Here is a 72,089-nt window from a genome sequence, read left to right as displayed (position 1 = left end):
TGCTCGAGACCAATAAGAAGCTGTGATTTCGGAACCAAAGATTTTCTTTCAAGCGGGCCAAACTAAAAATAAGAAGATAATAACCATGCATAGTGCAAAAGGAACTAATTTAGGGGGGGGGGATATCGTACATGATACCCATATACCACTAGACTTTGCATGAAATATTAGAAGGGTCTCAAAATTTTAGGGGAGCCTTGGTCTTGCATAGACCACCTTACTTTCACCTGTGGCTACGATCATCATATTGACGTAGCAGACTTCTATTGAAAGCTGAACCAAAACCAAATAAGGCAACTTAAGCCTATTTTGGAAAGATGATTAAAAGTTATCTTTCAGCTTTTAACCTATTTGGATCACATTATCTCTCGGCTATTATAAATGTTTTTTAAAAAAAATAAAAAAAATAAAAACAAAAAGTTAACTTTTAACCAACTTAACCTGGCATGCAAAAGCAGCATGCTAAAGTTAAAATGTTGGTTTGTCTAGGTGAAAATGTGATTGTGGGAAATCATTCCCCACCTCTATAAATAGTGGAGGAACCATGATAGGGAAGGTGCATGAAAAATATATTTCACACTACACAGGAAGAGATTACTTAGCCATCAGGTGCTCATTTAGCCAAACCTTCGGCCGGTCACGCTAGTTGTTTGATTCTCATGTAGGAATACAATGAAGACTTAAAATTGTTTGGATTTTGAATTTAAGTAGATATTTAAAAAAGAAAATGGGATAGATGTGAATGAAATATAAGTTAATATTTTCTCTATTTCTCTCATTTTTTTTCTTTTCTTTTTCTAAATTTCTATCCAAATCCTTAATCCAAATGCAACCTTATTTGTAATTGTAAGAGGAGCTAATTTAAGCCCACTAAATTATTTAGGCCCAATAGCCCAAGATTAGTGGGCCCGAATTTATCGCAAGTCCAAGATTGGTGGGCTTGGATTTATCTCCGTCAAACGGGCTGAATGGCTCTAAGCCTCGAAAGGGTTCGGATCCACGAACCTAGAGACTTACTCGGGCCCGGACTCGAAAGGGTATTAAGCAAGCCTAGAGATCCGAGGCACTCGGACTCGAAAGGGTTCGGATCCACGAACCTAGAGGTCCTAAACACTTGGCTTCGAACGGATTCAGACGCAATCTAGAAGTCGCTCCGTTAATGAGTCCCAGAACACTTGCGGGCTCGGAGCTTTCCGGGATCTACGCACCAGAACCATGGGCGTAATGGAGTTCGAACAAAGGACCCGATCCCGAGGACGGTGAGTGGAGATAAATTCACTCTTCGGTTAAACTAGCCTATACCCGGGTCGAGGTGGCACGACCCCGGGGGGTCCATGAGACTCGGCAATATTTTTTTGCGGCAGGACGTCCTCTGGGACTACCCCTGACCCTTTGGGATGATTGGGGATCATTGGTTAGGTGTGGCTAAGAAGAAGGGTTCGCCGAGGGAGTAATCTCCTCTTCGGGGTTTTCTCATCCTCGGAGAAGTCACCTCCTCGGACAAGGTGGTTAGAAAGAATATCCCCCATGTGCCTTGCACATGGGCTCCATCCTACATCATGAGGTGCCTATAAATAGCACCCACCCATAGCTTTACAAGGGATGGATTTTGGAGATTTTTGAACTCTTGGGAAAGAACTAATTTCCCTTCTCCATTATCAACCTTGAGAGTGAAAGTGGGAGATCCATGGGAGAGCCTTGCCATTATTCTATTCTCTAGCCATTTTGCCTTCTTCTTCACCCAATCTCTTATCTCCATCATCTCCTTTGTTGTTGTGTTCCTAAGTTGAGATTATTGAAGAATCTAAGCCTCTCATCATATTCTAGAGAATTCGATCTTCGAATTTTCCAACTCTTTTCTTGAACCCTCTCCTACAGTAATATAGGAAAGAAGGAACTAGAAATTGCCCCCACCACATCATGGACATTAAATGTGAGCTCAATGACAGAAGGCAAAGCCAGTCAGATAGGTGTATTCCCTTTTATTTTCATGGGATTAAGTGTGAAAGTGCAATCACAACTGGAAATAGTGGTCTTAACCTTGGCATATCTACCAATTGTTACCAAAGCTAACGTTATTGATGGAATTGAAATATATAAAACAAAAATAAAAAAGGGTCAACATTGTTGGGATAATATTGGTTTTTGATGCAACTGATTTAAAATTGATGTACCAAACGTGAAACTTGTTGAATAAACAGTTAAAGCTATAAATGAGAGAAGTGGAAACAACTAGAAACGAGCTTGATGCTTTTCTTCAGCGTTGTTCAGTCAATTCTTTAGATTGAATAAAAAAAATATTTTCAAAATTTCACCCAAGAAGTATAAAGAAAATGATTTCGAAAACAATTTCAGCTCACCATATAAAATAAAATAACTCAATCAAGACTACTTGGCAACAAAGTTTAGATTATTGGTTTGAAATGGAACCCAGACCTTTGGAAAGGGCTCTCCAAAAATTGGCGTATGCCACTTACACTTAGTTGCGGCGAACACACGGTATTCTTTAGTAAAAGGCGAGAGAATAGTTCGTTTTGTGCTCACCGCGTGGCTGCGTTGCATTCATTTGTCGAATCACCCACCATTATGAACTACTTCATGGAATACAATTTGAATTTTGTGAGTCGATGTGGGAGGAAGTTTCTCTAACATTGTCAGACTATCTTTGATTTGGACTAAGCTCAGAAAAATAATAATATATACATAGCCAATGTACCGAGTATTGGGTTGGGTTTGATTGAAAAAAATAAAAAATAAAAACTGTTTGCTAACATATTACGTGTGTTTGGTTGTCACTTGACAGTGAGAATCCTACCTTAACCACTTTTATGAAAGAAATATTTCAAATGTTATTATGTATATTAGATAAGGAAAAGGCTTCTGTCCATCCATTAATTAGCTTGGAGGGTCTAGTTGAGAGGGTTGTGAGCTTACTTCTACGATTAAAACCATTCATCTTGTACAGTTTATCAAGTAAATTATGTATGCCAAAAATTCAATATGATTAGATATTAGTAATTATATGATTGGATCACAATTTCTTTAAAAAATAGAGGGCTTGTTTGGTTTGTTTTTCAAAAAAAATTTTGAAAAAAATTCTCTATAAATAAATTTTCAAGAGTAATCAAACCAAACAAATTTTTTCAAAAAAGTTTCAAAATTTTGTTTGGTTATTTACTTTCCAAAATCACTCACTCTCTTTCATACAAATCAAATCAATCATTTTTTTAAAAGCTCTCTCCTCAAAACAATTTTCCAAAATCATTTCTGAAAAAAGGCAAACCAAACAAGTTTTCGTACTTTTTATCTCAAAAACTACTTTACAAACAGAAACAAAACAAGCCCAGACAATCTATTCTGAAAATCATATTTGCTGGTTAAAAACAAATTTGAACCGATTAGGTGAAGGCCATGTTAGCACAGTTGATCTTGGCGGGTCTTGAACGGTTCAAATCACAGATGATTCTGGATTCGGCCCATAGTCGGACCTGCATTCCCAAGAAGTAGGGTCCATTATTATGCATTGCCAGAAAGTTGAAGTTTTATAATTTTATGAACTTTCTTGCAAACCAGGCACGGGTTAGAAAATTAATTAATTTTTATTTTTCTTTTCTTTTACATCAATTTCCTCCAGAAGAATTTTTCTTGTATCATTTTTCCTGAAAGCCGAACAGACGGAAAAAGAGTGGAGAGGGTGGGAGAATGAGAGCACTCAAATAGAGTTACGAGATTAAAATGAATGGTTTACCTCTCTCCTTGTTCTGCTTTTATAATGAATTTTTATTGATCAAAAACTGATTAACAAAATTATAGGAAAATGATGCTTAAAGTTAAAACATAAAATTGTTTAGAAATATGTTAACAACATTTAAATAAAAAAAAAAGTTTTCGCTATATCCATAAAACTAGGACAGTTAAAACAGTAAGCCTGCTATTTGAAACAAAATTTAAACTAATGGTTTGAAGGAGCCCAAACCTTTGGAAAGGGCTCTCCAAAAATAAGCGTATGCCACTATTTGCGATGAACACACGGTATTCTTTAGTAAAAGGCGAAAGAATAGTTCGCTTTGTGCTCATCGCGTGGCTGCGTGAATTCATTTTGTGGAATCACCCACCCTTATGAACCACTTTCAAGAACCATAGTTGGGTTTGTGAGTCGATGTGGGACGAAATTTCTCCAACTTTGTCGGGTAGGGACATATTAAACGTTCTTTCAATCTTTTATGGATCCACATGATCTGAAATAGAAGGGAAAGAGTGAGCCTTGGGTGGACACCAGTGTGTGATGCCAGTTTAAACTCCTGTCCTTCAGTTAGCAATTAGGATATTGAGTTTGATGATAATCTTTAAACATGAGAGAGAGAGAGAGTGAGTTAGAACTAATAATAGTTTATCTTCCTCTTCTTTTTGTTGTGAGCTTCTTATGTGGCGTGCCTCGTGGGCTTTACCTAGGACTAATCGGCTTCTAAGTAAGCTTGCATATCTACCAATTGCTACTGAAGAGAATGGAAACATGGAACTTCTTGTATTAGCAGTTGAATCTATAATCAGATAGAGTGGACAATATAGAAATGAGCCAATGACAGCATATCCTCATTGATGCAGATTATAAACCCATGTCTCAGTGATGTTTCTTCAGCAATTTTATCTGTAAAGTAATAGAAAATAGTTTAGAAACATGTTAAAAATTATCAATTGAATAAATTATTATAAAAAATCAAATGAAATTAACTCCACACAAGTTCTCCAAAACCAAATGATTAAAAAGTAACAGTCATTGGCAACAAAAATTAGACTAATGATTTGAAAAGAGCCCAGACCTTTGGAAAGGGCTCTCCAAAAATTATCGTATGCCACTATTTACTGCGAGCACACGGTATTCTTTAGTAAAAGGCGAAAGAATAGTTCGCTTTGTGCTCACCACGTGGCTGCGTGGGTGTTACAGATGAATCACCCATCCTTATGAATTACTTTCCTTGAACGCAGTTGGGTCTGTGAATCGATTTGGGAGCAAATTTCTCCAACATTTCTTTATTTGAGAATGTATGATTGGACTGATTGATACAGTATTGGGTTGTCTTTCATTTTGACAAGAAAGCAAAGGAAAATGAAAACAATATATTTCGGTACATAATATGTGAATTTGGAAAGCACGAATCCTACCAAACCACTTTCTTGAAAGATATAATTACTATCAAATGTTTGGTATGTATCTTGTATTAGATTATGCAGAGTTGAAGTTTTATTTCTTAATTTACTTTCTTCCAAACCATAAGCTTGTTTTATAGTAAGCTTGTTGTACTTTTAATTTCATGTTGTTAATGAAATTTTTTTTTAGTGATCAAAAAAAAAAAAAAAAACATCAACCTTTCAGGAATATATATTTAGTTTTACAAATTTAATACAATTATATTATGCTACTGTGAAATATAAATGTCATAGTGCTTTGGCCCATACCATTGGTCATCAGAATCATATTTTAGTCAAATGTATAGAAAATGATGATACCATTATTTATTAGATGAAAATATTTATTTTCCTGTTCGTTTTTTTTAGAATTAAGATTAGGTAAATTCTTTAGATAAGAAGGATAATCATGTCATTTGACATTAATACACATTTAAATTCAAAATATTTAGCACTAATATAGTAATTTCATAACTTTCATAGCACATCATTAGGAGGAGATCAATGTAATTTTACCAAATTATAGATTTAGTTGTAATTTATTCATAGTTTGAGAGAAGTTACAATTTATCTTTAATTTTATTTTCCTTCTCTTAAATTCTTCTGGAGAATCACTTTGTTGTATCATTTTCCTATATCTCAACTATATTGAGGTTAAAATCACATGTTAAGGTCATGTTTGTTTGGAAGGATTGAATTAGGTATGATTAGCATATGCTTACAACAGTTTGGATTGGCTTGAGAGTATGACGTGAAATTGACAAAATTTTATCAATCTTGTAATTTGACTAATTAATGTAAATTTCTCCTTAATTCTCTATTTTATATCCCAATGATGATTATTTTTGCTCTCTTTCTACTCAATTCTAATTTGTTGAAATCATTTCATGTCCGAAGAGATAAAGTTGTTGAGGAATTTGCCTTGACTTTTGCAGCCTTTACTTTTGGTTGTTTGTCAATTTGCAGAAACTATTGTGGTTACAAATTATTGAGATTTAAGCCTTAGCAATTATTTGAGAAATCTTCATCAAAGTAGATACTGTTTGCTTCTGGTTTGAGAATTGTGGTATAGTTTCCAATAATTCATCATCTAGATCATTTTCATTTTAATGACCTTTTTATTAATCTTGTGATTTAACTAATTAGTGTAAATTCCTCCGTAATTCTCTATTTTTATGTCTCAAGGATGGTTATTTTTGCTTGCTTTCTCCTTAATTCTAATTAGTTGAAACCATTTGACGTCCGAAGATATAAAGATGTTGAGGAGATCACATGGAATGTTTGGTGAGGAATCTGCTTTTTCTTTTGCAGGTGTTACTTTTGCAGATTTTACTTTTGGTTATTTGTCATTTTTGCAGAAACTATTGTGGTAGCAGATTATTCACAGATTATCGAGATATATGCCTTGCCAATTATCTGAGAAATCTTCATCACGGTTCAGTGTGGAAAAATGGGTTGGATATGTTGGTTGACTGATAGATATTGTTCATTTTTTTTTTTTTTTAAATCTTATTAGGAAAATTAAAAATCATATATACTCTTAAAAAATAATTACCTATACATGAAAAAAATTATGATTTTAATAATTAAAATTTATAAATTATACCATTACTCTGAATTTTTTTTCCCTTTCAACCCCTACATTGATTTGTTATTTCCCATATCTCATTTGTCAATGAATTTTTTTTTTTTTTTGGAACTAATATTTTGTCACCAAAGAATTGGCAGCATGGAATTCAAGTCCAATTTGTCTTCTAATTCTAATTTTAAGGCTTGAATTTCATGCTGTCTAACACAACGACAAAATAACAATAATAATAATAACACAACGACATTAATCATATGAAGAGTGCTTAATCCTTGTTAGCTCTATTGGTGAGAGTCACATGGAAAGGCCAACGCAAATCATATTGATCAAATCGGGCAACCAATAATTCAACATTCTCAATCCCCACTTTCACTGAAACCAGTTGATTGATTTTGGCCCCATTTGGTAGAGCTGTGGAAAAGTGATTATAACTTATAACCTAATAGCTTATAGCTTATAGTTGTGAACATAAATTGATTTTTGACTTATAAATTAAGTTTCTCTTCCCCCACTCAAAGAATAAGTTGATTTTTGACTTACAAAAAGCTACAAGCTATATTGTTAAGTTGAACCAAACACATCAAAATAGCTTAAATTAAGCTAAAAACTGAAATAAGCTGGAAATAAGCCCTACCAAACAGGGCCTTTGTGGCTAAACTAACAAACAATGATGGCCAATTTTGGATTAAGGATTTGAACTCTTTGTATTGGTAATCTAAGATAAAACTCAGGCTTGCTTCTCTCGCATCAAAATTGAGAGTTTTCAATTTTAATGAATATTTTAAAGAGAGACGAATCTTGAGAAATAGCTATTACATTTAAAGAAGGTAGAAAAGGGAAAAAAAAATTATTTAGGAGTTTGAGATGATCATGTTGTTTTTTGTTTCCATTACTCATCATTGGTAATTTATGGTAGAAAACGATCTATGATCCCACCTACTCAAGACCTATTAGAAGGTGTGATTTTGGAACCAAAGATTTTCTTTTTAGAGGGCCAAAGTAAAAATAAAAAGATAATAACCACATGTAGTGCAAAAGGAACTAATTTAAGAGGGCGCATGTTGTACATGATACCTAATATACCACTAAACTTTGCATGAAATATTAATAGGGTCTCAAATTTTAGGGGGGGCTTGGCTCCTCCATAGACCACCAATTTTAGGGGGGCCTTGGCTCCTCCATAGACCACCTTACTTCTGCATGTAGCTACTACCATCGTATTGACGTGGTAGATTTCTATTGAAAATTGGGTCAATTCAACCTAACACGTCATGTAAAAGTAACATGCCAAAGTCAGAATGTTGATAACAGCCTCATAGGATTGTAAACCTTGTCATATTTGGGCAAGAATTTGATTATGATAAATCATTGACCCTCTATAAATAGCGAAGGAACCATGATGGGAAGGTATATGAAAAATATATCCCACCCTACACAGGAAGAACTAAGGTGCTCACTCAGCCAAACTTTCGGCCAGTCACTCTAGTTGTTTGATTCATTTATATGAATATGATGAAGTATTAAGATTGTTTGGATTTTGAATTTGGGCAGACATTTGAAAATGAAAATGTGAGAGATGTGAATGAAATATAAACTAATTTTTTTACTCTATTTCTCTTACTTTTTTTTCTTTTCTTTTTCAAATTTCTATCTAAGTTCATTGTAATATAGGAAAGAATATATAAACAAGCTCATTGAGCTTGTTTGGGAAGTTTAGTTTTTGGCTTTTTTTTGATTAAAATAGTCACAAAAAATAAAATAGATTTTTAATCCAATAAGACAAAACATCACATTCAACTTATAATTATTACATTCTTTTTTTCAAAAAAAAGTTAAAAAAATAAAAAATCTTTCCAAAACGAGACTTTTTAATCTCAGACTAAAATAATTAAAAAAATAAAAAACCAACTCACTTTCCAAACGAACCCAATAAATTAGAAATTGCCCCCACCACAACATTCACATTAAGGCCTAGTTTGAGAAGACTAAATAAGTGCACTTTTTAACTTTTTATGAAATATGAGTTGGGTTTGAAGTGATGTGTTAGAGATGTGATGTGACTTAAATAAGATGATATGACTTAAATAGGATAGTGACTTTTTAACTTTTTGTCTTTTTTCAATCATGCCAAACTTGATCTAAATGTGAGCTCAATGACAAAAGGCAAAGCCAATCAAATTTATGAGCGTTCCCTTTTATTTTCATGGGAACAAGTGTGGAAGTGGCGATCACAATTGGAAATAGTAATCTTAACATTGGCATATCTACCAATTGTTACCAAAGCAAACATGAAAAGGCAAAATTTAGTTTATCCCTTCATGGTACGGGTTTATAGTAGTTTACTCTATATAGTTCAAAAACAGGCAAACAACTCTTTTGTTGTTTTGATCATTTTACATTTTGGCTCCTTGTCGTTATTAATTTCATCGAAAATAACGGAGAGTTTTAGATAAGAGCGTTCCCTACTTACTAAAATTGAGAGTTGACAATGAAAAAAAATTAGAAGTCAAAGTCAAAATTCAATATTAAAAGACAAACATACCATTCACCTTCATCTTCTTCTCCAATCAACATAAAACTCAAAGCCTAACCCTAACCCTTCTGATCCACTAGCCACCTCCAGCCACCCTCCCCTCCTGCCGCCACCTTTCTCCTCCTCTTACCACCTTCTGTCCCCACCCGGAATTCTTAACCCTAACTTGCTTTCCGAAGGCAAGGGATAGTCTGGAATTCTAGATTCCGGAGAGAAGTCCGATCGGTCTTCGAGGGTGAACATAGGCAGAGGGGGAAGATCGGAATTGACTAAATTCTCGCGCCATAGTGCTGAAACAGCTGCAGCTTGACTTGGGGTTGTGAATTTTCCACTTCCTCTATGGGTTGTAGAAACAGGGTAAGCCAAATCATGGAATAACAATGATTGTATTCTACATTTAGGAGTTCTATATGCTGTGGTACTCATTTTTCTTCTATGATGACTGTAAATCCACAATTAAAGGGTTGAAGATGAAGAAGAAAGACATAAATCACATTCAAACACATATATAGAGGGTATTTGTGATGATTTAAGTATATTTTTTTTTAATTTTTTACGAAAAATATATAAAAATAAAATAAAATAAAATAAAATAAAGAGGTAATTGACTCAAAAAAAATAAAAAAAAGTATGCTAATATAAAGATGTCAAATAGTGTCATAGTCGATTCCACAAACATACACACGTAATCGAATGAGAGAGAGAACCTATATATGGTGCGACAATGCTACGTAGCTCAAATTTTGTGGCTCAAAAGTGGCTTAAATGATCAAAACGACGTCGTTTTGAGTACAGAACAACATAAAAATGGCCAAAACGACGTCGTTTTGGCCATTTGAGCCACTTTTAAGCCACAAAATTTGAGCTACGAGACATTTTCCTATATGGTGTGTATATATATAAATATATTATGGTCCATTTTGGCTCAAAAAAAAAAAATCACATTTTTCGATTCGTTTTATTGAGACGAGTTAAAAAAGTATATATATATATATATATATTTTTTTTTTATGAAAAATTTTAAAAACATCACTAAAGATGAAAAAAAATTAAAAAAATTGTTCATGTTGACTTATTTTTTGTCTAATCTGAATTTTTTTTTGGATTTTTAAAAAAATTTATAATTTTTTAGTTTGCCTTGTTTAATTGAATCTAAAAAGCTAAAGCTTTATGATTTTTTTGTTTTGTTTTGAAAAAGCTCACTAAAAATGAAAATAAACCAAGAGAACAAAAGCCAAAAGTGTACTTCCCAAAATACCCCTATGTATGTATATATATATACCAATTTGTGTAAAATAAAATAAAATTAATAAAATGAAAATACCAATTTCTTCGGTGTAAAAGCACAGTATGTATATATATATATATATATATTTGTGTAAAATATAATAAAATGAAAATTAGTTTAGAAAGTTAAAAATTAAAATAAATAAGTAGAGATCTATAGTTTATTTAGTATTTATTTTTTGATGGGTAGTTAATATGTAATTTAATTGAATTAATTTTATTTTTCTATGAAAAATTGTTATTGTTGAACTTAGAAATAAAATAAGAAAAGCAAAAAATAAGGTAGAAGGCCAGAGGGGTATTAAGATAATTTCACGTCTGTCGTTAATGGAGTCAGTATTGCAATTAGTCTAAAATCACAAGGGAGTTGTTTGCCTATTTTTGAACCATAAGGGGATAAATTGCTCCAAGTCCAAACCACAAGGATAATTTTGCCCTATAAAAAACAGAATGTCAAAATTGTTGGGATAATATTGCTTTTAATGCCATTGATCTAAAATTGATGGATCAAACATGCAACTTGTTGAATCAACAGCTGAAGCTATAAATGAGACAGAAGTGGAAACAAATAGAAACGAAATGATAACAGATTGATGTTTTTCTTCAGTGCCTCGTTCATTCAATTCTCTAGATTGAACAAAAAAATTATTTGGAAACAAGGGACGAAAATACATATAAACATTTTTCAAATTTTCAATTAAGAAGTACAAAGAAAATGATTTCAAAAGCAGTTTCAGCTCACCAAAAAATAAAAATATAAAAACTCAATCAAGAGCAACTGGCAACAAAGTTTAGATTAATGGTTTGAAAAAAGCCCAGGCCTTTGGAAAGGGCTCTCCAAAAATTGGCATTTGCCGCACAATATTCTTTAGTAAAAGACAAAAGAATAGTTCACTTTGCACTCCAGCAATGATAGAGACCACTAAAAGTGGTACTCTAAACTAGCACTAATGAGTTGGCATCCATTTAAAAAAAAAAGAAAAAAAAGAAGCACAATAGCACTGTGGCAGTAAGTGGGACCCACTGCCACATCAGTAGTGATAGCACTAATTAGTGCTCTCACTCATTTTCCCTTTGTACTCACCACATGGCTGCGTGCATTTATTTGTTGAATCACCCACCATTGGCCCCGTTTGATGTAACTGTTAAAACAGCTTACAAATTATAGCTTAACAGATTATAAATTATGACTTTAATCAAAAGTTGTTAATCTATTTGGTGTAGCTATTGGATTATAGATTTAAGTTGTTGAGTTGTGTTTGTTAAATAAGCTGTGAAATAGCTTTTTCAATTAGTTTTTATTTTTTGTTATTTACTACTTGTCTACATTTCTTATAAAAAATAATAATAATAATAATCTATAGTCCATTTGTGTCACGACCCGAACCCGCCCTATGGGTTAAGGTCATAATCGGCCAGTAATCACGAGATTACCTATGGCCTCAAACCAAATAAGACAAAACTCATCAGAGTAAAGGGGCTAAACGGAAGCAAATTTAAAACTTTGTCCATAGAGCCGTGCTTATATGCACATCATAACATTCCATACATACATATGTTAATAACTCACAACAGAAGGTATAGTAACATAAAGTTCTATACAGACAGGATCATTCAAATCTAAGTTAGCCAAAACAAAGCTATATGCAGACGTACACCAAAGTCCTCGCCAACATGACAAAATAACATAGAATGGCAAAAGGGCGAAGACGTATCTTGTGTGTGAGACGCAAGGGCTGACTCTTCAAAACCTTAGTTGTTCCAAACAGACTTCACTGGGGGGCTGGGTTTGGACTCCTCTTGGCTCACCTAAAAACACATGAATGAGCGTGAGCGAAAACTCAGTGAATAATATCAAATAAGGAATATACATTGGAACAATATACATCAAACGGCCTTGGGCGCAATTTATATTTCTAACTAATACATACATACATAGATATATGTAAGTTAAGTAACTGCGGTTCCAAACACATCATATGGCCTCGAGCCCAATCCATTTGTATCATTCATGTCCAACTATTATTCGTGTCAAATTGTCATTCGTGTCAAACTGTTATTCGTGTCAAATTGGTCTTCGGCCCATTCATTCATGTCAAAACGGCCTTCGGCCTATTCATTCATGTCAAAACGGTCTTCGGCCCATTCATTCATGTCAAAACGGCCTTCGGCCCATTCATTCATGTTAAAATGGTTGTCCATAATTCAAACTAGCAAACTTGTAAAGAAATAAGCAATTGGACAATTGACAAACTTCAAAATATCGATATTACTCACAGTGATTGGCTTGTGGATTTGTCCTGGAGTTTGACCCTACATATCACATAACACATATGGGTCACAAATAATTCAATCCGTTCTTTAATTCACATATTCCTCTTTAGGCTTCATTCTTATCTCTTTAATTCAATTACAATGCTCAATGTATGCCTAAGAGTGCTTAGAAGTGAAAGGGAACGGAAAATAGAACGGAGAATGCATTTTCAAAATTTCAGAAAATAAGGTCCTCGCTCGAGCGTGGGCTTCCCCGCTCGAGTGGACCCATAAGTTCTGCAAAAGTACTGGATATGTCATTTATACGCTCGAGCGTGAAGTCTGGCGCTCGAGCGGAAGGCCTCGCTACATGGCTCCCCGCTCGAGCATGAACTTCCCCGCTCAAGCGGAAGTCCATGTCTGCAAAAATGCTGGGAGCCCGTTTTTCACGCTCGAGCAGCGGTTTCCCCGCTCGAGCGAGCACCAAATTTTCTGGGTTTTCTAGCTGAGTTCTTGAGCTCTAATCCAGCATTCAAACCAATCCAACTTACATTTTTTTGGCTCAAACTTCAAATATGTTTATGCTATCATGATACAAACACCTATTTACATCAATATGGAGCTCAATTTCATAAATCAAACACATGCATATCCCAATTGACATCATACTCATTTCCAACATGCAAATTCATGCATTCATAGCTCCTATTCTTATAATTTTTACATGCGTGTGATGTATTACCCTTATTCTCAACCTAGATGATGCAAATGGTGTTCATTCTCATGAAACTCAACAAAAACATGCTTGCATGTATGATTTAACACTCATACTTCCACATTCAACTTAATACATGTTTGATTATGCAAAATCATGGTGATCCTATACATGCATGTGCATTTTTAACTTCAAATTCATCAATTAAAGCACAACTCTTGTTCTTGATCACAAATTAATCTTTAATTCACAAATTACAATTTAATATTCATGAATCCATTTACCTAGAGGCTCAAACCTTTCAATCCAAAGCAATTCTTCCAAAATCTCCAAGCCTCAAGACCAAAACCTCAATCTTCTACACCTCCCCTCTCTAATTCGGCTCTCTCTCTCATCTCTTGGAGTTGGTTTCGACCAAATGAAGAAAAAAAGAGAGGGGTTGGTGTAAGATGCACCACTAAATACCATTTCATTTAATTACAATCATTAACATTACATATTTGAGCACTAAGTCATTATTTTAATCCAATTAATTTGATCCGAATCAATTTCCAATTAAATTTCACCGTAGGCTCTAAAAATTATGCCAATCATAATGGCGTAATCAATTTCGGGTTCTGTGGCCGATAAAAAAAAACACAAATGGCGACCAAAAAAAAAAAAATTCGTCGCTGAAAGTGCATGAAATGGCGACTAAAATGGAATTAGTCGCCGAACATAAGGGTTTTAGTGACTAAAAGAGTTTAGTCGCCGAAAAGCAGGGTTTTAGCGACTAAAAGGAAGTTTAGTCGCCGAATATAGGGTTTTTAGCGACTAAAGTTTGTTTAGTAGCCAAAAGTCACGGTTTTTGGCGACTAAAATAATTTAGTAGCGAAAAGTTATGGTTTTGGCGACAAAAAACAGGTTTAGTCGCTGATTATAGCAGTTTTGCCGACTACAAACAATTTAGTCGCTGAAAGTGACGTTTTTTGGCTACAAAAAAAAAATTAGTAGCTAATTGCCGACTAAAATGCATTTTAGTCGCCCAAAGTAGAGGTTTTGGCGACCAAAATTGAGTTTAGTCGCCAAATGTGCTAGCCTTAGGCAGGTTGTAACTGTTTTAGCGACAGAAAAGAAATTAGTAGCCAAAAAATGGAGTATTGGCGACTAAAATTCAGATTTAGTCGCCAAAAGTGCTTTACCCTATTTTTTTTGTAAATATTTTATTTTTTACATAAAATATATTAAATAAAAAAAATTATTTTCATATATACAATTTTGTATTAATACCAGTGAATATAGTATATAAATAATATTTGTTGCAATAATATTCATGTGATTTGGGAGTGGCGTAGCGGGGGAGCACGTGTTGTTAAAGGCATAGTGGGGTGCAAGTGTTGGGAACACAGGTTCGAGCCTTGGGACATCCAGCAGAGGCAACTTTTTTTTTTTTTGTGAAATATGGTTTTGGCGACTAAAGGCGTTGGTCGCCAAAAGGTGTACCTTTTGGCGACGAAAAGCTTAGTCGGGAAATGTTTAAATAATAAATAAAAAAAAATCACCATTGGTGACTAAAACTTTAGTCGCTAAATGTATAATTTCAAAAAATGGAATTGCATTTGGCGACAATTTGTTTCGTCGCTGAAGACCTATGAATTGGCGACTAACAGGTTTTTAGTCGCCAAAGGCATTGCCGACCATGGATTCGCGACAACAGTGGCGACTAAAAGTTTTTGTCGGGAAAAGTGAAAATTCAACCTTTGGCGACTAAAAAAGGACCTTTGGCGACTAAATGTATTTTCTTGTAGTGTGTCTAACACAACAACAAAATAACAATAATAATAATAACACAACGACATTAATCATATGAAGAGTGCTTAATCCAAGTTAGCTCTATTGGTGAGAGTCACATGGAAAGGCCAACGCAAATCATATTGATCAAATCGGGCAACCATAATTCAACATTCTTAATCCCCACTTTCACTGAAACTAATTGATTGATTTTGTGGCTAAACCAACAAACAATGATGGCCAATTTTGGATCAAGGATTTGAACTCTTTGTATTGGTAATCTAAGATAAAACTCAGGCTTGCTTCTCTCATGTCAAAATTGGGAGTTTTCAATCTTAATGAATATTTAAAAGAGAGACGAATCTTGAGAAATAGCTATTACATTTAAAGAAGGTAGAAAAGCAAAAAAAAAAAAAATTATTTAGGAGTTTGAAATGATCATGTTGTTTTTTGTTTCCATTACTCATCATTGGTAATTTATGGTAGAAAACGATCTATGATCCCACCTACTCAAAACCTATTAGAAGGTGTGATTTTGGAACCGAAGATTTTCTTTTTAGGGGGCCAAAGTAAAAATAAAAAGATAATAACCACATGTAGTGCAAAAGGAACTAATTTAAGAGGGTGCATGTTGTACATGATACCTAATATACCACTAGACTTTGCATGAAATATTAATAGGGTCTCAAAATTTTAGGGTTGCCTTGGCTCCTCCATAGACCACCTTACTTCTGCACATAGCTACTACCATCGTATTGACGTGGTAGGTTTCTATTGAAAATTGGATCAATTCAACCTAACACGTCATGTAATAGTAACATGCCAAAGTCAGGATGTTGATAACAGCCTCATAGGATTGTAAACCTTATCATATCTGGGCAAGAATGTGATTATGATAAACTATTGACCCTCTATAAATAGCGAAGGGACCATGATGAGAAGGTATATGAAAAATATATCCCACCCTATACAGGAAGAACTAAGGTGCTCACTCAGCCAAACTTTCGGCCAGTCACTCTAGTTGTTTGATTCATTTATGTGAATACGATAAAGTATTAAGATTGTTTGGATTTTGAATTTGGGCAGACATTTGAAAATGAAAATGTGAGAGATGTGAATGAAATATAAACTAATTTTTTTACTCTATTTCTCTTACTTTTTTTCTTTTCTTTTTCAAATTTCTATCTAAGTTCATTGTAATATAGGAAATAATATATAAACAAGCTCATTGAGCTTGTTTGGGAAGTTTAGTTTTGGGCTTTTTTTTGGCTAAAATAGTTACAAAAAATAAAATAGGTTTTTAGTCCAATAAGACAAAACATCACATTCAACTCATAATCATTACATTCTTTCTCTCACAAAAAAGTTAAAAAAAATCAAAAATCTTTTCAAAATGAGACTTTTTAACTTCAAACTAAAATAATCAAAAAAATCAAAAACCAATCAACTTTCCAAACAAAACCAATAAATTAGAAATTGCCCCGACCGCATCATTCACATTAAATGTGAGCTCAATGACGAAAGGCAAAGCCAATCAGATTTATGAGTGTTCCCTTTTATTTTTGACATGGACAGGCCCACAAAGGCCATGAACCACTATAAACAACCCAAGCCCATCAATCGGAGCCCAATACATAACCCAGCCGAAGAAGTCCAGAACAGCTGGAATCCAATATGGCATAAGAACCAATGGCATTCAGGCACGTGGCGGGTGAAGGACGAGCCACGTCAGCAGACAAAGATCTGCAAAGTTATTGCCACTGCACATCACCATTAATGTAGCGCGTCACAGCATTTATTACGACAACACCTCCCGTCGGAACAGGGTCCCCTTACCTTGAACAAGGTAAGCTACAGCATAGACTTTCGGCGAGGAAGGCAGGTTGGAAGAGACAGCGAAATGATTACCAAAGAATATAAGCAAACGTTGAAGACAAGAAGAAGGTTAAGTTTTCTATCTCTAATCTCTCCCTTTATACTCTACTTCTCTTCCTAACTTGCTCGTCGGAGGGTTCACTGGGGGACTACCCCGTTCCCCGTGGAACTTGTTTGCAGGATATCCGGTGGGCTTGATCATTTGGACTTGGGCTTGAGGAGCTCGGACCAGTTCGCTCCATTCACTGGGATAAACTGTATCATCAGTTGGCGCCGTCTGTGGGAACGTTTTGCTCCTCGCGCCAGTTGTGTTCACTGTCGCCGGAGACCCCGTTCTAACAACCTTTTCCTCCTACCCGTCAAAGTGTATGGTCACGACTAGATCCATGGCTTCTCACAATAATGTTGCCGACCATCAAGCCGACCCCCCCAATCCAAACAACCCACCGCAGTATTTTATCGAGCTTACCAACAGTATTAACCACATGGCCGAGCAAAATCAGGCCTTGATAAATGCTTTACTCCAAAGAAACCTTCCGATGCCTCCTCAACCACCCCAAGATATTTCGCCCAACCAAGAAAAAGCCCCGAGCCATACTGCTTTGCAACTCCATCCACCCAACTTGGAAGGTTTGCAACTTCCTCACCCACATATAAATCCACCACCACCACCCCCACACCCGTCGGTCGTAGCACCAGCCCTGAAGGGGAAGCCAGCAGCGTCCAGCCTCCATTAACTACCATGGTGACTATATTCCCCTCTGGGACGCTGAGCTCCGAGCAATGAAGCTCCAACTCCAAGGGGTCATGCAGAACATTCAGCATAAACCCTCTACCACGGCAAATTCACCATTTGTTGCCTCCATCCAGGACAAACCTTTGCCCGTCAAGTTTAAAATGCCCACCATTGACTCCTTTGATGGTACGACGGACCCAGTCGACCATCTGGAGACCTACCGTACCCTCATGATCCTCCATGCCTTCCCCAGCGAGATCATGTGTCGGGCTTTCCCCGTGACACTGAAGGGGTCAGCTCGACTATGGTTCAGCCAGTTACCAGCGGACTCTGTCTCCACTTTCCAACATCTCAGCGACTCCTTCCTCAGCCATTTCATTGGAGCCTAGCGCCAACGCCGCCCTGCAACCCAACTCCTCAACATCCGTCAGACCGAGGGGGAGTTGCTGCGCAGCTTCATTACCCGCTTCAACACTGAAGCCCTACAAGTAGCGGAGAATGACGACAAGGTCATCCTCACGGCTTTCATGGCTGGGCTATGGTCGTCCGATTTCCTCTTCTCCCTCTCCAAAACCCCCCTGACCTCCATGGCAGCCTTACTCTCCAAAGCCCAGAAATACATGAATGCCGAAGATTCACTAGCCGCTCGGCAGGATCCAATATCTAAAAACCCGACCCCCAGAGAAAAGAGAAAAGACTCGGAGCCCAGAAACACCCAGTATAACAGCCAAACACCCCACTATACTGACCGACCTCTTCGCGCTGACCGGTCGGCATTCTGCCCTCCCGGTCGGTTCGAGCGGTACATGCCCCTTAACTCTCCCATAGAACAAGTCCTCCACCAGATCCAACGGGATTACCCCCTCAAATGGCCGCTACCCTTACGGACGCCTTCCAACTGGAAAGACCAGTCCAAATATTGTCGTTTCCACCAGGACCATGGCCACAACACTGATGACTGCATCAACCTCAAGGATCAGGTCGAGACCCTCATTCGTCAATGGCGTCTCAGCCGGTTCACGGACACCCGCCCACAACAGAGGCAAAGAACCGAGCCCCTCAGAAACAACTGCCGACGTACCCCACCCCGGCAGCCAGCCCAACCTGACCAAGGCCAAGACCGCCCTCTACAATAGCCTCGACCCCCAGGTAATCCCCCTCCGCCAGTTGGTGAAATCCGAGTCATTTCAGGTGGCCTTGATTATGGAGGACCATCCTGCTCCGCTCAGAGGGCAGAGCTCAGGAAGATAAGGCAAGGCTCGGATAGAGCAGTGGCCACGGTCGACCGACCCTCCAAACAGCCCAAGCAGTGGACAGAGCCTGTCACCTTCACGGACGCCGACTGTACTGGCATCCGTTATCCTCATGATGACCCTCTCGTCATTTCTGCCCTTCTCTCCAACTATAAGGTCAGACGGGTTCTCATCGACAACGGCAGTTCTTCAGACATGATATTCCTCAACTGCTTCTGCCAGCTCAAAATTGGGGAGGAAAGTTTGTCTTCCCTCCAAACCCCTTTGGTCGGTTTCACTGGTGACCAGGTGACCTCCATCGGCTCCATCGATCTCCCCATCACCATCGGCGAATACCTACGGCAGACTACCAAGTTGCTCACTTTCCTTGTGGTTGACTGTCCCTCTGCCTACAACATCATCCTTGGTTACATCGCCCTCAACGCTTTCCAAGCTATCACTTCAACCTACCACCTCGCCATAAAGTTTCTTAGCGACCAGAGCGTTGGGACAGTACGGGGAGAGCAGACCATAGCTAGGGAATGTTATGTCGCCTCACTCAAGGAAGTCAAGTTGAAGGAGGCCATGATCATTGAAGGACTTGACGCCCGAGATGAGGACGAGCTCGTCAGAGGCGAACCGGTGGAGGAGCTCGTTGAGATTCCTATCGATCCCACCAACCCAATGAAAACTGCTAAGATTGGCAGCCAACTATCCCCCCAAGCTAAGGCCGACCTTATTGCCCTTCTGACCGAGCACAATGATGTATTTGCCTGGACTCATTCAGATATGCCAGGCATTGACCCTTCCTTTATAACTCATCGCCTCAGTATTGAACCTCATTTCCGACCATACCGCCAAAAGCAGCGCATCTTTCATCCGGAGCGCAATACTCTTATAGCGGCAGAGGTCGACAAGCTCCTTGAGGCCCAATTCATCAAAAACGTCAGCTACCCTAAATGGTTGTCAAATGTGGTCCTCGTCCACAAGAACAATGGCAAATGGCGACTCTGTATCGATTACTCTGACCTAAACCGAGCTTGCCCCAAAGACAGCTATCCTCTTCCCCACATAGATCTGCTGGTCGACGCCACGGCCGATCATCAAATGCTCAGCTTCATGGATGCTTTCTCTGGCTACAATCAAATCCTGATGCACCCGTCCGATCGGGAACATACATCCTTCATCACCGACCGAGGTACCTACCATTATCGAGTAATGCCATTCGGATTGAAGAATGCTGGGGCCACCTACCAGTGGTTGGTCAATGCCGTTTTCCATCACCAGATAGGTCGGAATATGGAATTATATGTCGACGACATGCTAGTCAAAAGCAAACTCTCCACTAATCATCTGACCGACCTGCGGGAGACCTTCGCCACCCTACGCAAGTACCAAATGAAGCTCAACCCGGAGAAGTGCGCTTTCGGCGTAGGATCGGGGAAGTTTCTAGGTTTTATGGTCAGTCAGCGGGGCATTGAAGCTAACCCTGAAAAGATCAAGACCTTGGTCGAGATGCAGTCACCCAGAATGGTTAAGGAGGTCCAAAGACTCACTGGCCGAGTTGCAGCCCTCAACCGTTTCATTTCTCGCGCAACAGATAAGTGCCTACCATTTTTCAAAGTTCTTCGGCAAACTTTTGAATGGACATCTGAATCCGAAGAGGCTTTTCAACAGTTGAAATAGTGCATGGCCAACCCTCCCCTCCTTTCACAGGCAATCACGGGCGAGCCCCTCTTCCTCTACTTAGCCGTATCAAACACCGCTGTCAGTGCAGCACTTATCAGGGAAGACGGCTCTGTCCAACGACCGGTCTACTACATCAGTTGGGCCCTTAGGGGAGCGGAACAGAACTACCCGCTGTTAGAAAAATTGTCCTTGGCCTTTGTCATCGCCTCCAGACGACATCGTCCTTACTTCCAAGCCCATTCCATAGTGGTCCTCACTGACCAACCCTTGAAGAAGGTCATGCAGCAACCAGAACTTTCCGGCAGACTCATGTAGTGGTAAGTGGAACTCAGCCAGTTTGACATCTCTTACCGGCCCCGAACAGCAATTAAGGGGCTGGCTATCGCCGACTTCATCTTGGAATTCACTAATCTTACCCCAACTATTGCCTCTCCACCCCCACCAGCTCCCATTGAGCCAGAAGACCCTCACTCTTGGACTCTCAACGTCGACGGATCATCCTGCAGGCAAGGTAGTGGGGCGGGCCTCATCCTCACCGCCCCTGAGGGTGGTTATTTCAAATGTGCACTCCGTTTCTTGTTTGAGGCCAGTAACAATGAGGCCGAATATGAGGCACTGATAGCAGGCCTTCGCCTAGCCAGGGACATTGGTGTCAGCCACATCCGAGTGCTTAGTGACTCCCAGCTCATCGTCGGACAGATCACGGGAGAATTCGATGCCAAGGAGGACACAATGCGGGCTTACAGGGATCTTGCACTTCCCTTTGTTCACCTCTTCAATACCTTCCACATCAGGCACATTCCTCGGGCGGAGAACTCTAAGGCAGATGAGATGGCCCAGTTGGCTTCCGCAGACCAGTCCGACCTCAGCAGTGGTGTCCGCCTCGAATACCTATCCCACCCCGCCATTTCCCCCGACCAGCATGACATACAATTCCTCCAAAATGAGCCCATCCCTTGGGCGTTGGACATCTTTTTATTTCTGACAATGGGGGAACTTCCAGACGATCGCCAACAAGCCGCCAAAGTCAGGGCCCGGTTGTCCAATTACATCCTTGTCAACGGCATTTTGTACAAATGTGGTTTCTCACGCCCCTATCTGCGGTGCCTCAATCCGACTCAAGCAACTTATGTGATGCAAGAAATTCATGAGGGGATCTGCGGCAATCACTCGGGTGGCAGGTCCCTGGCCCACAAGATACTTCGCACTGGATATTTCTGGCCTACTCTCAACCAAGATGCGGCTGACTTCGTCCTCAAATGTGATAAGTGTCAGCGTTTTGCCAACACCCCCCATGCTCCTTCTACAGAGCTGATCACACTTTGCAGTCCCTATCCGTTCTCCAAATGGGAAATCGACCTGGTCGGTCCACTTCCCACCGGCCGAGGTCAGACCAAGTTCGCGATCGTCGCCATTGATTACTTCACCAAGTGGGTAGAGGCAGAACCCCTTGCCACCATTACCGAACGGAACGCAACTAAGTTTATCTAGCAATCGATCGTTTGCAGGTTTGGCATCCCTCAGGCCATCGTCTCCGACAACGGTAAACAATTCGACAACGCCAAGTACAGGAAGTTCTGTGCAGACCTCTAGATTCAGCCATGTTTCTCTTCCCCCGGTCATCCCCAAGCCAATGGCCAAGTTGAGGTCACCAACCATTCTCTTCTGAAGATCATCAAAACTAAGCAAGAAGCTGCTAAGGGACTTTGGGCTGAGGAACTACCGCATGTACTCTGGGCTTACCGAACTACAACTCGGACTCCCACTGGGAAAACCCATTTTCGCTTAACATATGGTGCTGAGGCTGTTATTCCAGTGGAAGTCGGTCTGCCTACTCCCAGGGTTTTACATTCGGATCCCGCACTGACCGAAGAGCTCCGTCGAGCGGACCTGGACCTAATTGAAGAGCTCAGAGAGACCGTTGTTGTTAGATTGGCCTCATACCAACAGAAAATGAGAACACATTACAATCGCAAAGTCCGACCAAGGGAGTTCGTTGAAGGGGACCTTGTCTTGCAAGGAGCAACCCTTGCCACCAAAAATCCGACTGAGGGTAAGTTGGCAGCCAAATGGGAGGGACCTTACGTTGTGACAGCCCGACCACGTCCAGGCACTTACCGACTTTAGGACATGGAAGGTCGAGACCTCCCTCACCCATGGAACGCCGAACACTTGAAGCGCTACTATCAATAAATTCCTACTGTTGTATTGCTCAGATTGTTGTATTCTCTTCTGATACATAATATAAATTTTGATCGATTGGACTGCACTGTCCCTGACAACCATCTTATCCCTCAACTATCTGCGTGTTGTCTCAATAACATCTTTACCTACAACACTCATCAAAAGCCTCAGCCAGACTGAGCATCAAAGGCCTCAGCCAGACTGATCATCAAAAGCCTCAGCCAGACTGAGCGCCAACAGCCTCAGCTAGACTGAGCATCCAAAGCCTCAGCAAGACTGAGCACAAGAGCCTCAGCCAGACTGAGCATCAGAAGCCTCAGCCAGACTGAGCATCAAAGGCCTCAGCCGGACTGAGCGCCAATAGCCTCAGCCAGACCGAGCATCCAAAGCCTCAGCAAGACTGAGCACAAGAGCCTTAGCTAGACTGAGCATCAAAAACCTCGGCCTGACCGAGCACCAAGAATCTCGCCCAGACCGAGCAGTAAATGCCTCAGCCAGACTGAGCACAAGAGCCTCAGCCAGACTGAGCATCAAAAACCTCGGCCCGATCAGCCACTAAAACCTCGCCCAGACCGAGCAGTAAGAGCCTCTGCCAGACCGAGCAAGAGGCACTCAGCCTGCCTAACAAGTCTTAGCCAGACCGAGCGCCACAGCCCCAGGGTCAGACACAGGTTATTTTCTCCTCAATCAAACCCTCACAAGTTAGCTCTCTCCTCCTCACAAACCACGCCTCACTCCATAAACCACTAACTTACTTGAGCAATGTGGCAAACACACACTTGTAATTTTACTACATTTTACAAGTTTAACTTTACTCTGCATTGAGTTTTTATCACAAGTTTAACTTTACTCTGCATTGAGTTTTTATCACAAGTTTAACTTTACTCTGCATTAAGTTTTTATTACAAGTCCAATTTCGCTCTGCCTTAAGGAGTCTACCCAGTCCTTATTACAATTTCAATCCCACTCTGTCTTGAGGAACTCCTAAATTCAGCTTTTATCACAAGTTTACCACAAGTTTTTATCACATGTTTTCATCCATTTCAGACGCACAAGCAAAACAGTCAAAGGCAAAACACAACTGAAATTTTATTTATTCACAACCTTGTACATAAGCTCATTACAGTAATTCAAAAAAAAAAAAAAAAACACCAAGCAAAAATAATATCGGTGCACAGTCTCTTTCTCCTTCCTCCCCAGTTACTCCTCCTTACTGGAGAGGAGGTCTTCTTCGTCAATGCCCTCATCCAGGGGGGTTTGGGCCACATCGTCTTCGCCAATCGTTACACTACTAAGGTCTAAGTCTGGGAACAGCTCTTCAGCTCTACGTTTGAACGTCTTCCAGCCACTGTCCCAGTACTCAGCCATTTCGTGCTTATAAAAGTCTGACTGCTGGAAGCTCTCAATAACTTCTGCTTCAGTTCTGCCTCCAGCAGTCATCCTCGATGGGCTCGCCCCTCCAGATTCTTGCCTAGTCAGGCTGCTCGCGACCGCGGCATCAACCACCATCTGAAATTCGGTAGACCCTTTGAATTGCTTCACTGCTGCGACGCATAGATCGGGATAAACCGCCCTTTCAGAGGCTGCCTTCGCCCTCTCTTCATCTAGCTCTTTCAGCAGGGTCGCCCTTTCCGACGCAGCCTTTGCCTTTTCCGCCTACAATTCCTTCTTCAGGCTCTCCTTCTCCGCCGTCGCCTGCACTCTCTCTGTTTCCAACTCTTTCTGAAGCCTCCCCTTCTCCTCTACTGCCTTGGTGCGCTCGACCTCCAGTTCCTTCTAAAGATCGCCCACTTTGTCATCGGCCTCATCTTTTTGCCTAACCAGCTCTTCATTACTGCTCATGGCCTCTTCATGTTGCTCGACCGCGACGGCGTAGGCTCTTTGGGCCTCCTCCAACTTTTTCTGCTCGCCAGCAAGTTGGAACTCAAGTGACACAACCTGGCGTGTGCTCTCCAGCTCCACCTCAACTGCTTGCAGATCAGCATGGGTAGCTTTCCAACTCGCCCTCTCCCTCTTCAACTTCGCAAGTTGGGCCTTGGCCTCATCTGCCTTGAGTTTGGCAGCCCCGCTTTCCTCAACAGAGCCCCTGCTAAGGTGGTTACCTCAATTTGGGCGGAGCATAACCCCCTCAGCAGTTCAGCCTCGTTGAATCGGGATGTCGAGCGTAGGGCTGCCTCTTCTACGATCCCCACCAGGCGGTCTGCCCCTGCCCTAGCTGGGCCTTCTTCTCCCTCCAGCCGCCCAGCCACCGCGCGAGCGTGGTAGATCGTTGTGGTCAGACTAACTCCCCCTCCTTGGGGTGTAGGGCCCCCCTGGGGCTACTCTTCTCTTTTTGAGCCAGGGCCGTTTGCCCCATCTTCTCCTTGCCTTTCAGGGGCGGCCCTCGCTACCCCTGCGGCGATCGCCGCCACCACTGGCACCACCTCCATGCCCTCTGAAGCAACATCCACCGCTTTTGGGCCACCTACCCTTCTTGGGGTCCCCTCCACTTCTCCCCCCTCAGCCCCCTTGGCAGCACTGGTTTCCTTCACACTTGTCTCCCTCCTCCCCTTCTGGGCAGGCACTCTCTCACTCCGCATCACCTTCTTCTTCTTCTTCCTCACGCTCAACGCCTTCATCTCCTTCAAAGACCTCTCCTTCAAAGGGTCTGTTTGGGGCGGCCGTGGCACAAAATCACCTAAGTTTTTCTCTCCCAAGGGTTTGGGGCGAGGTCGAATCCTTTCCCTCGCAACCGGTTTTGGTGGTCGGTCGGCCTGGGACTCTTTGAATTTTTGGGCTTTAGCAAGGATGGTCTGATCCTCCGCCTCTTGAGCCCTTCTTCTCGCCTCCAACTCCGCTCGGTCGAGGTCCCCACTACTTGGCTTTAGACCCAACCTTGCCTCAAACAATGCAGACGGCTGAACAAGCTCGTCCCATTTGGCCCCTTCTTTCTCCCTCCACTCCTTCACCCTCCCCTCCGCGGCTGCTCCCAGTTTCGGCTCCACAGACCTGATGGGTACTTTCCAAATGGTGCGCACTCCAAGCCCCCCATTGGCAAACACATAGAACCATCGTGGTTGCCACCCCTTGATCGACGACGGCAGCCCCGCCACCAACCCTTTCCCCACTGCTACCTGTAGAGTGACCCACGTCTCTTGCTGCCCCGAGGCCTTATAACATGCAAAGAATTCGTCTACTGTCATGGCCTCCCCTCCATTCGCCTTTGGCCACGCACTTGCACAGGCCAACAGGATCTTCCATGCATTGGGCATTAGTTGCCCCGGTGCTACCTCCAGACGGTTGAGCACATCCACTACCACTTGCGGCAGTGGCAACCTCAGTCCACCCTTCAGAGCTTCCTCATAAAGGGAAAACTCTCCTGGCCTGGCGTCAGACGGCCTTTCCGTCGATGTCGGGAGCAATAACTCCACTTCCACAGGGATCTGATATTTTTCGTGGATAGCCTCCAACTCCGCTGCAGTAATCATGGATTTGTCAGCCTTCATGTGCCAATGATCTGGTTCCGCCTGGCTGATTGGCTTTGGAGCTACTATCATGGTGGAACCATGGGATCGTACCACCGACTCCCCCACCCTCTCTGTCCTATACTGCGCCGCTAGCTCCACTGCATCATCATCACCAAGTGGGTCCACCCTCACACTCACAGCTTCTTCTTGGGCCATTTCTATGGAATGTTTGCGAATCGCTTTTGACGCAGGAGCAAGAAAATTAAAAAACTGTTGCAGAGGTGTATCGTAAGCAACGAAGGAATTAACACTTGGGATGCTTTGAGTTTTTGTAAACAAGTAGGTGAATCGAATGACGCCAAAAGCCCACGGTTTGCCCGTATTCCAAGGATCCCAATTAATTTTCGCCAGTTTGAAAACTTTTCAAATCATCCGCCAAAACTGCCTTTTCAACACCCATAATGACCTATCGTTTCATTTCTGCTCCAACGCCTGACCTCCCCCCAACATATTGCCACGTGTACGACCACGATGCACTGTCTACTCCCCTTACCCCATCTTTTCCACTTCAAATCATCACTTGACACGCCACCTCTTGAGCCTCGCGCCCCTCAGCTCGGCCTTCGCGCGCGGTCGCCCTTCCTCCCGGTCGGCCCTCCCTCGGCCTTCGCGCACGGTCGCCCCTCCTCACGGTCGGCCCTTTCGCTCGGCCTTCGCACACGGTCGCCCCTCCTCACGGTCGGCCCTTTTGCTCGGCCTTCGCGCGCGGTCACCCTTCCTTACGGTCGGCCCATCCGCTCGGCCTTCGCGCGGTCAGCCCTCCTCACGGTCTTCCTTGCCGCTCGGCCTTCGCACGATCAGCCCTTCCCATGGTCGGACCATCTCACACTCGGTCCACCAACTCGGCCGGCCATCCCAGTCGGACTCATCTCCCTCATACATATTCCCTTCGTTGGACTGAAGCTACACTCGGGAATGGGAAACTACTGACAAGGACAGGTCCACAAAGGCCATGAACCACTATAAACAACCGAAGCCCATCAATCGGAGCCCAATACATTACCCAGCCGAAGAAGTCCAGAACAGCTGGAATCCAATATGGCATAAGAACCAATGGCATTCAGGCATGTGGTGGGTGAAGGACGAGCCACATCAGCAGACAAAGATCTACAAAGTTATTGCCACTGCACATCACCATTAATGCAGCGCATCACAGCATTTATTACGACAACACCTCCCGTCGGAACAGGTCCCCTTACCCTGAACAAGGTAAGCTACAACATAGACTTTCGGCGAGGAGGGCAGGTCGGAAGAGACAGCGAAATGATTACCAAAGAATATAAGCAAACGTTGAAGACAAGAAGAATGTTAAGTTTTCTATCTCTAATCTCTCCTTCTATACTCTACTTCTCTTCCTAACTTGCTCGTCGGAGGGTTCACTGGGGGACTACCTCGTTCCCCGTGGAACTTGTTTGTAGGATATTCGGTGGGCTTGATCATTTGGACTTGGGCTTGAGGAGCTCGGACCAGTTCGCTCCATTCACTGGGATAAACTGTATCATCAATTTTCATGGGAACAAGTGTGGAAGTGGCAATCATAATTGGAAATAGTAATCTTAACATTGGCATATCTACCAATTGTTACCAAAGCAAACATGAAAAGGCAAAATTTAGTTTATCCCTTTATGGTTCGGGTTTATAGTAGTTTACTCCTCTATATAGTTCAAAAATTGGCAAACAACTCTTTTGTTATTTTGATCATTTTATATTTTGCCTCCTTGTCGTTATTAATTTCATCTAAAATAACGGAGAGTTTTAGATAAGAGCGTTCCATGCTTAGTAAAATTGAGTGTTGACAATGAAAAAAATTAGAAGTCAAAGTCAAAATTCAATATTAAAAGGCAAACATACCATTCACCTTCATCTTCTTCTCCAATCAACATAAAACTCAAAGCCTAACCCTAACCCTTCTCATCCACTAGCCACCTCCAGCCACCCTCCCCTCCTGCCGCCACCTTTCTTCTCCTCTTACCACCGTCTGTCCCCACCCGGAATTCTTAACCCTAACTTGTTTCCGAAGGCAAGGGATAGTCTGGAATTCTAGATTCCGGAGAGAAGTCCGATCAGTCTTCGAGGGTGAACATAGGCAGAGGGGGAAGATCGGAATTGACGAAATTCTCGCGCCATAGTGCTGAAACAGCTGCAGCTTGACTTGGGGTTGTGAATTTTCCACTTCCTCGATGGGTTGTAGAAACAGAGTAAGCCAAATCATGGAATAACAATGATTGTATTCTACATTTAGGAGTTCTAGATGCTGTGGTACTCATTTTTCTTCTATGATGACTGTAAATCCACAATTAAAGGGTTGAAGATGAAGAAGAAATACATATAAATCACATTCAAACACATATATAGAGGGTATTTGTGATGATTTAAGTATATATTTTTTTGATTTTTTACGAAAAATATATAAAAATAAAATAAAATAAAGAGATAATTGACTAAAAAAAATAAAAAAAAGTATGCTAATATAAAGATGTCAAATAGTGCCATAATCGAGTCCACAAACATACACACGTAATCGATTGAGAGAGAGAACCTATATATGGTGTGTATATATATAAATATATTATGGTTCATTTTGGCACAAAAAAAAAAAATCGCATTTTTCGATTCGTTTTATTGAGACAAATTTAAAAAGTATATATATATTTTTTTATGAAAAATTTTAAAAATATCACTAAAGATGAAAAAAAGTTAAAAAAGATTGTTCATGTTGACTTATTTTTGTCTAATCTGGATTTTTTTTTGGATTTTTAAAAAAAATTTATAATTTTTTAGTTTGCCTTGTTTAGTTGAATCTAAAAAGCTAAAGCTTTATGATTTTTTTGTTTTGTTTTGAAAAAGCTCACCAAAAATGAAAATAAACCAAGAGAACAAAAGCCAAAAGTGTACTTCCCAAAACACCCCTATGTATGTATATATATATACCAATTTGTGTAAAATTAATAAAATGAAAATACCAATTTCTTCGGTGTAAAAACACAGTATGTATATATATATATATATATATATTTGTGTAAAATATAATAAAATGAAAATTAGTTTAGAAAGTTAAAAATTAAAATAAATAAGTAGAGATCTATAGTTTATTTAGTATTTATTTTTTGATGGGTAGTTAATATGTAATTTAATTGAATTAATTTTATTTTTCTATGAAAAATTGTTATTGTTGAACTTAGAAATAAAATAAGAAAGCAAAAAATAAGGTAGAAGGCTAGAGGGGTATTAAGATAATTTCACGTCTGTCGTTAATGGAGTCAGTATTGCGATTTAGTCCAAAATCACAAGGGAGTTGTTTGCCTATTTTTGAACCATAAGGGGATAAATTGCTCCAAGTCCAAACCACAAGGATAATTTTGCCCTATAAAAAATAGAATGTCAAAATTGTTGGGATAATATTGCTTTTAATGCCACTGATCTAAAATTGATGGATCAAACATGCAACTTGTTGAATCAACAGCTGAAGTTATAAATGAGACAGAAGTGGAAACAAATAGAAACGAAATGATAACAGATTGATGTTTTTCTTCAGTGCCTCGTTCAGTCAATTCTCTAGATTGAACAAACAAATTATTTGGAAACAAGGGACGAAAATACATATAAACATTTTTCAAATTTTCAATTAAGAAGTACAAAGAAAATGATTTCAAAAGCAATTTCAGCTCACCAAAAAATAAAAATATAAAAACTCAATCAAGAGCTTTAGATTAATGGTTTGAAAAAAGCCCAGGCCTTTGGAAAGGGCTCTCCAAAAACTGGCATTTGCCACACAATATTCTTTCGTAAAAGACAAAAGAATAGTTCACTTTGTACTCCAGCAATGATAGAGACCACTAAAAGTGGTACTCTAAACTAGCACTAATGAGTTGGCATCCATTTAAAAAAAAAAAGAAAAAAAAAAAGAAGCACAATAGCACTGTGGCAGTAGGTGGGACCCACTGCCACATCATTAGTGATAGTACTAATTAGTGCTCTCACTCATTTTCCCTTTGTACTCACCACATGGCTGCGTGCATTTATTTGTCGAATCACCCACTATTGGCCCCGTTTGCTGTAGCTGTTAAAACAGCTTATAAATTATAGCTTAACAGATTATAGATTATGACTTTAATCAGAAGTTGTTAATCTGTTTGGTGTAGCTATTGGATTATAGATTTAAGTTGTTGAGTAGTGTTTGTTAAATAAGCTGTGAAATAGCTTTTTCAATTAATTTTTATCTTTTGTTATTTACTACTTGTCTACATTTCTTATAAAAAATAATAATAATAATAATCTATAGTCCATTTGTGTCATGACCCGAACCCACCCCTATGGGTTAAGGCCATAATCGGCCAGTAATCACGAGATTACCTACGGCCTCAAACCAAATAAGACAAAACTCATCAGAGTAAAGGGGCCAAACGGAAGCAAATTTAAAACTTTGTCCATAGAATCGTGCTTATATGCACATCATAACATTCCATACATACATATGTTAATAACTCATAACAGAAGGTATAGTAACATAAAGTTCTATACAGACAGGATCATTCAAATCTAAGTCAGCCAAAACAAAGCTATATGCAGACGTACACCAAAGTCCTCGCCAACATGACAAAATAACATAGAATAGTAAAAGGGCGAAGACATGTCTCGTGTGTGAGACGCAAGGGCTGACTCTTCACAACCTTAGTTGTTCCAAACAGACTTCACTGGGGGGCTGGGTTTGGACTCCTCTTGGCTCACCTAAAAACACATGAATGAGCGTGAATGAAAGCCCAGCGAATAATATCAAATAAGGAATATACATTGGAACAATATACATCAAATGACCTTGGGCCCAATTTATATTTCTAACTAATACATACATACATAAATATATGTAAGTTAAGTAACTGCGGTTCCAAACACATCATACGGCCTCGGGCCCAATCCTTTCATATCATTCATGTCCAACTATTATTCGTGTCAAACTGTGATTCGTGTCAAATTGTTATTCGTGTCAAACTGGCCTTCGGCCCATTCATTCATGTCAAAACGGCCTTCGGCCCATCCATTTATGTCAAAACGGCCTTCGGCCCATTCATTCATGTCAAAACGGCCTTTGGCCCATCTATTCATGTCAAAACGGCCTTCGGCCCATTCATTCATGTCAAAATGGTCTTCGGCCCATTCATCCATGTCAAAACGGCCTTCGGCCCATTCATTCATATCAAAACGGTTGTTTATAATTCAAACTAGCAAACTTGTAAAGAAATAAGCAATTGGACAATTGACAAACTTCAAAATATCGATATTACTCACAGTGATCGGCTTGTGGATTTGCCCTGGAGTTTGACCCTACATATCACATAACACATATGGGTCACAAATAATTCAATCCGTTCTTTAATTCACATATTCTTCTTTAGGCTTCATTCTTATCTTTTTAATTCAATTACAATGCTCAATGTATGCCTAAGAGTGCTTAGAAGTGAAAGGGAACGGAAAATAGAACGCAGAATGCATTTTCAAAATTTCAGAAAACCGGGTCCCCGCTCGAGCAGACCCATGAGGTCTGCAAAAGTACTGGATATGTCATTTATACGCTCGAGCGTGAAGTCTGGCGCTCGAGCGGAAGGCCTCGCTACATGGCTCCCCGCTCGAGCATGAACTTCCCCGCTCGAGCGGAAGTCCATGTCTGCAAAAATGCTGGGAGCCCGTTTTTCACGCTCGAGCTGCGGTTTTCCCGCTCGAGCGGGCACCAAATTTTCTGGGTTTTCCAGCTGAGTTCTTGAGCTCAAATCCAGCATTCAAACCAATCCAACTTACATTTTTTTGGCTCAAACTTCAAATATGTTTATGCTATCATGATACAAACACCTATTTACATCAATATGGAGCTCAATTTCATAAATCAAACACATGCATGTCCCAATTGACATCAAACTCATTTCCAACATGCAAATTCATGCATTCATAGCTCCTATTCTTATAATTTGTACATGCGTGTGATGTATTACCCTTATTCTCAACCTAGATGATGCAAATGGTGTTCATTCTCATGAAACTCAACAAAAACATGCTTGCATGTATGATTTAACACTCATACTTCCACATTCAACTTAATACATGTTTGATTATGCAAAATCATGGTGATCCTATACATGCATGTGCATTTTTAACTTCAAATTCATCAATTAAAGCACAACTCTTGTTCTTGATCACCAATTAATCTTTAATTCACAAATTACAAGTTAATATTCATGAATCCATTTACCTAGAGACTCAACCCTTTCAATCCAAAGCAATTCTTCCAAAATCTCCAAGCCTCAAGACCAAAACCTCAATCTTCTACACCTCCCCTCTCTAATTCGGCTCTCTCTCTCTCCTCTCTTGGAGTTGGTTTCGACCAAATGAAGAAAAAAAGAGGGGGGTTGGTGTAAGATGCTCCACTAAATACCATTTCACTTAATTACAATCATCAACATTACATATTTGAGCACTAAGTCATTATTTTAATCCAATTAATTTAATCCGAATCAATTTCCAATTAAATTTCACCGTAGGCTCTAAAAATTATGCCAATCACAATGGCGTAATCAATTTCGAGTTCTGTGGCCGATAAGGCCTTCAATTTAATTCCCAAAGCAGACAAGCAACCAGATATTCCTACGGTGAACAGATAGAAATTTAAAATCACACATTTTCACATAATGGCACACAAAATCATATTAGACATATAATCAAACTCATAATAAGGACCAATTAGCTAATTACAGAACAGGGTTATCACAATTTGGGTCTTTTTCTATTTTTTAAAAAATAAAAATTAAAAAAATCTAAGAGTATAACCATAAATTAATATGTCCACAGCAGAAACTGATAATTAGAAGCAAGGGGTGAGCAGCTTCTCAGAATAAACTTTTTTGACTTAAAATAAGCTGTTAGAATCAGAAGTTGTTTGAAATAAATTTAACTAAACAGTCCAAAATAACTTTTTTAAAGCTAAAAGCTATAAGTTAGCTTTGAAAAGCTGAAACAAACACCCCCATTATGAACTACTTTCATGGAATACATTTGGAATTTGTGAGTCGACGTGGGAGAAAGTTTCTCTAACATTGTCAGACTACCTTTGATTTTGACCAGGCTCAGAAAAATAATAGTAATATATACATAGCCAATGTATAGAGTATTGGTTTGTGTTTGATTGACAAAAAAAAAAAAAAACTTGCTAACCTAATATGTTTGGTTGTCACTTGACAGTGAGAATCCTACCTTAACCATTTTCTTGAAAGAAATATTTTCCTTCAAATGGTGTTATTTATATTCGATTAGGAAAAGGCTTCTTTCCATCCATTAATTAGGTTGGAGGTTCCAGTTGAGAGGGTTGTGAGCTTACTTCGATGATTCAAACTATTCATTTTGTATGGTTTATCAAGCAAATTATGTGTGTCAAAAATTTAATATGATTAGATATTAGTAATTGTGGGAAAGTACTTTATGAGTGACAACACGTGGCTAAGGTGACGCCGAAGTGTCAGCTGAGGTGCCACGTGGTCTGGTCATGTTTGCGGAGATAATTTCGACTAGGCTGAGGTTATTTGCAAAGATACCAGAATCCGAGATAAGCGGATAAGGGACAGGAATCCTAGACGAAAGAGAGTTCTAGTTTGGATATAAATAAACCTCTTATAGAGTTCATTCCTATCCAGCTGAGAGCCCAGGATGAGTATTGAGCCTGAATCCACTTAAGTGAGGCTCCTAAAGGGATTAGGTCACTGACCATTATAAAAGTGAGACACCCTCGTGGGTCTAAGGTATGTTTTTATATGTGATATAATTTGTGAGTTGAATACTTGATTTGATATCTTTGAGAGATTACTGACTTGATCATCGGAATGTCCTCGGGTGGCGAACCACCTCAGTGTTCTTGTCTTCTTTGTACAAGTTGTTGGGCTTAATTTATTCTATCGGTGCTCTTCAGCTAAGTTCCTCGTTTAGTTGTATGGTAAAAAATCAACTTCCACAATAATTATATGATTGGATCAAAATTTTCTTTAAAAATAGACAAACTATTCTCGAAATCATATTTTCTGTTTAAAAACAAATTTAAACCGATCATGTGAAGACCATGTTAACATAGTTGATTTTGGTGAATCGTATAAGATGAACGATTCAAATCATTGAGATGATTTTGAATTTGGCCCACAGTCGGACCCACAAACAGGGTCCATTATTATGGATCGCGAGAAAGTTGAAATTTTACAATTTTATGAACTTTCTTGCAAATCTGACATAGGTTAGAAAATTAATTAATTTTTTCTTTTTCTTTTTCTTTTTCTTTTCTTTTACTTCAATTTCCTTCGGAATATTTTTTCTTGTATCATTTTCCTACAAGCCAAACAGAGGGCAAAAGAGTAGAGAGAGGAAGCGAGAATGAGAGAACTCAAATATTTTTTCTTGTATATTTTCCTGCAAGCCAAACACAGGACAAAAGAGTGGAGAAAGGGAGCAAAAATGAGAGCACTCAAATAGAGTGAGAGTGGATATGAATGGTTTACCTTTCTCTCCTTTTAGGAGCCACTATTTGCGACAATTCTTTAGTAAAACCCAAAAAGAATAGTTGGCTCTGTCCTCACCGCGTGGCTGTGTGAAATCAATTTCTGAATCACCCACCCTTACGATTTACTTTTAAGAACTACAGTTGGGTTTGTAAGTTGATTTGGGATGAAATTTCTCTAACTTTGTCTGGTAGGTAGGGACATATTAAACTTTCTTTCAATCTTTTTTTGGATCCACATGATCTGAAATAAAAGGGAAAGAGTGAGCCTTGTGTGGACACTAGTGTGTTGATGCTAGTTTAAACTCCAGTCCTTCAGCTAGCAATTAGCATATTTGGTTTGATGATAATCTTTAGGCATGAGATAGAGAGTTAGAACTAATAATTGTATATCTTCATCTTCTTTTTGTTGTGAGCTTCTTATGTGGCGTGCCCCAACTAATCGACTTCTAAATCGCTTGCATATCTACCAATTGCTACTGAAGAGTAGGAATGCAATCTGGGTGAACACAATTTGAGCAATTTGAGTTCAATCTGAATTTTTTTAGGGTTTGAGTAAGATATTTTTGAATTCAGTACGGATTTGATAAAAAATTTAGAAATCTAAATTAAATTTGGGCAGACTTGAGTAAAGATATCAAATAACGCGGGCAATCCAAAACCTAAATTATATGTACATATATAAAAATATTAAATATATATAAATTATTAGTTATTACATGATATTAAAGGAATTTAGATTATTAAATCATATTAAATATATATTATATACATAAGTAATACAATACAAAATATTATATTTTTTATTCACTCATAAATTATAAAGATTGCCAATTATTTAATTTAATGTTATTAATGATTTTCTAAAAAAAATATAAATAGAGTCCAATTTCACTAAAAAAAAACTCAATTTAAATGCCGTCTCAAAAAACTTTTAGCGATGACAAAGAGGGATCACAACAGAGGGCATTACTAAAACGTTTTAGCGACGGCATGGTGCCGTTGCCTTTTTCTTGTGACGGCAAATGTGACCTTTTGTGACGGCATTTTACTATCGCCTATAATATATAAAAAATTGAGACCTTTTGCGACGACAATGTTATATCGTCGCTGAAAGTTGTATTTGAGACGGGAAAAAAAATGCTGTCGTGAAATGTTTTTTTGTTGTGACGACGTGACCTTTGTCACCAATTTCTTTTGCGACGGCATTGCCTATGTCGCCAAAAAAACATATTTTAGTTCTAATATTTTTTGCGAAGGTGTGGTGCCGTCGCAAAAAAAAAAAAAAAAAAATCCTGTAATAAAATTATTAAAAATATTAAAATTACCTATATTAAATGAAAAAAAAGAAAGAAAAAGAAACCAATAATTGCATAATAATATAAAAATTCCTGTATAGAAATAACAAAATTTTCATAATAAAAATATTCTTGTATTCATAACTACACATCAACAACATTACCCCACTACATAATATTCTATAATACATATATATTGTTTAAATACATAATGTTGTTTACAATTGAAAATCATATAAAGAAAAAATAAAAGTTTTCCTCAGCATTCTCCGTGGATAACAAAAACAAAAGTTAGTCGCATTCTTCATAGGTATGCATTCCACAAGAAGCAAACTCCTACCCGAGAAATATCTGAAAAAAAAAAATAAAAAACAAAAATAATTAATGACAATATAATTATGTGTTAATATGTTAATTACAAAAAAAATAAAAAATAAAAATTTAACTACTATACAATTACAAAGATAGTTAAGTAAATAATTTTGCCTAGACCGAAATCTGGCTCTAACTCCTAAACCAGGAACTTGATTCGAGTATTGTCTTTTACCACAAGTCTCACGTGCCAAGGCGGTCGTGTGTGCCAAGTTTCGTGCTAATCCAACGCTGTTTGGTGATTTTGGGGCGTCAACACCTCAAATTCTAAGTTTCTTAAGGAACTGGTTTGTCTAGATCGAAATTCGGCTCTAATTCCGAAAACGGGAACCCGATTCGAGTCCCGTCTTCTCCTACAAGTCTTTCGTGCCTAGGCGGTCGTGTGTGCTAAGTTTCATGCTAATCTGACGCCATTTGGTGATTTTGGGGTGTCAACACCTCGAATTCTAACTTTCTTAAAGAATTAGTTTGCTTAGACCAAAATCTGGCTCCAACTCCCAAACCGGGAACCCAATTCGAGTCCCTTATTCTCCCACAAGTCTCTCGTGCCAAGGCGGTCATGTGTGCCCAGTTTCATGCTAATCTGATTCCGTTTTGTGATTTTGGGGTGTTAACACCTCGAATTCTAAGTTTCTTAAGGAACTAATTTGCCTAGACCGAAATCCGGCTCTAACTCCCAAGCCAGGTACTCGATTCGAGTCCTGTCTTCTTTCACAAGTCTCTCGTGCCAAGCCGGTTGTGTGTACCAAGTTTCGTGCTAATCTGACGCCGTTTGGTGATTTTGGGGTGTCAACACCTCGAATTCTAAGTTTCTTACGGAACAAGTTTGCCTAGACCGAAATCCGGCTTTAACTCCCAAACCGGGAACCCAATTCGAGTCCCGTCTTCTCCTACAAGTCTTTTGTGCCAAGGCAGTCGTGTGTGCCAAGTTTCGTGCTAATCCGACGCCGTTTGGTGATTTTGGGGCGTCAATACCTCAAATTCTAAGTTTCTTAAGTAACTAGTTTGCCTAGACCGAAATCCGATTCTAACTCCCAAATCGGGAACCCGATTTGAGTCCCATCTTCTTCTAAAAGTCACTCATGCCAAGGCAGTTGCGTGTGCCAAGTTTCGTGCTAATCCGACACCATTTGGTGATTTTGGGGTGTCAACACCTCGAATTTTAAGTTTTTTAAGGAACTAGTTTGCCTAGACCAAAATCCGGCTCTAACTCCCAAACAGGGAAACCAATTCTTGTCCTGTCTTCTCCCACAAGTCTCTCGTGCAAGGTGGTCATGTGTGCAAAGTTTCGTGCTAATCCGACGCCATTTGTTGATTTTGAGGCGTCAACACCTCGAATTCAAAGTTTCTTAAGGCATTAGTTTGCCTAGACCGAAATTCAGCTCTAGCTCCCAAACCGGGAACCCGATTTGAGTCCTGTATTCTTCTACAAGTCTCTTGTGCCAAAGCGGTCACGTGTGCCAAATTTCATGCTAATTCGACGCCGTTTGGTGATTTTGGAGCCTCAACACCTTGAATTCTAAATTTCTTAAGGCACTAGTTTGCCTAGACTGAAATCCAATTCTAACTCCTAAACCTGGAAACCGATTCGAGTTTCGTCTTCTCCCACAAGTCTCTCGTGCCAAGGTGGTCGTGTGTGCCAAGTTTTGTGCTAATCCGACGTCGTTTGGTGATTTTGGGGCGTCAACACCTTGAATTCTAAGTTTGTTACGACACTAGTTTGCCTAGACCAAAATCCGGCTTTGACTCTCAAACCAGGAACCTGATTTGAGTCCTGTCTATTCCCACAAGTTTTTCATTCCAAGGTGGTCGTGTGTGCCAAGTTTCGTGCTAATCAGACGCCATTTGGTGATTTTAGGGCGTCAACACCTCAAATTCTATGTTTCTTAAGGAACTAGTTTGTCTAGACCGAAATCTGGCTCTAACTCCCAAACCGAGAACCCGATTCGAGTGTCGTCTTCTTCTACAAGTCTCTCATGCCAAGGCAATCGTGTGTGCCAAGTTTCGTGCTAATCCGACTCCATTTGGTAATTTTGGGGCGTCAACACCTCGAATTCTAAGTTTCTTAAAGAACTAGTTTGCCTAGACCAAAATCAGGCTCCAACTCCCGAACCGGGAACCTGATTCGAGTCTCATCTTCTTCCACAAGTCTCTCTTGCCAAACCCGTCATGTGTGCCAAGTTTCGTGCTAATCCGACGCTGTTTGGTGATTTTGGGGCATCAACACCTCGAATTCTCAGTTTTTAAGGAACTAGTTTACCTAGACTGAAATCCGACTCTAACTCCTAAAACGGGAATGTGATTCGAGTCTCGTTTTCTCCCACAAGTCTCTCGTGCCATAGCGGTCGTGTGTGCTAAGTTTCATGGCAATCCAATTCCGTTTGGTGATTTTGGGGTGTCAACACCTCGAATTCTAAGTTTCTTAAGGAACTAGTTTGCTTAGACCGAAATCTAGCTCTAACTTCCAAACCGAGAACCCAATTCGAGTCCTATCTTCTCCCACAAGACTCTTATGTCTAGGCAGTTGTGTGTGCCAAGTTTCGTGCTAATCCGATGCCGTTTGGTGATTTTGGGGCGTCAACACCTTGAATTCTATGTTTTTTAAGGCACTAGTTTGCGTAGACTGAAATCTGGTTCTAACTCCCAAACTGGGAACCCGATTCAAGTCCTGTCTTCTCCTACAAGTCTCTCGTGCCGAGGCGGTCGTGTGTGCCAAGTTTTGTGCTAATCCGACGTCGGTTGGTATTTTGGGGTGTCAACATCTCAAATTCTATGTTTTTTAAAGAACTAGTTTGCCTAGACCGAAATTCGGCTCTAACTCCCAAACCGAGAACCTGATTCGAGTCGTATCTTCTCCCACAAGTCTCTTGTGCCTAAATGGTCATGTGTACCAAGTTTCATGCTAATCCAACACCGTTTGGTGATTTTGAGGCGTCAACACCTCGAATTCAAAGTTTCTTAGAGAACTAGTTTGCCTAGACCAAAATTCGGCTCTAACTCCAAAATTGGGAACCAATTCGAGTCCCGTTTTCTCCCACAAGTCTCTTGTGCCTAGGCGGTCGTATCTGCCAAGTTTCATGTTAATCTAACATCGTTTGGTGATTTTGGGGCGTGAATATCTCGAATTCTAAGTTTCTTGAATGCAGTGACATCTTAATTTAGATCAAGAGACGTTACAATCTCCAATGTAATTATGAATCTTAAACATTAAATCCTTGAACTATTTCATATAGCATATATAAGAAAATATTCTCCTCCACACACCATCAGACATAGATAACTAAAGACCATAGATAGAGAGACACTGATCGATATCAACATTGCTCTCACATTTTCATAAACAAATCTAGTTGAGACCCGCCTTCATGTATTGAGATAGGTATTTTCTCCTTATAAACAACTTCATAACATTTTTTTCTAGATTCATAATAATTATAACAGCAACATAATGTGTCAAGTGTTTCGAAAACATCTCTTATGGGTTTCAAGAATCCATCCCTAGATGTTTGCCTATAACATTTAGGGTAAAAAAAATCCTAAATTGCATTTGTTGTTTGGAAAGAGAGTTTTGGTTAACTCTGGTGCAGACTAGAGAAACAACAACGTAGATAATGAATTCAAGCACATAGAAGATAACTAAAGCATCACAGTTATAAATGGGCTTACCTCTATATCAAGTGATGGGTATTTCTTTCTTAGTGTGTGTAGCTGAAAACCACATTTATGGACTGTGGAAATGAGATGGATGGAACAATAACATCAATATAAATAACAATGGTGTATGCACCTTATCCATCATTTCTGACATGAACTTCTATCCACCAAATCCAGGTTCCACGGTCATCACAATAACCATTTCCATAGGATTTTCATTATCAAGCTCTGGAGTAGGAAAGAGGAAATAACTACTAAATGCAACGTATCAAACAATCTTATTTTAATTACGGTGTAACTTTACTCCGTTAGAGAAACATGCATTTTGTTTCTACTTTCCAACACATGTATCAAATAATCTTTAGTTTAAATACTTCAGTTTAACTCCACTTTATTAAAGGGAAAATGCCAGGTAAATAGCAAAACTAGAGAACTTAAAAAGAACAATAAATAGGGCAAAGGCTTACTAGTGGATACACATCTTTAATAGGAGTTCCAGACTTTAATGCTAAAAGGACACAAAATACACAAACAAATAGTAGAAAATCATGGATTTGGATTTTTTGTTTTTACCTTTTTTTAATGTGAATTTGTCCTTATTTTCTCTTCCTATCGCTCATTTTATTTCATTACTCTATTTTATATTGTTGATCATTTTTATTTATTTATTATTTGTGTTAAATTTTAATTTAACAATTTATTTAGAAACTCAATTTACCTCCCTTTTGGGTTGCCTACCTGGATTAACAATAAGAACAAATCTAATTTTCACGTCCTAATAACATAAATTTGGACAGGAGAATTGAACTGTACAACAACTTTCAAGAAATCCATCTCTTCTACATTTGAAAAACAAAGGCCAAAAGGACACAGAATATACAAACAAATAGTAGGAAATCATGGATTTGGATTTTTTGTTTTTACCTTTTTCTAATGAGAAAATATAGGCAATCTATGTCTAACATTTTTTCAATAGAGTAGTCCATCAAAAAACAAGTCAATAATTTTTTGTCATTCACCAAGTGGAACGATAAGGTGCCATGTCCATGTAAACTCCATGCATGAAAACCATATAATAATAATAATAATAATAATAATAATAATAATAATAATAAGGCTGGTCACGTTTGTATCCTCACAACACAATTGATTTCCATCTCTACACGTAACTTGTTACCATAATAGTAAGTCAATCTATATTATAAATTTATAAAAATTTGGAGTTCGTGCATGTGAATTATGGTTGCTTGTGTTAAAGAACCTCAGGGTTAATATTTGACTGAAATTAAAACCATATAATAATAATAATAATAATAACAATAATAATAATAATAATAATAATAATAATAATAATAATAATAATAATAATAATAATAAGGCTGGTCACGTTTGTATCCTCACAACACAATTGATTTCCATCTCTACACTTAACTTGTTACCATAACAGTAAGTCAATCTCTTTCATAAATTTATAAAAAATTGGAGTTCGTGCATGTGAATTATGGTTGCTTGTGTTAAAAAACCTCAGGGTTAATATTTGACTGAAATTACTGTGTAAAAAATTTATGACACTTGCTACACTACCAAATAGATACAAGCATTAAAAAATTCGAGATCATAATAAACAAAATATTTGTATGATAAGATCATAAATAAAATCTCTCTCTTGTAATTGTGTTTCTCCTGCCCACTATTTTTTTTCTTGGTTTCAATGAGAGAAACTACACTAACATTTCTTAAACACCCATTATTATTACCCATGAATCACCACATTGACGAGTTGCTTGAGGGAATAAATATTAGAGGAAAACAAATTTTTTTCCCCTAAGGGTTTTGTCACTGTAGGTTTGGTATTCATAGAGTAATTGTTGGATAAAATAAGAGATGGCTTTGGCCCATTCTCCTAAAGAAGATGATACAAGGAAATACTTACTATATCTTCTCGTGATTTTTGGGAGGAGCAATGTTTTGGGGGATGGCAGGAGGGCAGGTTCGGATTGGTTCAATTTATGTCAGCAAGTTAAGTGGTTAATCAACACAACCCAAACTTACCTATTCAACTTTTGAACTCTATTTTAACTGTATAGGCATCTTTCTTTAACATATGATTTTTTTTTTGAACAATCTTTTACATATGATTTGTATACATTATATATACATGAGAGAAGATGGCAACCCCAAATCAATGAGCAATACTTGATAAAAATACAAAGGAGGGAAAAAAAATCAAGCAAGAATAAAGAGAAGCAATCCCAAATCAAACCCAAGAATCAATATCAAATCAAACCCCAAATGACGTCCCATTGTGATATATGTGTGCAAAGAAAAATTAGGGAACAATGCCATCAAACACTGTATATCATAAGAGAAGAAGGCTTACCAAAAAAAAAAAAACACTCGCAAAGCAGCAAGGAAGACACCCAATGTTGACCATGGCGAACGACCCAACAACAAAGATATCGGCAAAGGTATCTGAAACGCCGCACCGCCGCTACCATTGCCGCTACTACTGCTAGCTGTCGTTATTCGCTGCTCGCCGTCGTCTCCCCTTGCTGTTACTGCCACTGCTGTTGCTTGCAGTCGTGAGAGAGAGAGAGAGAGAGAGAGAGTATTTTGGGGATTTTTTGTTTAAGGGATTAGGGATTGGGGATTTGATATCATGAGAAACAAAAGGGGAAAAAAGTGGGGAATTCGGATATAAAGAACCGAAAAATGAAAAGAAAAAGAAGAAAAGAAGAGGAGAGTTAGGATAGGCGGTGGACGTTGTTTTATTTATTTTTTGTTAAAATAAATTTATTTTTTTGTAGTTAATGATTTTTTTTTATTTTTCATTTTTTTTAGTTACCAAGGTTTATAATTTATTTGTTTCATTTTTATTTTAATGAAAAAAAAATTATTATTATTTTATTTGGTAGAAGTAGGGGTAATATTTTAATGAAAAATATTTTCCGTTAAAATAAAGTTAATTTTTTATGGTCAATGAAAAATATTTTTTGCGGCCCATTTTTTTTTGTTACTAAAAATCAAGAACTAATTTTTTGTGGTAGAGGGGAGGGAGCGGTAGTAGTGGTGAAGGTGGTGGTGGTGGCAACGAAGGAGATTAGTGGTGAAGTTGTGGTAGTGGTAGAGGAGATGGAGTGGCTGTGGTAGATGAGATGAAGTGGTAATAGTAGTGGCAGTAGTGGTAGTGGTGGTAGTGGAGTGGTGGCGATGATGGTAGTAATGGTAGTTGTAGAGATGGAATGGACAGTGGTAGTAGTGGTGGTAGTGGAATGACATTTGTAGTAGTGGTGAATATGGTAGATGAGATGGGTGGTGAAAGAGAGAGATGAGTGAGAGACAGATAGAGAAGAGAGATAAAGAGAGATAGAGACAAAGTGATGAGCGAGAGAGAGACAAAGTGGTCACTAAAAATGCATTTTTTTGTAGTGGATCGATAAATCGAAAGGGAACTCGGTAAATTGAGAAAAGGGGAGGGAGAGAGTGAGCAAGGTGAACACAATGGGAAGAGAGAGAGAGAGAGACAAATATATAGGCAAACAGAGAGAGAAAGAGAGAGAGAAAAGTGATGAGTGAGAGACAGAAATAGAGAGAGAAAGAGATAAAAAGAGATAGAGAAAGAGAGACAAAAAAAGAGAGAGAAACAAGAGATGAGCGAGAGATAGACAAAGAGATAGAGAAAGAGAGCGAAAAAAGATGAATAAGATAGAGAGACATAGAAAAAGAGAGAGATATAGAGAGAAGAGAGATGGGCGAGAGAGAGATAGGAGAGATAGAGAGAGAAAAAAGATGAGCGAGAGAGACAGAGAGAAGAGAAATAGAGAGAAGAGAGAGATGAGCGAGAGAGAGAAAGAGAGAGACAGACAGACAGACAGAGAGAGAAGATGGATGAGTAAGAGAGAGAAAGAAAAGAGAGAGAGACACCGGAAGATGAAAAAATGGGTGAAAAGAGAAATATTATATCAAAAGAGTAAGATGACGTCATTTTTTAAAAAAGAATTTGCGACAGAAAAATACCATTGCATTTATTCAAACAATTTTGTGACTGTATATATATGAAGCCGTCTCAAAGCCACAATATATTTTTTTTTTCTTGCTGCAACGGTACCTATTACAGTCACAAAAAACTCATTTTTTTTTGCGACTGCAGCTGGTGCCGTCGCAAAAACTCTATTTTTTTGCGACAACAATCTCTGTCGTCGCAAATACTCTTTTTTTTTTTTTGTGACAACAATTTCTATCATCGCAAATACTCTCCTTTTTCGCGACAGCATTTTCTGCCATCGCAAATACTCTATTTTTCTGAGACAGCAAATTGTGCTGTCGCAAAAACTCACATTTTTCGTGACAGCAAATTGTGTCATCGCAAAAACTCACATTTTTCGCGACAGCAAGTTCTGCTGTCGCAAAAAGTCACTTTTTGAGACGGCAAGTGTGGAGTGTGCTGTCACAAATGCTTTCATCTTTTAAGCCTACTTTTCTTGTAGTGTTTTAACAAATTAATAATTTAGCTGCAAAAAAAATAAATAAAATAAAATTATGTCTAATTCGGGCAATTCAGGTTAGACTCGGGTCATGCTTGAATAGATAACCTCGGCTTACAATTCGAGCTTGGTTGGACTTGAACAAGTCTCAACACAACTTGAATTGGGTTTGGACAACTTCTCAATCCATTTGAACCCACCCTTATTGAAGAGAATGGTTTTGGATGGACATAAGAAACCCCTTCCCAAAAAAAGATTGAAAATTGTTGAGCTTTTTTTTTTTTTTTTGAGAAGGAGGGAGGGGGGGGGGGGAGGGGTGGTGGTGGATAACATTCGTCTTTGATGCAACTAATCTAAAATTGATGGATCAAACATGGAACTTGAATTAACAGTTGAATCTATAATCAGAGTGGACACAAATAGAAATGAACCAATTACAACATCTCCTCATTGATACATATTATAAACCCATGCCTCAGTGATGTTTTGTCAGCAATTTGATCTCTGAAGTAATATAAAAATTGTTTGGAAACATGTTAAAAATTTTGAATTGGATAAATTGATATAAAAAACTAATTTAATTAATTCAACACAAAGTTCTCCAAAATTGGCACAACTAAAAAGTTAGTCAGTATTGGAAACAAAATTTAAACTAATAATTTGAAAGGAGCCCAAACCTTCGGAAAGGGCTCTCCAAAAATTAGTGTCTGCCACTAATTAGATAAAAAAGGTAGAAAAATGGGGAAAAAATTATTTAAAAGTTTGAGATGATATGTTTTTTGTTTCGATTACTCATCATCGGTCATTTATTATAGAAAACGACCTAAGATCCCACTTACTCGAGACCAATAAGAAGGTGATTTCGGAACCAAAGATTTTCTTTCAAGCGGGCCAAACTAAAAATAAGAAGACAATAACCATATGTAGTGCAAAAGGAACTAATTTAGGAGGGGGCATATTGTATATGATACCTATATACAACTAGACTTTGCATGAAATATTAGAAGGGTCTTAAAATTTTAGGGGAGCCTTGGCCCTGCATAGACCACCTTACGTCCACCTGTGGCTACGACCATCATATTGACGTAGCAGACTTCTATTGAAAGCTGGACCAAAACCAAAAAAATTAACTTAAGCCTCTTTTGAGAAGATGGTTAAAAGTTATCTTCCAGCTTTTAACCTATTTTGTGTTACATTATCTCTCTACTATTTTACACGTTTAAAAAAAAAAAAAAATCAAAAAGTCAACTTTTAACCAACTTTCCAAGACAACTCTTAACATGTCATGCAAAAGAAGCATGCCAAAGTCAAAATGTTGGTTTGTCATATCTAGGTGAAAATGTGATAGTGGCAAATCATTTCCCACCTCTATAAATAGTGGAGGAACCATACTGGGAAGGTATATGAAAAATATATTTCACACTACACAAGAAGAGATAACTTAGCCATCAGGTGCTTACATAGCCAAACTTTCGGCCAGTCACTCTAGTTGTTTGATTCTCATGTAGGAATATGTTGGTAATAATTACAAATACAACACCAGAAAATACAAAAAATAAACATTACAAAAATTATTGAAAGGGTTGAGGTGCGGAAAATTCGCTCTTTTTAAGGAGATTCAAGCCCTCTGCGGTTAGGCATAGCCTCACACCGGTGTAGCAGAAAAAATCTTGACTTGTCCTTCCTAGGATACAACAACTCGACTACGTTGTATGGTTCACCAATATTGCATAATTGGTTGAACCCAAAGTTTCATCACATACACCTTTTTTTATTTGCCTGATAATCTCGCACAAACATAATAAAAGAACAAAAACTTCTATTTTCCAAGATAAGAGGTTAGTTCAATTTATAGGAGAAGAAAACTTGGTGGGTAAGAAAAGAGTTTTCTTGGAGGAGAGGAAACTTGGCGGGCAAGTTTTCTTGGTGGGAAAGAAAAGAAATTTGACAAACAAGTTGCTTGGATCCCAAGCAAACATTATAATTTATAACACATTATAATATTAAAATATTTTCAACATTCCACCACTTATTTTAATATTATAGGTAACAAATTCTGAGATTATTAGGCAAATAAGGATATTATGCATCATGGTAGGTGTGCTCTGCATTGAACCTCCATTAGTGAAACAATAATATCTACTCTAGAGCCAATAGTATGCTCAGCATTGAACTTTGACTGCTTAAGGGAAATAAATAATTATTGTACACACATAATATTTTAGGTGTTCACATAAGCTTTAAGAGCCAACACATTATGGCCTTATGCGATCCTAGAATTCATGAATGTGTTTTAGAATTAGCCCAAATCTCATAGGTAGCGGCACAACTACCACACTCACATAGGTGAATTCTGTCAAGGGTGCTCTTGTAACTATGACACCCCACTCAATAAGAGCTACATAAATTCATTAAGAGTTTTTTTTAATAACTCAACCTCTATAACGTTATAGGATAAATGGACTTACATCATAAGGATGGGTAAAAAAGAATTTAGTGCACTTCTCACGACCATCATATAATCGTTCTTCTCATTGAACCCAGTTACAGGATCTCTGGTCCTTGGGTTGAGCATCTTCATACATGGCTCCTGCTATATTCAATGGACTTCAACCCCATCCCCCTCGATATATTCCAGACTCTATCTTTTGCTGAGGCCTTAGTTAATAGATCTGCAAGATTATCACCGATTTAATATAATCCACATTTATGATGCCATCATTTATATAAGATGTCACAGTACTGTGCTTTCTTCTGATAGGTCTGGATTTACCATTATAATAACGGTTATTAACTCGACCAATTGCTGCGGTGCTATCACAATGAATCAATATAGGTGGAATCGGTTTTTCCCAACAAGAGATTTTATTTAACAAATCTCTTTTTTAATTTGTTTCTTCACTAGTTGTAGCTAAAACAATAAGTTCAGCCTCCATTGTTGAATTAACGATAATTGTTTGTTTTTTCGATTTCCAACTTATAGCACCACCTCCCAAGGTAAATAAGTAACCAGTGGTTGATAATGAATCACCTAACAAAGTATTTCAATCGACATCACTGTAACCTTCAAGTACTACATGATACTTATTATAAAAAAGACCATATTTTATGATACCAGATAAATATTTCATAATTCGCTCAATGGCTAGCCAGTGATCACTGCTAGGTTTGTTAGTAAACCTGCTAAGTACTCCAACTACATAGGCAATGTCAGGTCTAGTAAAGTCAATCGCATAACGCAAGCTACCAATTATACTAGCATATTCATTTTAATTAATTACATCCTCATCATTTTCAATAGGAAATAAACGCACATGAGGATAAAAAGGAGTAAGAACATGCTTGCACTTATAAAAATTATATTTTCTCAAAATTTTTTCAACATAATGCGACTGATCAAGAAATATACCATCACATGTTTTGGTAATTTTCATTCCCAAAATATAATTAGCCTCACTAAGATCTTTTATATCAAAATGGCTACTAAGCATATTTTTAGTTTCCATGATGATATGCAAATTATAGCCAAATATAAGTAAATTATCTACATAGATGATAAAGGCTAATAATCACATGTGAATTTTCTTCAGATTTATAGTAGATACATTTATCACATTCATTAGTTTTATAGCCATTCTTAATCATGCAGGAATAAAATTTCTCATGCCACTGTTTAGGGGTCTATTTTAAGCCATATAGGGATTTCACTAGCTTGCACACTTTGCTTTCTTGACCGAGTTCTACAAAACCCTCAGGTTGATCCATATAGATTTCTTCATCCATGTCTCCATTTAAAAATGTTGTTTTAACATCTATTTGATGAATTTTTAGATCATGAATTGCAACCATTGCAATTAATAATCTAATGGATGTAACTCTAATAACCGGAGAAAATATATCAAAAAAGTCAAGATCTGCTTGTTGTTTAAAACCTTTTGCAACAAGCCTTACTTTATAATTATTAACAGTTCTATCTAGTTTAAGTTTTTTCCTCAAAACCCATTTACAACCAATAGTTTTATAACCTGGTGCTAAATTTACTAATACTCAAGTTTTATTAGATAATAATGATTCCATCTCATCATTTATAGCCTCGTTCCAAAAAACAGAGTCAAGAGATATCAAAGCTTCTTGTAAAGTTAATGGAATTTCCTCCACATTAAAAACATGATAATCAGGGCCAAATTTTTTTTCTAATCTGGCTTTTTTACTCCTTTTAGGTTCAAAAACTACGGTGTCTTAGTTTTGTAAAAAAGGAATAGAGGAACAGATAAATATTTTCTTGATAATTTTGACTTCCACCATTTTTAGATTTAAAAGGAAATTTTTCTTCATGAAAAATTATATCACCTGATTCAAAAATTATTTTGTTTTCAATATCAAAAAATCTATAGGCTGTACTATTTGTTGCATGTCTAAGAAAAGCACGAGTGGCAGTTTTCACACCTAATTTAGGTCTTTTAGGGTTCACAAGTCTAACAAAAGTTAGACAACCCCAAACCGTCAAATATCCCAAATTTGGCTTATGCCCTTTCCACAACTCAAAAGGTGTAACTTTTGTTTTTTTATGTGGCACTCTATTCATAACATAACATGCAATTAAAATTGCTTCTCCCTACAAATTTGAAGGAGCACCTGCTTCAATTAGCATAGCATTTGTTAAATCAGTTAAAGTTTTTTTTTTTTTTTTGGCTACACCATTAGATGTAGGTGAATATGGTGGAGTAGTTTCATAGATTATTCCCAAAGACTGAGCAAACGAGTTGAATTCAAAAGATTCATACTCCCGGCCTCTATCACTTCTATATCTTTTAATCTTTTTACCAAATTGATTTTCAACTTCAAGTAGGAATTCTTTAAATTTTTTAAAAGCATCATTTTTATTTTTCAACAAGTATACATATGTGTATTTTGAAAAATCATCAATAAAAGTGATAAAATATCTATTTCCACCACGTGTTAAAATTCTTTCAAATTCACATAATCAGTGTAAATTAATTCTAGCAATTCAGTATTTTTCACCATACTTTTATAAGGCCTTTTAGTTATTTTTGCTTGACTGCAAACATCACATCTCTCAAGATTATTTGTTAGTCTGGGAATTAATCCTAAACAACTCATGACTCCTACATATTGGCTATTTATATGACACAGACGAGCATGCCAAAAATTCATAGAAGATAGCCTGTAAACAGAAACATGTGCTTTCTTATTCTCAACATTTAATTTAGCATTCCATCACTTGCATATCCTTTTCCCACAAATATGCTTTTTTTAGTGATTACATATTGATCAGATTTAATGGTTTGCTTGAAACCAACTTTGTTGAGCAAATAATTCGACAAATTTTTTTTTCCTCATAGATGGTTTGTACAACACATTTTTTAAAACAAACACATGTCTAAAGGTAAATTTCAGCTCAACATTCCCATACCCGAGCACCTTGGTTAAACTAAAGTCACCAAGCATAATAGTCCTCTCCTCAATAAAGGGAGTAAAATCTTTGAACCAATATTTTTCATAGCAGGCATGCCTATTGGCACCAGAGTCAGCCTACCACCCTTCCACAGATTGAATCATAAAAATATCTGTAATCATAGCCACAAATGGTTCGTCGGTAACATTGGCTTGTGGTCGAGACTGTTGTTTCCAAAATTTGCAAGTTTGAGCAATATGCCCACTTTTGCCACACATAAAACATGTCACATTTGTCAGATCTTGTGAAGGGGGTTCTTGGTTCCATTTCTTTTGCCTCGGGTAATTTTTATTTTGTGGCCTTTTAGTGTTTTTCCAAATTTTCTTAACTAGCTTCAAGTGACTATTTTTATGAAATTGACCTGTAGGTAAAGTATTTCCAGAAGTTAAATTTACCTTGACAGTGGAATGCTCTTGTGTCATAAGTGCATCTTGTCCTCGTGCTTCCTCCTCCACCCGAATCCGTGTGATTAGAGTCTCCAAGGACGTCTCTTTTTGCTTGTGACGCATTGACTTCTGGAACTCCTTCTAAGATGATGGTAGTTTGTCAATAATACTTGCTACAACAAGATTGTCTGCAATTTTGATGCTTTCAGAACTAATGTCAGCCACTAGTATCTAAAAATCTTGAACTTACTCCATCACTAATTTTCCATCTATAGCGAAAAAAACGGCTTGCAACATATTTTTTAGCGCCTGCCTCTTGTGTCTCATATTTATTCTGCAAGGCTTTCCAAATTTTCTTAGCAGTGATGTAAGTAGTATTATAATAATCATAAAATTGATCCGAAAAACAATTCAAAAGATAATACTGACATTTATACTCATTTGTGTTGTATTTCTCGATTTTTTTAAGATGAGCGGCATACTCCTCGTCGGTCATCTCTTTAGTGGGGACTTTGTTCGGATTTTTCTTAGTCAGGATATAGGCCACCTTGAGGAGATTGATGTAGAAAAGCACATTGTCTTTCCATCTCTTGAAATGGGCTCCCTTGAACCAGAAGAGCTTGTTGAGATCGCTAGTATTCTCGTTGGACTTCTCTAATACTGGCTCCATGAATTTTACTGTTTGAATCTCCTTAAAATTGTTGGTGATAATTACAAACAAAACACCAAAAAATACAAAAAAATAAACATTAAAATAATTATTGAAAGGACTGAGGCGCGAAAAATTCGCTCTCTTTAAAGAGATTCAATCCCTTTGCGATTAGGCATAGCCTCACACTGGTGCAGCAGAAAAAACCTTGACTTGTACCTCCCAACATACAACAGCCCGACTAAATTGTATGGTTTACTAATATTGCACAATTGGTTAAACCCCAAACTTTATCACATACACCATTTTTTATTTGTCTGATAATCTCACACAAACATGATAAAACAACAAAAACTTATTCTATTTCTAAGATAAGATGTTAGCTCAATTTATAGGAGAAGAAAACTTGGTAGGTAAGAAAAGAGTTTTCTTGGAGGAGAGGAAACTTAGTGGGCAAGTTTTGTTTGGTGGGCAAGAAAACTTGGTGGGAAACTTGGTGGGAAAGAAAAAAAATTTGGTGAACAAGTTGCTTGGATCCCAAGCAAACAATATAATTATAACACATTATAATATTAAAATATCTTCTAACAGAATACAATGAAGACTTAAGGTTGTTTGGATTTTGAATTTAAGTAGAGATTTAAAAAAGAAAATGTGTCATGTGAATGAAATATAAACTAATTTTTTTCTCTATTTTCTTTATTTTTTTATATTTCTTTTTCCAAATTTCTATCCAAATTCCTAATCCAAACGCAAACTTATTTGTAATATAGGACATAATGAACTAGAAATTGCCCCGACCACATCATGGACATTAATGTGAGCTCAATGACAGAAGGCAAAGCCAGTCAGATTTAGGTGTATTCCCTTTTATTTTCATGGGAACAAGTGTGAAAGTGCAATCACAACTGTAAATAGTGGTCTTAACATTGGCATATCTACCAATTGTTACCAAAGCTAACGTTCTTGATGGAATTGAAATATATAAAATAAAAACAAAAAAGGGTCAAAATTGTTGGGATTATATTGGTTTTTGATGCAACTGATCTAAAATTGATGGACCAAACGTGGAACTTGTTGAATTAACAGTTGAAGCTATAAATGAGAGAGAAGTGGAAACAAATAGAAACGAGCTTGATGCTTTTCTTCAGCGTTGTTCAGTCAATTCTTTAGATTGAACAAAAAAAAATTTTTCAAATTTTATGAACTTTCTTGCGAACGAGGCACAGGTTAGAAAATTAATTAATTTTTATTTTTCTTTTTTTTTACATCAATTTCCTCCGGAAGAATTTTTCTTGTATCATTTTCCTGAAAGCCAAACAGAGGGAAAAAGAGTGGAGAGACGGTGGGAGAATGAGAGCACTCAAATAGAGTTAAGAGATTAAAATGAATGGTTTACCTCTCTCCTTGTTCTGCTTTTATAATGGATTTTTATTGATCAAAAATTGATGAACAAAATTGCAGGAAAATGATGCTTAAAGTTAAAGCATAAAATTGTTTGGAAATATGTTAAAAACATTTTTTAAAAAAAAAATGTTTTCGCTAAATCCATAAAACTGAGACAGTTAAAACAGTAAGCCTGCTATTTGAATCAAAATTTAAACTAATGGTTTGAAGGAGCCCAAACCTTTGGAAAGGGCTCTCCAAAAATAGGCGTATGCCACTAATTGCGACGAGCACACGGTATTCTTTAGTAAAAGGCGAAAGAATAGTTCGCTTTGTGCACATCGCGTGGCTGCGTGAATTCACTTTGTTGAATCACCCACCCTTATGAACCACTTTCAAGAACCATAGTTGGGTTTGTGAGTCGATGTGGGACGAAATTTCTCCAACTTTGTCAGGTAGGGACATATTAAACGTTCTTTCAATCTTTTATGGATCCACATGATCTGAAATAGAAGGGAAAGAGTGAGCATTGGGTGGACACCAGCGTGTGACGCTAGTTTAAACTCCTGTCCTTCAGTTAGCAATTAGGATATTGAGTTTGATGATAATCTTTAAACATGAGAGAGAGAGAGTGAGTTAGAACTAATAATAGTTTATCTTCCTCTTCTTTTTGTTGTGAGCTTCTTATGTGGCGTGCCTCGTGGGCTTTACCTAGGACTAATCGACTTCTAAGTAAGCTTGCATATCTACCAATTGCTACCGAAGAGAATTGAAACATGGAACTTGTTGTATTAACAGTTGAACCTATAATCAGATAGAGTGGACACTACAGAAATGAACCAATGACAGCATATCCTCATTGATGCATATTATAAACCCATGTCTCAGTGATGTTTCTTCAGCAATTTTATCTGTAAAGTAATATAAAATAGTTTAGAAACATGTTAAAAATAATCAATTGAATAAATTATTATAAAAAATCAAATGAAATTAACTCCACACACAAAGTTCTCCAAAACCAAATGATTAAAAAGTAAGACAGTCATTGGAAACAAAATTTAGACTCAGGATTTGAAAAGAACCCAGACCTTTGGAAAGGGCTCTCCAAAAATTATCGTATGCCACAACTTGCGGCAAGCACACGGTATTCTTTAGTAAAAGGCGAAAGAATAGTTCGCTTTGTGCTCACCGCGTGGCTGCGTGAGTGTTACAGTTTAATCACCCATCCTTATGAATTTCTTTCCTTGAACACAGTTGGGTCTGTGAATCGATATGGGAGCAAATTTCTCCAACTATTCTTTATTTGAGTATCTATGATTGGACTGATTGATACCGTATTGGGTTGTCTTTCACTTTGACTAGAAAGCAAAGGAAAATGAAAACCATATATTTTGTTACAGTATTAGGTTTACAATTTTAGTACAATTGTATTATGCTACCGTGAAATATAAATGTCATAGTGCTTTGGCCCATACCATTGGTCATCATAATCATATTTTAGTCAAATGTATAGAAAATGATGATACCATTATTTATTAGATTAAAATATTTATTTTACTCTTCATTATTTTTAGAATTAAGATTAGATAAATTCTTTAGATAAGAAGGATAATCATGTCATTTGACATTAATACATATTTAAATTCAAAATATTTAGCACTAATATAGTAATTTCATGACTTTGATAACACATCATTACGAGGAGATCAATGTAATTTTACTAAATTATAGATTTAGTTGTAATTTATTCATAGTTTGAGAGAAGTTACAATTTATCCTTATTTTTATTTTCCTTCTCTTAAATTATTTTCGAGAATCACTTTGTTGTATTATTTTCTTATATCTTAACTAAATTGAGGTTAAAATCACATGTTAAGGTTATGTTTGTTTGGAAGGATTGAATTAGATGAGATTAGCATATGCTTACAAGAGTTTGGATATTGGCTCGAGATTATGAGGTGAAATTGACAAAATTTTATCAATCTTGTAGTTTGACTAATTAATTTAAATTTCTCCATAATTCTCTATTTTTATATCCCAACGATGATTCTTTTTGCTCTCTTTCTCCTTAATTCTAATTAGTTGAAACCATTTGATGTCCGAAGAGATAAAGTTGTTGAGGAGATCACATGGGATATTTGTTGAGAAATTTGCCGGCTTTACTTTTGGTTGTTTTTCATTTTGCAGAAAGTATTGTGGTCACAAATTATTGAGATTTAAGCCTTAGCAATTATTTGAGAAATCTTCATCAAAGTAGATACTGTTTGCTTTTGGTTTGAGAATTGTGAGATAGTTTCCAATAATTCATCATCTAGATCATTTTCATTTTAATGACCTTTTTATTAATCTTATAATTTAACTAATTCGTGTAAATTTCTCCTTAATTCCCTATTTTTATGTCTCAATGATGGTTATTTTTGGTCGCTTTCTCCTTAATTGTAATTAGTGGAAACCATTTGATGTCCGGAGAGATAAAGTTGTTGAGGAGATCACATGGAATGTTTTCTTTTGCAGGTGTTACTTTTGCAGATTTTACTTTTGGTTATTTGTCATTTTTGCAGAAACTATTGTGGTTGCAGATTATTCACAGATTGTTGAGATCTATACCTTGCCAATTATCTGAGAAATCTTCATCAAGGTTTTGTGTGGAAAACTGGGTTGGATATGTTGGTTGACTGATAGATACTGTTCATTTTTTAATTTTTATCTTACTAGGAAAATTACAAATCCTATATACTCTTAAAAAATAATTACCTATAAATGAAATTTTTTTTTTGATTTTAATAATTAAAATTTATAAATTTTACCATTACTTTGAATTTTTTTTTTCTTTCAACCCCTACATTGATTTGTTATTTCCCATCTCTCATTTGTCAAAAAAATAAATAAATAAATAAATATATATATATATATATATTTTGAACTAATATTTGTCACAAAAGAATTGGCAGCATGGAATTCAAGTCCAATTTGTCTTCTAATTCTAATTTTAAGGCTAGAATTTCATGCTGTCTAACACAACAACAAAATAATAATAATAATAATAATAATAATAATAATAATAATAATAATAATAATAATAACACAGCAACATTAATCATTTGAAGAGTGCATAATCCATGTTAGCTGTATTGGTGAGAGTCACATGGAAAGGCCAACGCAAATCATATTGATCAAATCGGGCAACCAATAATTCAACATTCTCAATCCCCACTTTGACTGAAACTGGTTGATTGATTTTGTGGCTAAAACCAACAAACAATGATGGCCAATTTTGGATTAAGGATTTGAACTCTTTGTATTGGTAATCTAAGCCAAAACTCTGGCTTGCTTCTCTCATGTCAAAATTGTGAGTTTTCAATTTTAATGAATATTTAAAAGAGAGACGAATCCTGAGAAACAGCTATTTCATTTAAAAAAGGTAGAAAAGGGAAAAAAAATTATTTAGGAGTTTGAGATGATCATGTTGTTTTTTGTTTCCATTACTCATCATTGGTAATTTATGGTAGAAAACGACCTATGATCCCACCTACTTAAGATCTATTAGAAGGTGTGGTTTTGGAACCGAAGATTTTCTTTTATTTTAAGGGGGCCAAAGTAAAAATAAAAAGATAATAACCACATGTAGTGCAAAAGGAACTAATTTAGGAGGGAGCATGTTGTACATGATACCTAATATACCACTAGACTTTGCATGAAATATTAATAGGGTCTCAAAATTTTAGGGGGGCCTTGGCTCCTCCATAGACCACCTTACTTCTGCATGTAGCTACTACCATCGTATTGATGTGGTAGATTTTTACTGAAAACTAGATCAATTCAACCTAACACGTCATGTAAAAGTAACATACCAAGGTCAGAATGTTGGTAAAAGCCTCATAGGATTGTAAACCTTGTCATATCTGGGCAAGAATGTGATTATGGTAAACCATTGACCCTCTGTATAGCGAAGGAACCATGATGGGAAGGTATATGAAAAATATATCCCACCCTACACAGGAAGAACTAAGGTGCTCACTCAGCCAAACTTTCGGCCAGTTGCTTTAGTTGTTTGATTCATTTATATGAATACAATGAAGTATTAAGATTGTTTGGATTTTAAATTTGGGTAGACATTTGAAAATGAAAATGTGAGAGATGTAAATGAAATATAAACTAATTTTTTGTTCTATTTCTTTTCTTTTTTTTTTCCTTTTATTTTTCAAATTTATATCTAAGTTCATTGTAATATAGGAAAGAATGAACAAGAAATCGCCCCCCACCACATCACTGACATTAAATGTGAGCTCAATGACAAAAGGCAAAGCCAGTCAGATTTATGAGTGTTCTTTTTTATTTTCATGGGAACAAGTGTGAAAGTGGCAATCACAATTGGAAATAGTAATCTTAACCTTGGCATATCTACCAATTGTTACCAAAGCAAACATGAGAAGGCAAAATTTAGTTTATCCCTTTATGGTTTGGGTTTAGAGTAGTTTACTCTTATATAGTTCAAAAATAGGCAAACTAACTCTTTTGTAGTTTTGATCATTTTACACTTTGCCTCCTTACCGTTATTAATTTTGTCTAAAATAACATAGAGTTTTAGATGGAGAGTGTTCCACGCTTGCTAAAATTGAGAGTTGACAATGAAAAAAATTAGAAGTCAAAGTCAAAATTCAATATTAAAAGACAAACAAACTCTTCATCTTCATCTTCTTCTCCAATCAACATAAAACTCAAATTCTAACCCTAACCCTCTGCATTCACTAGCCACCACCACCTTTCTTCTCCTCTTACCACCGTCTGTCGCCACTCGGAATTCTTAACCCTAACTTGCTTTCCAAAGACATGGAATAGTCCGTAATTTCAAATTCCGGAGAGAAGTCCGATCGATCTTCGAGGATGAACATAGGAGAAGGGGGGGAGAAGATCGGAATTGACGAAATTCTCGTGCTATAGTGCTGAAACAGCAATAGCTTGACTTGGGGTTGTGAATTTTCCACTTCCTCTATGGGTTGTAGAAACAGGGTAAGCCAAATCATGGAAGAACAATGATTGTCTTCTAGATTTAGGAGTTCTATGTGCTGTGGTACTCATTTTTCTTCTATGATAACTGTAAATCTACAATTAAACAGTTGAAGATGATGAAGAAAAACATATAAATCACATTCAAACACATATATAGAGGGTATTTGTGCTGATCTAAGCATACTTTTTGACTTTTTACGAAAAGATACGTAAAAAAGTAGAGAGTTAATGTGACCCAAAAAAGATAAAAAAGTATGCTAATATAGGGATGTCAAATAGTGCCATAATCGATTTCACAAACATACACACATAATCGATTGAGAGAGAGAGAGAGAGAGAGAGAGAGAGAGAGACCTGCATATAGTGGTGTTTTGAGAAGTTGGTAAAAAGTTAATTTTTTGACTTTTTTAGTCTATTTTATTTTTTTGTGGGTAAAAAATGTGAGAGGTGATAGTGACCCAAAATGGGTAAAAAGCTAAATGGTGACTTTTTTTTTTACTTCCCAAAAGACCCATAGTATATATATTATTGTAGCCCATGTTGGCAGGAAAAAAAAAGTCATCTCTTTTTCAATTTTTTTTTGTCTTTAATGTTTTTTTAATTATAAATTACATCAATTTTTTTTACTTTTTTGATTCGTTTTATCAAGACGAACCTAAAAAGTATATATTTTTTTGAAGAAATTCTAAAAAAAATCATTAAAGATGAAAATAAGTTTAAAAAGATTGTTTATGTTGACTTATTTTTGTCTAATCTAGATTTTTTTGGATATTTTTTAAAGAAATTAATTTTTCAGTTTGCCTTGTCTAGTTGAATCTAAAAATCTAAAACTTTTTGATTTTTTTTTTTTAATTTTAAAAAGCTCGCTAAAAACGAAAATAAACCAAAAGAACAAAAGCCAAAAATGTACTTCCCAAAACACCCATGTATGTATAGATATATATATATATATATACCAATTTGTGTAAAATAAAATAAAATTAATCAAATGAAAATACCAATTTCTTCTATGTAAAAACACAGTATGTGTATATATATATATATTTGTGTAAAATATAATAAAATGAAAATTAGTTTAGAAAGTTAAAAATTAAAATAAGTAACTAGAGATCTATAGTTTATTTAGTATTTATTTTTTGATGGGTAGTTAATATGTAATTTAATTGAATTAATGTTATTTTTCTATGAAAAATTATTATTGTTTAACTTAGAAATAAAATAAGAGAAGCAAAAAATAAGGTAGAAAGCCAGAGGGATATTAAGATAATTTCACGTCTTCCGTTAATGGAGTTAGTGTTGCAATTTAATCCAAAACCACAAGGGAGTTGTTTGCCTATTTTTGAACCATATGGGGATAAATTGTTCCTAGTCCAAACCACAAGTATAATTTTGCCCTATAAAAAATAGAACATCAAGATTGATGGGATAATATTGGTTTTGATGCCACTGATCTAAAATTGATGGATCAAACATGCGACTTGTTGAATCAATAGCAGAAACTATAAATAAGATAGAAGCGGAGACAAACAAAAACAAAATGATAACAGATTGATACTTTTCTTCAACGCTTCGTTCAGTCAATTCTCTAGATTGAACAAAAAATTATTTGGAAACAAGGGACAAAAAACATATAAACATTTTTCAAATTTTCACTTAAGAAGTATGAAGAAAATGATTTTGAAAGCAGTTTCAACTCACCAAAAAACAACATTGTTACGAAAATAAAGAAGAGAAAGACTTTTACTTACAATAAGAAGAGTGTACTAATCTACATACTTTATTGATAAACCAAACAGCCATTATACAGGCAAGTAAACAAACTGATAGCAACAAGGAAACAGGAACTACTAAAGCATGAAAATACACTACTACAAATATAGATAAAGATCACACTTTTTTGGTGTGATGTATGTTTTTTAATCACACCTTTTAAGTTTTATTAAAGTGTGATCTTTAGGAGTGTGATTAAAAATGGTCATTTTTAATCACACTTTTTAAGTGTCATTAAAAAATGCTTTCATCACATCTTTTAATATTTAGATCACACCTTTTAAGTGTGATTAAAAACAGAGTGTGATTAAAAATGGTCATTTTTAATCACACTTTTTAAGTGTCATTAAAAAATGCTTTCATCACATCTTTTAAGTGTGATTAAAAATATTTAGATCACACCTTTTAAGTGTGATTAAAAATATTTAGATCACACATTTTAAGTGTGATTAAAACCTTTAGATCACACCTTTTAAGTGTGATTAAAAATATTTAAATCACACCTTTTAAGTGTGATTAAAAACTTTAGATCACACCTTTTAAGTGTGATTAAAAACATTTAGATCACACCTTTTAAGTGTGGTTAAAAACATTTAGATCACATCTTTTAAGTGTGATTAAAAACTTTAAATCACACATTTTAAGTGTGATTAAAAACATTTAGATCACACCTTTTAAGTGTGATTAATAACTAATAAAACCTGTGATAAAAAAAAATTGACATATTTAAAGAATAATCAATATTATTTTTGCACGCGCATTTGAATAATGTAATACACATTATATACTATATTTTGAATCACAACCATATATTGAATGAAATAATATCATATATTTCATAAATGAAAGTTAAATGTTTAAAAGTATATACAAAGAAATTAATAAAAAAAAAATTAACTGTGATTACATACATTAAAAAATAAAAAATAAAAAATAAAAAACTTGAAAAAAGTAATTTCTTGAATTCTTTGATCATATTTTGCATCTCTCCAAGAAATTTCTGACCTGAAAAATAAAAAAACAAATTAATTTAAAAACCGCCAGAAGCATATGAATAAACTTACTAATTAATTTATAAACTTACATTTAGATCACACCAAAAATAATGTAATTTATCCAGTTGTTAAACTGCCCCAATCCTTTCCCCACAGCCACCAAAAATGACATAATTATTTTGATTCTCCACACAAATAGTATAAAGCTACAAAAGATATTGATACCCTTGTAGAAGCCAAAATAAATCATTTTGTTTTATTATTAAATTATTCTAGCTTAAGAAAGTTTGAAATCATTCATGCTTTCAAACTTTCTTAAGCTAGAATAATTTAATAATAAAACAAAAAAGTGATCTAAAACTCAAGATATGCACTTGTAGAAAATGACAATATTATTTGAGAAACAAGACATTTAATAAAAGATTAGATACTAAGCACGACACAACAAAGAGAGTAGGGGTAATATGTATACATCCGCTCACTTATAGATCAATGTATTGTGCTAGTCTAAAACAATACAGTCTACACCATTCAAGTTTTTTCGGTGTCACTTATAGATTCACTCACTTCTCTCAAATTATTTCCCAGCAAAATACACATTAAACTCCCCTTGCTATTTTTTTGCTTCTTCAGAATCTTTGCTAATTGAATCTAGGTGTGAAATGATATACATAAAACTATGACAAACTTTAGTTCTATCAAACCTTATGAACAAAGTTTCCTTATATATGCCTAAAACACAAAATTATGAAACACCAAACATAAGCAAAATTAAAGCAATTATAGCAATTATAGTCCATTTCATTCCATATTACACCAAACATAAGCAAAATTATGAAAATCAGATTCCAAAGTAGCAAAACCAAACAATACCAAACAATGTCATTGAAATCTCAAGTTCATTTTATTTGATACAAGACACCAAAAACACTAGTTGAAATTGTAAAATGAAGATCTCTCTTTTATGACCAAACTTGTGGAACAAAAGTGAAAAATAAACAAATAACATAACAGAGCAAAATTAAAGCAATTATAGCAATTATAGTCTATTTCTAAACCTTTTTTTCTCCTATTTTGTCAATCTTTATTTTGGACCTTTTTAATAAAATATTGAATTCCTTTAAACAGATTCAGATTAATAAAATATTAATAAAATATAAAATACAGTCACAGATTCAATTAAACAGATTGAATGTAAACAGATTCAGTTTGAATGTAAACAGACACAGATTCAGTTTGAATGTAAACAGACACAGACTAACAGACACAAATTCATGAAATTAACTGGGCAGTGAGTGTTCAGCTGAAGCACAATCATAAAAGAAAATTTATTTACTTACCAAGTTGCCCAACTCTGAGACTAGTTTCTTTACTGTAGGCTTGAATTGCTAAATGACTAATCTCTGGTCACAAAACCTTGTGTGGAAGAATGAAGATGAGTACAAAATCAACATTTCCGTGTAATATTTTTTCAAAATTCAAACTATAGGAAATTCAAAACAAAAAAATAGAGAAATAAAAAAATATAGCAAATTCAAGCAGAGGAAGATTGAAAATTGAGGAAGGTAGCTGGAGTTTGATATAAGCCTCTAATCTGGGCTGGTAATACTTATTTGAATATTGCGTTACTTTTTCATGACCAATATGGCATGGAGGGCAACAAATCCACTAAGATTTGGCTTGTTCATTGTCTTTCCAAATATATAATGAACTTATTTTTTTTGGGAGCCATCAGTGATCAAGTCTTCTAAAAGTCAGTGGTCAAGTTTCCCTAAATGTTTTAAATATGAAAGCACTCAACAAAATAGTTTTCTAACTATAGTTAATCATGTTGCAGGTTTTTCTTCAAGTTATGGAGTGCTACTTAATCGTTTTAGTCAGTCAGCATTTATCAATTCTGTTCTGGATACCACTTTTCTCTGTTATTTTCATCACTATTGGCGAGAACTTTCTTAAACATTTAATAACAGACAGATTCATACAGATTATTCCACCTATTATTAAATTCATACCAAAATTAACAGACAGATTCTTGTCACATTGACAAGAGTAGGAATTTTACCTCAACAGTGCCCCTACCCCCCTATTAGAAGGCCAATTTCCGGCAATTTTTTACCCCTATGGGGCCAATGGTTGGCTGATATGTTGGAATTCTTGTTTCATGAGGCATTTCTCATTACATAGATATCTCAAACAAATGAGAACTATAGTGGAAAATATAGGCCCCGCGACAACAAACCACAGAAACCTAGACCTTTAATCACCTTACTATTAGACAGATGAGTCACTGGTTAGAGACACAATTACCAATAGCCATTACCTTCCAAATTGTAAGACCTATCAAGACATGGATGGTTCCCTATCGACCCACATTCAGAATTTTTTTCCTTTATGTCATGCAACTTTAGCTGATCAATGTCAAGTTGCTCTAGTAGTAGTATGGATCCAATGATATGAATAAAAGAAACTACAAAAACACAGAAGAACCAGTTGTACTTACATATAATTCTGCATATAAAATTATCTGCATCTACAAAAAAACAAAAGAAACTACAGGGTCAACAACCAGACATGCATATTATAAACTTGTGCTTTATTTAATTCAATATTTAAAAAAAAAATCACAAGGTTGTTTTATATATCAGTTTTGTGTGTGTGTGTGTGTGTTAATTATAGAGACCTAACTAATGAGACTGAATATGACATCACTCGTAGAGTTATCCTTGAACCCACGACAACAAGAACCAACAAAAAGGCAAACACCGTCTGGGTTCCTTCCATCTCTTATATGTAAAAATTATTTGATATATGAAACAAGTTTCATTGGATGTATTCATTACCTAAAATAACCATTACACAGTACTCAAGCTTGACATTCTAAGATTTAATATTTCATTATACCAATGATGGCTATATTATATATGATCTAATGGGCAGTGGAATTGGCATAAAAAAGAAGACAGCGTGTGAACAAAATAAGGCCAAAAGAAAGGGTATGAACAAAAGAAGGCCAATCACTATCATGATGAGCACGTAGCCTATTCTATTTATTTCTTTTGTAGTAGTGATACTGATCTTCAGCTAACAGAGATAAGTTGTCTCAATTCAATCACTCTAGAGATATAATCACTAACTAAATGTGATAGAAATAGAAGGCAGTAAACATCTAGTGAAGCAAACAAAGTGCACCTCTTTCTTCTGTTCATCTGAGAAAGACAATGCTGCAGGAACTAGGCCAATTTTCTGAACATATTCTTCTTGCAATGATTAAAAACCAATCAATGTATGATAGTTAAAACTAATTAAAGAAAAATCAATGCACATCATTTCACAATTAATGGACTGATAGGCATCGCATAATGCTAAGTATCTAATGGAGAACTTAGTTTACATCATAAATGAGCAGCCAACGAATTTGTGTATCAAACAACTAATGAAGTTTAGGATATATGAACCTCGTGAACTTTAGCAAGTCCCTTCTTGCTCTTATTATCATCCTGCAAAATACAAGCAAAATGAAGCTCATTCATGCTACTTTTTACTTTCATATTTAAAATATATATAATAATATACATAAGAGAAATGAAAAAACAAAAATATATTGGAAAGCATTGATTACCAATTCCTTGAATTCTTTTGGTGCTTTAGATGGTAGACTAGGAGCTTTCTGAACATCATCAAAATGCCCCTAAGAAATATGATACAATAGATATCTCTTATTAGCAATTCAGTGACATGTATATGTATGTATACATGCATACACACACACACACACACACATATATATATATATATGCATAGAGAGATAGCCAAAGCCAATTCAAGCAAATGTTCAACAATATCAGAGCAACACTGATAGAAGAAATGGAGCATCACAAGTAAAAAGAGAATGTAACATTTGAACAAAATGATAAAACAAGGGGATTCATAGATGTATACCATAACAAGCTGGTACAGTAACAATCAACAATGCTTGAGCAACACTAATAGTGAGTATCACAAGCAAGAAAAGAAAATAACATTTGAACAAAATGATAAAACAATAGGATTCATAGAAGTGTACCATAACAGGAATGACAAGGTAAAATAGTAATGTCCAGGAATTCTACTAAAGTTTGGGGCATTGTTCTACTTTTCATTGAAGAAAGTGTTTTTCATGATAGCATACTTCAGAACTCCTGTGACAGCAAATAATACAGTTTTCCACAACATAAATTAGAAATCACGAATAAAATTAGCATTAAGCTTTGATTTTGTCTTCTCTCATATATAGCACTAATAGCACATTATATTTCTTTTCCCAAAAAAGAGAGAAATTTTACTATGAAAACTGAAGGAATCTACCTTGACCATGGATAATAGTTCAGTTCAAGGCAACTTTGGCATCATGGTTAATAAATCAGGATATGAGAATGGTGAGAGAGTCTAGCAGATTGAATCGTATCGGATCAAGAATCATAAGATTATACTTTTATAACAATGAAAAAAGGTAAAAATACCAACAAGGATGATGCATAATAAAGATGAGGTGAAAAATCACCAACCCAAAGATCCTAACTGCAATCCTACAAGATCCTACTTACAATCCAGCTATAATATACCAATTTTACAACAATTTGGATCTTTTTGACCATTTAGGGTCATAAGATTCTACAAGCCTACAATCCAGATCGCAATTGTTATTATCATGTCAAGCATATACATGAGAACTCGAGTTTTAGGCCCTTGGAGCATTTGGATCCATTCTCATCCTTAAATGCACACATTAGATGGGTCCCTAGATCAACAAATAAGACAAAAAATGTTGGCTAAAAAAGGGAACATCTTAGTCACTTCCTATGACAGGTCATTTTTAACCTCCATAAAATTTCAATTGGATCTGAAAAGAGTGTGGGCTTTGTTTTGCATTTGGTCATATAGATTTGTTAGTCCTATGCTTCGGTTTTGATGACGTCTTTGGATGCTTTGGGTGGTTGTGTTTCATTGTGATATATGCTTGACATCCCTAACACAAAATTAGTACCTTGAATTTGATAAACTTGTGCCTACTCTCTCATAATTATCCCATTATCTTGCTTTAATACTTGGTATATTGATCTCAAATCATTTGGCATTTGAGCACACACACGCTCTTGCATTCTAAAACTTGGTCTTTACTATGGGTAATATACATCACTATTTTATTCCATGGGTTGGGTAACAAGCTTCTTATTGTCTTGAAGCACCCCTTTTTCACTTCTTTTTTTTTTTAATCTCATCCATCCATTGTATCTTCTTTTCTCTAATGAAAATTCCATGGATCCTTATCTTTTGGAGAAGAGATGAAGGAGGTAAGTAATTGAAAAAGCAGAACCCTTTTGAGTAAGCCAAAAATGGAATTTTCATTAGAAGTTCCATCCACCAAAATTCTAGTGTCAAGATTACTTCATGAAGCCCTAAAATTTCTATTAGTTCATAGGTAAAAAGTATACAAAGCATGGCCATTAATTTGAAAGGCAAGAATAAACTCACCGCTGCAGAAGAAATGCTTCCACTAGAAGTTTGAACTGTAACTGGCATATCATGATTATTATCAGCATAGAGAAAACCTCAAAGAATGTATCATTTTTTCAGGAGAAAAATTGTAACAAATTTAAAACAATAAAATAATTCAAACCTGAGATTGAACCAACTGAACCAGCTCCAGAACCCCCAATCATTTCTGAAAGCTTCTTTTTTCTAACATCATCCAGTTTCTCCAACGATTTTTCTGAAGGCCTCATGCCAACCACCTAGAATAGAAAGAAAAATGAAGAAACAATAATTAGTGCAACAGAAGTAACTAGCAAATCTTGGTCTATTTCCTTCACAAGTTTGGGGAAAAAAATAAGAATCAAGTTTTACTAGGAAGACATGATATAGTTGAGTAGCAATATGATTGAAAGGAATACCTTAGCCACTGCTGCCAAAGCAGAAAAGGCTGCATCCCTCACTTCTGGAGTCCCATCATTGAGGCACTAAAAGAATTTGATTTAACATAAAATTTAAACAATATCAGCATTATATATGTACACACACACACACACAATAATAATAATAATAAGTATACGAATTCCAGATGAAAAATGTACACACACACACACACACCTGGGACTCCTCTAAACTGCCTGAGCCCAGCACAAAACGAAACAGCACATCTGCTGTGGAAATAGGGACACCCTGCTAAACCAAGTATATATTGTGTTCTTGATTCTGTGTGTGTTTGTTCTATTATTAATGCTTTAAGTAAAACCACGGTTTTGCACAAGCCACTTACTACATTATGTCTAATATGGCAGTTGAAAACAGCGCATGCACGCATAACATTTCCTCTATCGTATATATCATATCTGTCCAATTATGATATTTATGTTCTTTCCTTCAAAACGCCAAAAGAAATCTTTGTCATATCTTCAATATAATTGTGTGTGTTCACAGTAAATTTCCCTAAGATATCCCATGTAAGAATGATTTTGAATCTCCCTACATGCAAACCACAAGCACAGAACGGAATCAGAGAATTGCAACCCCCTGCACGTCCGTTCTGATAAAGAACTTTGGTTTGTACTGGGGTAAAGCATTCAGAAAAGAGAAAAACAGTCGATATATTTCATTACATACCACATCATAGATGTATATGCAAGAATCATGAGATCCAGTGTAGATGTACTTCTGACCAGTGCTGCGAAAAAATCAATCAAGAAATTTGAGAACACATTGGCTAAAGTTGTAAAATGGTGTTTATATATACTCTTAACAAATAGGCAAATAGAGTTTCTTCAGGTAAAACCAAGATAGGATGCAACCTGCAAGCTTGTTGAACTGAGCTAACCAAGAAAACAAATCCATAACTTCAAAATAACAGCCCCAACGTACAGGGAAAGAGATTTACATAGTGTTACCTATATGTGGGCGAAAAGTAACAGCGAATGAGAGTGCGCAACACTGAATGACCTTTATATGTGGCCAATGATTGATCATTTGGGTGCTTTAAACCTCTTGCCTGAGATGGGTAGTCCATCCATCAGTAATCCCATTCATAATGCCCAAATCCAGGTTTGCTGAAATCGAGGAAGGAAAAATGTATTACAGGGGTTCCTATTAGCTCTTTCAAAGCTGTTCAGCATGTACAACATTTTGGACTAAAGTCAAACAAAATTTTGGCACAATGAGACATAACTAATTAGTTGACTCAGAAAGTTTGATTAATAACTCATACTTTTCACGATTATTATCATTTAAAATAAACAAGTAATTACAAATAGGCCTGGAAGTGAGTATACCCAGTAGCATTGGCGGACATTTTCCGGATATCCCAAAGTTTGATGGTCTGATCTTTACCGTTTGAAATGAAATAACGACCATCTCCACGGCTGTTAAGAAATGTAATCCCTTCTACGTGTCCCACCAGGACCCCCTGTTGGCTTTCCCTCTGCTTTAAAGCAACGTCTGTCCCAAACCTATCACAGTAACAAGTTAACATGCAAAATTAAATAAGCTAATGTAAATTCATCGCTTTCCCCGCTTGTCTAGAAGTGGGCAGAAATTTGGACAGAAAAATTAGTCCATGAAATATAACTTGTACAATAAATTTCACACCATCTATAGACACAAACCTCAGTTTAGTCCTTCCTCGCATCATTTCCTCTTTCGCTTGCAATGCCCTCTTCTGAAACAATAAGCCCATATTAAAATGCTACACTTACTTAAAATTTGTACATGCTAAAAAAGCCATCTAGAATTCCACATGTTCACATTCTCATCAGAAATAGCAAAATGAAAACTAATTTTATCCTCAAAAATTGATGGCTAGAATAAGATTACTTAGAAAAAGTAGCTAGATCCTCTCTATACATATATACACAAACACACAACACAAATAAGCAATAGAAAGTTGTTTGGATATAATAAAAACATTATTAGACATAATCAAGAGCAACAGTACACATTAACAAATTACTCAAAAGTAATTATAAGTAATTAACTGTAACAAACTAATGAGGGCAATGTTATGGAACAAACACGATATTGACAAAAAAAAAAGTTCAGACACATACCAAATGTAACTCCAACTGCCATTTGCATGGTTCCTACAATGCAACCATAAGTAATCATACTCATACATATAGTTCAAACATTAGCATGAAGAATCCCATCCCACAATGATGGTTTCAACCAATTCCAATTCACAGGCAACTGTAACCATAAGAGTAATTAATTAAATACTAGCATATATGAAACATTGGAACCATAAAAAAAAAAAACAAATAGCATGACAGAGCCAGCAAATTAAATCAAATAATGAAAAACCCAAATCCACAGTAATAAATTAAATCTAAATCAAGCTCCGTCAATCAGAACAATAAGGTTTTTGCCATAGCCAATTTTTCTTGACCCGGATTGAAATTGCAAGGAAGAGAACAAGATCAAACCGAACCCCTCTTTATAAGATGCAATCTGAGAATGAGAACACAAATCAAACCATACATACATACATATATATCTATATATATAAACAGATAAGAAATGAGAGAAAAGAGGGATTTGAAGATGGAGTTTTGAATCACAAATCCAACAACTCAAATGTTATACATGCAGTAAAATTCGAAAGAAATAGAGCGAGCGAGCGAGCGAGAGAGAGAGAGTACTGATTAAAGTTCAGAACCAAAGTAGACTATTCGCGGCCATTGGGGCTTGAAATGCGAGTAATCGAGGGATCAGAGTTCAGATCTGAGCTTCTGGAAGACGAGAAGAGAGAGTTTTAGAGAGAGAAAGTGTAGGTATATATATATATATATAGAGAGAGAGAGAGAGAAAAGCAAATAGCAAAGAGAGAGAGAGCAAAGAGAAAGCAAAAACAAACTTACCGAATCGGCCAGCGGTGAGGCGATCTAAGAGGAGAAGATCGACGGTGACCGATAGGGCTAGCGGCGGTGGCGATTGGCAACGCTAGTAGCAGCGGAGGCGGAGGCGATCGGTAAGGTGGAAGCAACAAGAGGTAGACATAGTCGAATTTGATGTTTTGGGGATATAAATTAGGGTTGATTGGGAATTGATTGTGTGTGTGTGAGAATGTATTTACAATTACTTTGAATTAGAATATATATATAATCACACTTATTTAAATTGTGTGATTAAAAAAAATATTATCTCGCTCATTACATTAAGTGTGATTAAAAATCATTTTAATTTTTTTAATCACATTTTTAATAAAAGTGAGATATTTTTAATTTTTCTTAGTTGATCTTTAATTACATATTAATTAGAAGGTGTGATTAATATGTATATATATATATATAATCACATTTAATTGACAAGTGACATAAAAAATAAATATTATCACACTTAATCAAATCAAATGAGTGAGAGACAGATAGAGGAGAGAAAGAGAGAGAGAGAGAGACAAAGACAGAGTGATGAGCAAGAAAGAGACAAAGTGGTCGCTAAAAGTGCATTTTCTTGTAGTAGATAGATAAATCGAGAGAGAACTCAGTAAATAGAGAAGACAGAAGGGAGAGAGTGAGCAACGCGAACATAGTGGGAGAGAACGAGAGAGAGAGAGAAAGAGAAGAGAGAGAGAGAGGGACAAAAAGATAGAGAGTGAGAGACAGAAAAAAGATAGAGAGAGAAGAGAGATGAACGAGAGAGAGATAGAGAGAAGAGAGATGAGCGAGAGAGACATAGAGAGAAGAGAGATGAACGAGAGAAAGAGAGAAGAGAGATGAGCGAGAGAGACAGAGAAATATGAGAGAGATAGAGAGAAGAGAGATGAACGAAAGAGACAGAGAGAGAAAAGAGATGAGAGAAGAGATAGATGAGTGAGAGACACACAGAGAGAGAGAGAGACAGATAGACAGAAAGAAAAGAGTGATGAGTGAGAGAGGGAAAGAGAAGAGAGAGATGAAGATGAAAAAATAGGTGAAAAGATATAGACAAAGAGAGAGGGAGAGAAAAAAATAGCGAAAAGAGATAAACGAGAGAGAGACAGAGAGAGATGAGCGAGAGAGATAACGAAAAGAGAGATAGAGAAGAGAGACAGAGAGAGATGAGAGAGATAGACAGAGAGAAAGAGAGAGAGAGACAGACAGACAGAGAAGAGTGATGAGTGAGAGTGTGAGAGAGAGAGAGAAGAGAGACAGAGAGATAGAAAGATGAAAAAATGGGTGAAAAAGTTCCGTGTCTAAAGCCTCATTTTCTAGTAGTGAGTCATCTCTATCATTCATAGGTAGAATAGAGGCGCGGATTCGGGAATTGTATATTTTATATAAAAATCAAATTGAAATATTTTATACAATCACACCTATTTAGGGAGTGTGATTAAAAAGTAGTAATGTATATATAATCACACTTTAATTAAAATGTGTGATTAAAAATATATATATAATCACACTTATTTAAAAAGTGTGATTAAAAAGTAGTAATGTATATATAATCACACTTTAATTAAAATGTGTGATTAAAAAATATATATATAATCACACTTATTTAAAAAGTGTGATTAAAAAGTAGTAGTGTATATATAATCACACTTTAATTAGAATGTGTGATTAAAAAATATATAAATAATCACACTTTAATTAGAATGTGTGGTTAAAAAATATCTATATAATCACACCTATTTAAAAAGTGTGATTAAAAAGTAGTAGTATATATATAATCACACTTTAATTAGAAGGTGTGATTAAAAAATATATAAATAATCACACTTTAATTAGAATGTGTGGTTAAAAAATATCAATATAATCACACTTATTTAAAAAGTATGATTAAAAAGTAGTAGTGTATATATAATCACACTTTAATTAGAAGGTGTGATTAAAAAATATATAAATAATCACACTTTAATTAGAATGTGTGGTTAAAAAATATCTATATAATCACACCTATTTAAAAAGTGTGATTAAAAAGTAGTAGTATATATAATCACACTTTAATTAGAAGGTGTGATTAAAAAATATATAAATAATCACACTTTAATTAGAAGGTGTGATTAAAAAATATATAAACAATCACACTTTAATTAGAATGTGTGATTAAAAAATATATATATAATCACACTTGTTTAAAAAGTGTGATTAAAAAGTAGTAGTGTATATATAATCACACTTTAATTAGAAGGTGTGATTAAAAAAATATATATATATATAATCACACTTAATTGAAAAGTGACATAAAAAATAAATATTATCACACTTAATCAAATTAAGTGTGATTAAAATATCAATCTAATTTTTTTTATCACACTTCCAATAAAAGTGAGATCTTTTTTTTGGTCAAAGTGTGATCTTTAACTATTTTTGTAGTAGTGATAGGAATTGCAATGACTGCATAATAGACTTAACTTACTCCTAAAACTAGGCCAAAGTAGGCCACGTACAACAACTAACTAGGAACAACTGTAAACAAACTTCCTAAATACTAGGACAACTCCTTAACTTTTCCAACAATCCCACCCTTAAACTGATGTTTCAACATTAAGTTTTCTAAAGGTATCCAAAGTGCAAACACCAAG

At 36.4% G+C, this 72,089-nt stretch overlaps 1 protein-coding gene, 2 long non-coding RNA genes and 5 other non-coding genes across 15 annotated transcripts; all 8 read right to left on the bottom strand.

Annotated features, from left to right (window-relative positions):
• Nucleotides 1–2,432: 2,432 nt before the first annotated feature.
• On the bottom strand, nt 2,433–2,553 carry LOC114268848 (U5 spliceosomal RNA). Its single transcript, XR_003631418.2, has one exon. It is a non-coding gene; the product is annotated as a U5 spliceosomal RNA (small nuclear RNA).
• A 1,042-nt stretch (nt 2,554–3,595) lies between these two features.
• LOC145790033 (uncharacterized) lies at nt 3,596–5,228 on the bottom strand. Its single transcript, XR_014328667.1, has 2 exons — nt 4,821–5,228; nt 3,596–4,648 (listed from the first exon to the last, which is right to left on the bottom strand). It is a non-coding gene; the product is annotated as an uncharacterized LOC145790033 (long non-coding RNA).
• On the bottom strand, nt 3,973–4,086 carry LOC114268847 (U5 spliceosomal RNA). Its single transcript, XR_003631417.2, has one exon. It is a non-coding gene; the product is annotated as a U5 spliceosomal RNA (small nuclear RNA).
• LOC114281066 (U5 spliceosomal RNA) lies at nt 4,817–4,930 on the bottom strand. Its single transcript, XR_003635785.1, has one exon. It is a non-coding gene; the product is annotated as a U5 spliceosomal RNA (small nuclear RNA).
• A 44,997-nt stretch (nt 5,229–50,225) lies between the features above and the next one.
• On the bottom strand, nt 50,226–52,118 carry LOC145790423 (uncharacterized). Its single transcript, XR_014329094.1, has 2 exons — nt 51,179–52,118; nt 50,226–51,083 (listed from the first exon to the last, which is right to left on the bottom strand). It is a non-coding gene; the product is annotated as an uncharacterized LOC145790423 (long non-coding RNA).
• A 903-nt stretch (nt 52,119–53,021) lies between these two features.
• Nucleotides 53,022–53,135, bottom strand: LOC114281067 (U5 spliceosomal RNA). The gene has a single exon (XR_003635786.2). It is a non-coding gene; the product is annotated as a U5 spliceosomal RNA (small nuclear RNA).
• Nucleotides 53,136–53,868: 733 nt separating this feature from the next.
• Nucleotides 53,869–53,982, bottom strand: LOC114281065 (U5 spliceosomal RNA). The gene has a single exon (XR_003635784.1). It is a non-coding gene; the product is annotated as a U5 spliceosomal RNA (small nuclear RNA).
• Nucleotides 53,983–60,376: 6,394 nt separating this feature from the next.
• Nucleotides 60,377–69,550, bottom strand: LOC145790421 (protein MOR1-like). 8 transcript variants are annotated; one of them, XM_082868205.1, is made up of 15 exons: nt 69,445–69,550; nt 69,226–69,315; nt 68,635–68,773; nt 68,194–68,246; nt 67,861–68,037; nt 67,480–67,638; nt 67,199–67,259; nt 66,490–66,555; nt 66,216–66,330; nt 66,071–66,111; nt 64,179–64,247; nt 64,015–64,056; nt 63,060–63,089; nt 61,900–61,975; nt 60,377–60,569 (listed from the first exon to the last, which is right to left on the bottom strand). In XM_082868205.1, exons 6-14 carry the CDS (start codon nt 67,596–67,598, stop codon nt 61,967–61,969), a joined length of 552 nt encoding a protein of 183 aa, XP_082724331.1. In that variant the 5' UTR covers nt 67,599–67,638; nt 67,861–68,037; nt 68,194–68,246; nt 68,635–68,773; nt 69,226–69,315; nt 69,445–69,550; the 3' UTR covers nt 60,377–60,569; nt 61,900–61,966. The 8 variants fall into 8 exon arrangements, with proteins under 8 accessions (XP_082724331.1, XP_082724333.1, XP_082724332.1 ...); XM_082868207.1 differs by having other exon boundaries at nt 63,060–63,083; XM_082868206.1 differs by lacking the exon at nt 60,377–60,569 and having other exon boundaries at nt 60,889–61,975; nt 63,060–63,083.
• Between the last annotated feature and the right edge of the window lie 2,539 nt (nt 69,551–72,089).

The sequence above is a fragment of the Camellia sinensis genome, chromosome 5 (assembly GCF_055761805.1).
Source record: "Camellia sinensis isolate YWXY chromosome 5, ASM5576180v1, whole genome shotgun sequence".
Lineage (NCBI taxonomy): Eukaryota > Viridiplantae > Streptophyta > Magnoliopsida > Ericales > Theaceae > Camellia > Camellia sinensis.
Note: the sequence above shows the minus strand (reverse complement) of the source record. Positions and strands in the feature narration are given on the sequence as shown.

Bases quoted from the DNA above. Each gene is read 5' to 3' on its own strand.
- LOC145790421 (XM_082868203.1), bottom strand. From the start codon at position 67,598: ATGGACTACCCATCTCAGGCAAGAGGTTTAAAGCACCCAAATGATCAA. The intron at 64,248-66,070 runs GTGAGTTTATTC...CATATTTCTTAG, and splicing joins GAAGCATTTCTTCTGCAGCG to GGGCATTTTGATGATGTTCA. The intron at 63,090-64,014 runs GTTCATATATCC...GTTTTTTTGTAG, and splicing joins GACTTGCTAAAGTTCACGAG to ATGCAGATAATTTTATATGC.